Source organism: Pan paniscus, chromosome 6 (genome assembly GCF_029289425.2).
Source record: "Pan paniscus chromosome 6, NHGRI_mPanPan1-v2.0_pri, whole genome shotgun sequence".
NCBI lineage: Eukaryota > Metazoa > Chordata > Mammalia > Primates > Hominidae > Pan > Pan paniscus.
In genome coordinates, this window is record NC_073255.2 from 17,357,003 (window position 1) to 17,417,950 (window position 60,948).

A 60,948-nucleotide genomic window follows, 5' to 3' on the forward strand; every position below is an offset into this window, starting at 1 on the left:
TCATTTTCCCTATCAAATTCGAAAATGTCTTTGAAAGATTACACAAAATGCTGCTAGATGTACAGTAAAACAGAAATGCTCATATTCTGCTGATGGGATATAAACTGTTACAATTTCTCTTGAAACAATGGGGCAGTATATATCCTGAACTTAAAACACAGTTATGTACTCTGATTCACTCCTCCATCCCAGTCTAAGGAGATAATCAGAAATGCAGTCAAACACTTGTGTGCAAAGATATTCTATTTAATATTAAATAATCGAAAATTGGAAACAACTTGAATGTCTAACAAATTTAAAATATTAAACTAATTATTGTATAACTATATTATGAAATTGTACTTACCTATTGGAAATAAGGTTTTGGTAGAATATTTTACACCATGAGAAAGTGCTCACTCTATAATGGAAAGAGAAACAAGTTATGTCAATGAGTCAGTTGTCTATTAATGTACGACATATATACATAGAACCCCTTTTATAGTAAATATGTATAGAATGATTATGACAATTGTTTTCTTTTTCAAAATAAAAACAATGTAAAAGTATAGAAAGTCTATGCAACTGTAATTCTAAACCTAGATTTATTATTAATCTATATTTAATCCAAAAATATTTAGCAATTATAAGGCTTACATTCTTAGAACTATGATTAGCTTTGACTGAAATTTTTAGTTTTTATTTGGAATATTGACAGCTAGGAAAATAAAAAATGTGCTTTTAACCATGCCAAAATACTGAGAAGTTTTATTTATTTGTAATCTGTCAATTCTAGTGACTGGTAAGGAAACAGGAGGGAAAAGGGGAATCTGGTTGCACTCTAGAAAGCACTAAGAGATGCTGGCTCTGAGAGTCACAAAGGAAGTCAGATACAAGGGAGTAACTGTGGGCCAATAATGTCAGACGAGCTGCCAGGCTCTTGAGGGACAGAAGAAAATATTAGCTTGGGATAGGCAAGGCCTAAGCCACTAGTTGTTAGAGGAATATGCTCTAGAAAAGGAGACTTTAGACCAGAATGTTCTACTTGTCTCATATTCTTCATTTCCAACTGCTTCCTCTACCATTTTTTTAAACATAGGCTTAATAAATACAATTTCAATTTGTAAAATTTGTAAAATTTGTATGATTTTCCAAATTCATAAAGACACCACTTTCAGATAAAATGCACAAGGGAAGCAAATATTCCCTCTGCTCTCCCTCCTTTAATTTGATAAAAGCCAAAGTTATAGCCAAGCATCTTATTTATTTCCTCCATTATGATGCAAGTCTTGATTGCCTGCTTACAGTAGAAAGGGTTACATTTTCGAGTAATGCTTTGCCTACTATTCTAGGTTCCTTTAGTCTGAGTTGACATTTAAAGAGAATTCTTTGCATAAGTGAAACTTCACGTACTTAAAAATTTGCCACGAGGGTAGATCTTAAGATTAAGTGCTCTAACCACAAAAAGAAACAAACAAAGGGAATGAGAGGAAATATTAGGAGGTGATGCGTTTAAGTAAGTTTATGGCATTGATAGTGATGATGGTTTTAAGGGTATATAGTTATCTCCAAACACTACAAGTTATATACATTAAATATCTACAACTTCTTGTACGTCAATCATAAAGCAATTTTTTTAAAGCAGTCTTACTCTCAAGAGGTTAACGGTAGAAAAAAATAGCCCTGAATTGTTTTTCTTCCTTTTTAGGGCCAATATAAAACATGTTTTAGCTGTGCTGGCATACATAAAGGATAGAACCAGGTTTAGATGCTTATTTCCCAAGCTAGTGTGGTGCTAACCTTAATCCAAAATATGGTGATTGGTTGCACACTTTTTTAAAGTTATAGTGTGATCACGGGGATGGTATTTAAAATATTGATGACTATATCATTAATAAAAATAAATGAGAAAGAGATACAAGCCATAGACTTTGCTTTCACTTTTGTAGAGGAATCTGTGTAATAGAAACCATTGTTATATTGAACTATCTTTTTAACAAATATTGTTAAACTTTCTAGAAAGAGTCAGGGCACTCATAATTTCAGTGATATTTATTCAACTGATCACAGATAACCAAACAATCATGAATACATTATTATGCAAAGTTTATGGTGAATGGATAGATACTCTTTTTAATTGGAAGAGAGCTGCTATAGCAGAAATACTTCAAGGAAATTCTCAAGATTTTTACTCATTTTCCTCTATCTATTACCAGCAACCATAAAATGTTAGAAAAATCAGAATATACGTGTTTAAAACAAGCAACCTGCATCTAATCCAAATGAAAAAAATATCAGTCCCAGAAAGCTAGTCTTCATGATTGAACGTCAATCAGAGTCTATTTCCTAGAATCTGTCTTGTATCACCAAGGGGCAGAATGGTACCAAGTACACATATTTTGATGCACACCACACTAAAAGGTATTATGCATGTCATCTTGGAAGAAGAAACATTTCTACTCTATTCACTAGTTTTTAGATGTCACAGTCATAAATATATACTAGCTTGAAATTTTCAATTCAGAAGAAATATGTCTCTTAGAAATGCTGGTATTTGTATGTGGATACTTTTTGAGAAAATGATCAATTTATACACAGTACTGTGAACATAACCTGATTAATTTCCCTCTGATTTAACACAGAAGGCCTACTTGACCAAATCTGTATGAAAATCAAGGAAGGGTGGTACCACTTTTTCTCCACTTGTGGATGGACGGATCATCATATGAACTAAAAGTTTCATATATTGCCACTTCTACTCATCAGTTCTGAAATGTCACCAGAGTTGGGTATGGAGCTTTTCATTTTCTACAAAGGTTTTCTCGAGACAGCATCAGTTAGATTTGAGACAAGGAAAAACACACTTTGATTAAGGTTTTGGGATTTCTCAAAGACAAAGAACAGAAGTCGATCTCATATTTTGCACAGTCCAAATTATCATACTAAAGCTAAAGAAGATAAACGGTGTTGATGTTTTAACTCATTGCTGATTGGTTTCTAGCTGCTACAAATCTTTCATTCTGAGAATATCTCAGGCCAGGTGCGGTGGCTCACGCCTGTAATCCCAGCCCTTTGGAAGGCTGAGGCGGGAGGATCATGAGGTCAGCAGTTCGAGACCAGCCTGAACAACATGATGAAACCCCGTCTTTACTAAAAATACAAAAAAAAAAAAAAAAAAAAAAAAAAATTAGCTGGTCGCGGTGGCGGGCGCCTGTAATCCCAGCGACTTGGGAGGCCGAGGCAGGAGAATTGCTTGAAACCAGAAGTCAGAGGTTGCAGTGAGCCAAGATTGTGCCACTGCACTCTAGCCTGGGCAATAAGAGCAAAACTCCATCTCAAAAAAAAAAAAAAAGAAAGAAAGAAATCTCCATGAGAGGACCAGAAATGGCAGCAGACATACATTTCTTCAACAAACTGCTGTATGTTTCTCTTATTATTTTGAGTCTGGAGTGTCTCCTGAAGAAATACAAAGGCAAAGGTCGATCTTATGTTGGAATATGGCCACTTTGTATATGGAATGGATATTGAAAAATAGATATTGAAAATAAGCTCTGAAAAAGGCACGGGTAACTATAAAAATACTTAAACACTATATGTTTATTCAAACTTCTTGAAGCAATTTGTTTTTCAAATTGGGCTAAGTAATAGCAACCCTTCGTGATTTTTAAAATGATTGATTGTTCTTAGGTGTGTTCTGAACCATGATTTGAAGTTGTATTCTTTTTCTATTTCAAAATATGAGATGGCTCAATTATGGAGGAAATGTGACTTAACATATCTAAAAAGTATTCATTTGTGTATATGCAGGTCAAAACATTTCTGCTTCTGTCATGTACTTTCTGATTAAATTTACAAAAGTTACCTAACATCTTGACTAGTTTTCTATCTCTGCAACAGAGATAACTCTTCTTTCTACAAATAACAGAAAATTCAAAGAATTTAAATAAACTCTCTGTAGTCATTATTTTAGTAGAAAATGTATTATTTAATTCTACCCTATTTGGTTATTTTCTTATAATGTCGCAATTTGTATGTATAATGTATAATGTATACATTTATATATTATGCTGTTACCATATATTCTGCTATCAGTCACTTTTTGTGATTACATGCATGCTGTCATGGCATGTCATACATCTGGAGGTGGGCTACAGCCTATTTCAGGTTGGAGGTGTAATAGAATAGAAAGCATGTTGTACTTTTATTAGTACAGCATTCTAAATACTTTTTTCTGATTCTTTGGACTAAAGCTTTCTACTTTTGTCTGCTTCTTTTATGTTACTTGGAATTTACTCAGTTGCAATAATTTTTTTTTAATTTAAATGCTCCTCCCCCAAATTTGCCTCTGTTCTATCATCTTAGGTAAATATCTGTCCTCTTCGATTAGCTCATAGCAACTAATTTATATTTTGCATCTTTGTGTGACTTTCAAAAGTATTGCATTCTTAATTTTTTCTTGGATTAAGCGGTCCAAAGGAATAATAAAGATGAATTTTTGAAACTAAGCTTTTCTCTACACCATCATTCACTAATTGCCTAAAATCCAAATTATAATTTGCACATAATAGGGCCTCTAAAGTTGAATTTCAGTAGACATTATGCTATCAGCTGGGTTGGAAGGAGTTGAGAATGGGGTTGACTCATAAGGAGATAGATCCAATAAATCACTAAATCATGAAATTCTCTTTTTTACCTCTCCTAGATGAGACATAGCTCATGAAAAGGTATCTCCACTGATTCAAGGTTTTAGCAGATGACTCTGAAAATGCTGACAATATCAAAACTAAATTTTCATGTTTTTCTTCTACACATTTGTTTTGCCTAGAAGGAAATGTAACCCCAGAAAATTAAAGTGGCCTATACAAGTTCAGCCACTATTGACTTATATAATCTTGAATAAGTTACTTTACCTTTAAGATTCCAACATAGCTTTCTCTATTAAATAGGAATAGTTATGGTGTAATAGAACTCCATTCCATCTAGCATTAAAATTTGTATGAGTCCTAGAAGTTCTATAGTTCATGTAAAGTTCTATAGTTCATATGAGTCCTGTAAGTTCATATGAATTTTGTTGTATCTCATTTTCCACACACTATTCATTCAACAATATTTATTGAACATCTACTATTAGGTTTTATTTGCTCTTTGGTGCCTTAGTTCCATAGCATCTAGGTGCAGTCTGATATGCTAACAATACAAGGTCAATATTTTATAGTTTCATCAGTTTATGAATAATCTCCTAGACAATGTATTAAATTTATGTTTTTCCTATTTCTGTATATAGGGAAGGAAAAGATTATAGCCATTAAACAGTGATTTTTTTCCATTGATTTTACATTTTTAAAACTATTTTGATGGAGCAAAGTATTTCAATCTAACATACGATAGCATTTTAGTCAACATTGTGGGCTCTGGATAGAGTCACATCACCTGTATTCAAATTTGTATTTGCACTCTCCTTCAGCTTCATTCTGTGTACTTCATTATGTTCTGCATATCAGATAATGTTGTAATTTTGCGGTAAGAATTAAAAGATAGTAGTGTGTAGAATAATTTCTTGAACATTTTAAGAATAAAACTACTCTTTTCTAATATTACAGCAAATAAACTGATAAATTATTGTCAAATCAAAATGTAATTATCAAGTATCCATAATTTTTATAATTTAATTTATACACCTACTTTTTTTTTCAGAGACTAACTTCATGAGTGCAATTTAACATATCTCTAAGAAGTATCCATTTGTGTACATGGAGATCAAAACATTTCTGCTTCTGTCATGTATTTTCTGATTAAATTTAGGTAAGTTACCTAACATCTCAAGACTAGTTTCCTATCTCTGCAACAGAGATAACTCTTTTTTCTACAAGTAACAGAAAATTCAAAAAATTAAGTGAAATAATTTGGGGAATAATTTTGGCAGCTTGGAATATGAGCCTGATGATCACTGTATTTGGATTTTTCATCCACCTGATACTTAATGTTGTTATTCTAGAAACTTGGGAAGAGAAGTCAGGGATTAAGTTTTACAAGTCTGTCTTTGAGATTGAAATCCATAGAGACAACCTATTAGAATATTGAAATAAACTCAAATAAAAGTAAGACTACACTGATCCTTTAGAAAAATGAAGATATGTTCACGGCCTTCAAAATGCAGTTTCTCCAGTGCCTGGCATCTGATCTCAGCAAGGAGAGAGTAAACCAATGTGTGACCAGGGTGTCTTTTTAAACCATATAAACTCCTCCATTTATTTCCTGTGACCACATAATAACAACAAAACAGAATGTAAGTGAAATTTTGGGTTAGTTCTTTACAGAAGGCTAAAAAATATTTTGAGTGTTTTTCAAGGAATTAAACTAATCCAGCAGATTAATTTGGACCAAAAAAGGATTCAGTCTTTAAAGCCAATTCTCTCTGCAAAACTTCAATAGCAAAGCCAGCGTAGCGGAAAAATTGCAAACAAAAATATTTTCAACTGAAAATATGAAAACAGATTCAGTCTCCTTTAAGTGATCTATAAAGTACTTAGCCTCATCACTGGCATGTAGAACAAGTCAATGTACTTGTTTAAAATTTTTAAATACTTGTGCAGTTATAACCAATAAGAACCAAACAAGCAGCTCTCTAGCATGGGAAACACCAGGTCATAATATCAATATTTAAAGTATATTCTAATTTGCCAACTAATTTATGGACATTATCCCATCGTCTTAGAATCAGAAAACTCTGTTACCACATTTTTCAAAGAAAATACAAAAAACTCTCTACTGGAAGTATGCCAATTCTCAAGTATCATGTGAGCATTTAGAAGAATACATATTGATTGGAAGGTGACTAAGCTGAAATTTAGTTTAGTGAATTATAAATATTCAGTGCCCCTGATAGATATTATTTTTCTTTGAAAAGAAATATGTTATTTTCATAAAACTTTCAAACATTGCTTAATTTGAAAACCATCTATCTTCATTTGGCCACTGCCTTTCCCAAATCTCTAACAAGACTATGAATTAGTAACTTCAAGGCAGTATAACTCACCATTAAATTTCCTATATCTGAGAAAGAGCTCTTCATTACAATTCTGCTTCCAAAATGAGATTCAATCATGGCAAATGCAAAACAGTCCACATATGACAGGAAAATCACAAATGCAAATACAAACTAACTAAATTGTAGCTTACTGTCAATTATACTTTTAGAATAGTTATTGGAAAAGTCAAGCTTTTTCTTCAATTAAATGATGTATATAGGGAGGCAAATGAGAGCCTGAATCCAAGATTTCAGAATGAAACAAGTTCTAGATAAATTCAAATCTCATTGCAGAATCATTTAGCCAACAGCCCATATGGCCAGCTGCACCTTTATGAATGTGACAAAGGCAGAGTGGCTTGAAACAGCTCAGCAAAAAAAAAATATAAAGCACTTGGACATTCAATGGGGATAAATTATAGCTTATAAATTATGTATTTATCTAAGAAGTGAAATTCAAAAAGAATTGCTTAAAAGTTATATTCATAGCATATATGCATTCTGAGGTAGCTGTTGTAAGAAAGTGCAATTTTAACAATGAAATGTTTCTTGTAAAGTATTATTTTCAGAGAAATTAATCTTAATTAAATCAATATGTGTGGAGGGGGTTTGGTTGGTTTTTGTTTTTTGTTTTTTGTTTTGGCTAAGAAGAGTTTCCATATATTTGACTACCTTTTATTGCCCTAGTTAGCCCTGGAAATTTGAAAGAAAAGACCATAGAAAAGGAATACCCAAATACTGGTTATTATGGTGAAGATATTTGCAATATAAAAGAATTCTCATTGTTGCACTAGAATAAGAAGTATTGGGGCATATTAAAATATCATTTTCATAGTGGCTTGTAACAGTGTAGACAAAAAGCAAGGGACATCTGTCATGAAAAAGATTACCCCAATAGTCAGTATACATTTCAAGATTTTTAGTCACATTACATCATTATTAATAATTTGGCATGTATATATCATCTGGACGGTTATTTATATGCCATTGTTTCCCCTCATTTGCTCAAGTGTCTTTAACTCCGCAAGTTTATTTAATGAAACACATTCATAATAAAACATTAACGGGAACAGAATTTTTGAAAAACGGAAAACTGAGATTGATTGAACTTTTATTTTAACTAAGAAGCAGAATTCTGTATAGGTCTACAGTATTTTAAAACTCAGTAGATCCTTTTAAATGTAAACACTTAATATATATAACTAATCTCAGAGAGGTAACTTAGGACATTAAGTTATAAACTATGCAGATCGCACTTATTTTTCATTCACCTCATGGTCATGACACTGTTCTAGGGCTTGGATTGGAGCCGAAGTTTCTTCACCTGTATCTAGAAGCGGGAATGCCTTCAGGAGGCTAGAGGGCAAGACAAATACTATTTGCTGGGCAAAGTCAGGGTTTATTAAGAAGAAAAGCCAAGACAAAAAGCCACAGGCAAAATTGCTATGTAGGACATAAAACCAGAATTTTAGAAGAGATATGGATAGGACCAATATTGCTGCATTTTGGACAGCACTGATGTGTAGAAGATGGGTGGGGAAGTAATGAAGCTGGCAGGAGAAAGTGACAGGTGGCATCGACATTTGCTTTCAATAGCTAGTGGATGTACATTTCATGGAAGACCCTGGGGGGTCTCTAAAAGCCATGATTGGTGTAAACAGTGGGTAGTAAGTCCAGTTCTTTCATTTTTGAAATTTTCCATACTATCACAATCTTATATTTAGCCTTTTTTTGAAAATATTTCTATATAGAATGGTTATTTTCTTGCTGTGGTAAGCACAATATGAGGACAGATATTTAATAATATTAATAGCTAACATTTTTTGAGTGGTTAGTATCACCCAACCAGGAACTTAGCACCTTGAACACCATATCTTATTCTACAAAGTAGTGGTCTATTTACATTTTACTTCTGATGTAACTGAAGTTCAGCAAGGTTGTATTACTACCTGCTTGTAATCATAATAGAGGGATGATGCTCACTTTAACATGATAATTATGCCCTCTGCTGGTAGTTAATAGTTTTTACATCATCTACTTTTTGAAATGATGCTTGTAAACAAGAGCCCAGGACGATGTCATCATGTGAATTAATTATGCACTACTTTTATAACTCTAGTTTGCTATTCATAAGGTCAACATTGTATCAAGAAGGCCATGAAAACAGGATATATTTCAGGGGAAGGAAGATTTTTATTAAAAAGTTATATTCCAGGAACTGATTTTCAAGTCTGGAAAGGAAATTGCCTTTAGTAGGGGTAGGATATGGGGAGGGGAAATTTTATTAAAGTGTCTTGAAATTATTATAAGTCAAAAAGTGTGCCGGGGAAAGAGCTATCTTTGAGACTGGATATTTGTGGCAGTAATAGGAAATAAGTATCTGTCTTCAGGATGCAGCATTTAGCATAAGGAAAAAATAAAAGACAAAAACAAAACATCAATAACCAAAGCAAAACATACTTGCAATCAGATTTTTGTTTTTCAAAATTGAGCAAGAATGAGAATGGAATGGTGCCAAGGGAGCAATTTTTCTCAGGATGTAATTGGAAGACCTAGCCATCATTCAAATCTTCAGATTTGCATTGCTCCAGTTTCATCTGAAGAGCATCAGATTCAAAAAGTAGTCTCTGATTTTATTCCTTAGAGGAAAAGCTAGTGTAAGGCTCTACCCATGATACAGAAGCTGGCAGAAGTTGAGATTTCTCGGTGCTGTATGTTCCCATTTGCAAGATCATCTGGAGGAAGTATACAGGACCATCTACAAGGAAAAGCTAAGACTTGTCTTACTTAGAAAACATGGCCTTGTCTTTTTCAGCTGTTCTTCATATTATCATCATGTCAGCAGAATTCTTCACAGGGATCACAGTAAATGGATTTCTTATCATTGTTAACTGTAATGAATTGATCAAACATAGAAAGCTAATGCCAGTTCAAATCCTCTTAATGTGCATAGGGATGTCTAGATTTGGTCTGCAGATGGTGTTAATGGTACAAACTTTTTTCTCTGTGTTCTTTCCACTCCTTTACGTCAAAATAATTTATGGTGCAGCAATGATGTTCCTTTGGATGTTTTTTAGCTCTATCAGCCTATGGTTTGCCACTTGCCTTTCTGTATTTTACTGCCTCAAGATTTCAGCCTTCACTCAGTCCTGTTTTCTTTGGTTGAAATTCAGGATCCCAAAGTTAATACCTTGGCTGCTTCTGGGAAGCGTTCTGGCCTCTGTGAGCATTGCATCTGTGTGTATCGAGGTAGATTTCGCTAAAAATGTGGAAGAGGATGCCCTCAGAAACACCACACTAAAAAAGAGGAAAACAAAGATAAAGAAAATTAGTGAAGTGCTTCTTGTCAACTTGGCATTAATATTTCCTCTAGCCATATTTGTGATGTGCACTTCTATGTTACTCATCTCTCTTTACAAGCACACTCATCGGATGCAACATGGATCTCATGGCTTTAGAAATGCCAACACAGAAGCCCATATAAATGCATTAAAAACAGTGATAACATTCTTTTGCTTCTTTATTTCTTATTTTGCTGCCTTCATGACAAATATGACATTTAGTTTACCTTACAGAAGTCACCAGTTCTTTATGCTGAAGGACATAATGGCAGCATATCCCTCTGGCCACTCGGTTATAATAATCTTGAGTAATTCTAAGTTCCAACAATCATTTAGAAGAATTCTCTGCCTCAAAAAGAAACTATGAAGAAGAAGAACAATGTGAACTATTTCTTTCCTTGATTTAGATTCAATGGACTTAGTTGGGTTTTGTATGCTGACTCTCCCTCTCTCTGGTAATTTTCTGCCAGTGTCTGACCCCCAGGACAAGTGAGGCACTAATTTTGATGTTGGATGGGTGGGATACGTCTTTTTTTCATGACTTATATGCTTAAAACTACTGTGATGGTAATACATTTAAGTAACAATACTTGCACTGGAGTATAGTTACATTTTAGAAATAAAAAAAATACTAAGACTTCATTTGGCTGACCAAGGTAGTTCTTTTAATCTCTCTACCCAAGTCATTGGGAAGCACCAGCTTTAAACAAGAAAAAGTATCTTGATTTAGTTCAAGAATTGAAACAATAAAATAATTTGGTTTTAAGGACATTTAAGTATTTTTCAAAGAGATTCAAATTTTATGTTGAAACTGTCTGTCATAGCAATGTCCCCAGCAATACTGGTTATGGTCTTATATTGCTTTTGATTTCAGATTGGTAGATCATAAGATGCAAATTGAGTTGGCATGCATATGCATACATAAACACAATCCAAAGTCTCAATTTTTTTACAAAACATATATTTTTCAACTCTCAGGAGTACTAAACTCACTCCCAGAGAGAATGTTGAGGAGGTTGCTGACAGCCAAATCCCAGTGAACAAATGTTCAACAACAGGTATCTTAACTTCTTTCCAACTAAGAATTTTGTCTGGAGTATGACAGCATCAAATGCCTTGAAGGTCAAAAGTAAAACAGGTCTCTGTTTACTCTTGAAAGCTCTTACTAGATTTGAATTGATTCTGCTCTTTAAGGATCTTGAATAGTCTTACTTTAGGAAAGAAAAATATGTTTTGCAGTATCTGACATCACTTAGGATATCTGTTTAAATCTACAAAATCCACGCTGGTGCGGTGGCTCATGCCTATAATCCCAGCACTTTGGGAGGCCAAGGTGGGTGGATAACTTGAGCCCAGGAGTTTGAAACCAGCCTGGGCCACATGGCAAAAAACCATCTCTACAAAAAATACAAAAACTAGCCAGACATGGTGGCACATGCCTGTAATCCCAGCTACTTGGGGACTGAGGTGAGAGAATTGCTTGATCCCAGGAGGTTGGAGTGAGCTGAGATTGTGCTATTGCACTCTAGCCTGGGCGGCAGAGCAAGACCCTGTCAAATAAGTAACTAAATAAATCTATAAAATCCTTACTGGCTTTTGAAGATAAAAGATATGTAGTATTTTAATTGTAAATAAATTGCTATTAAAGTAGATTAAAAGTTGCTGGGATGAGGAAAAAAACTAAATATGTGTAGGAATGTGTGCAATGATTTGCTAACAGATAAAATAAAATTTAGAATCTGTATTAGCAATTCCCTGACTATACTCTGAGGGAGAGGTTCTCAAAGTTGACCAGACATCGGAATCCCCTGGAAGGCTTGTGAAAACACTGATTGCTGGGCCCTACCTCCAAAATTTCTGACTCAGCAGGTTTGAGATAGGGCATTTCTTATGAGTTTCCAATGATACTCATGCTCTTGGTCTGGGGCCACACTTTGAGAACCGATTTAGTCACTGTACCACAGAGATTAAGAACCTGCCCTCAGGCCAAACTGGATGGGTTTGCCTCTTGACCCAGCTACTTATTAGATGTATAATCTTGGGCAAGCTGTTAGACTATCTTTCTCCATTTCTTCATCTGTAAAATGAGATAATAAAAGTAACTACTCCCAAAGATTGCTGTGAGATTTTGCTGGCAAGTATAAAATACCTAGAACAGTGCCTGGTCCACAGCAAAGTTCAGTTAAGACCAAATATTGTTTTATGTCAAGAAAAATGTTCAATTGCCACTATCAGGAAGGCACGAAGATTATTTCTTAAACTTTTCTAGTGTTTGAAATTGGACAAATAAAACTGAAATTCTACATTAGTACTTGAGAAAAAGACGTGAAGTCTACTTCAGTTTAGAATGGCAAATAGGGTTAGTATTGGATGAGTCATAAAAGAGAATAAATGAGCATTTTGGAATGCTGTAAAAGGCAACAGGCTAAATAAGGTAGTGAAACAGGAATTATAAACCACTGGAGGATGACAAATAGACTATAAGCATCTTAGGGTGGGAGTGGAGGAAGGGACCAAGAGGCTGAAAGGTGAGGTAAAAGTGAGGAGAGAAGGCAATATTGACCATTTTGCCTGGGTCCTTTGGAAAAGCTGCTGATGGTGGGATCCACGCTGGTCTCAGCTGTGGTGCACTGTGGTGTACACGGTGCATGATGGATGCTTGACCTGGTAAGTAAATATGGAACAAGATAATTCCTCCTCTGAAGTATCACTCCCACTTAGTCAACGGAGCATATTTTAATCTCTGTGACTTGAACATAGATAATTGAAGAAGGAGGTGTCTAACCATAATAAATTTAAGAGGCTCCTTAGAAAAAAGGGAGAGAGAAAACACAAATTAACAAGCAAGCTCTGAACATCAGAAGTGCTGACACAGACAACCTCAGACTTGACAAGCAGCCAAATTTATTATAGGCACAATATGATAGCATCGTACATTATTAGGTGTATTTTACTCATGCATAGCCCTACTTTGTAAACAAATCTCCTGTGAATTGACCTCTATTTCCCTACAGCAATACCTGATCATCTGTTTAGAAATACATATTCTAGAATTTATTGAGGTTCTGTGGTGCAATAAGCATGACTGTCCTAAAATGACATTGAGAGCTCACCTTTGGCTGCCTCAACACTGAGAAAATTAGAATTTGGGGCTGCTACCTCCTCCTAGTGGTAAGGCTGCTTTCAAACTCAACCTACCACTGAACTGTTAGCCCTTTCCCTTGAAAAAGAGGAATGCAACTTCACACAGGTCCCCAAAGTCACCAGGTACCGATAGACAACTTTCCCAAACAACACCTCCACGCACAGTTGATATCCAAACTCAGTAAAGATGGTGCCCAGATAACCTGTTAGTCTGTTCTGCCCGTCTTCTCCCATTGATAAAATTGCTCTCAGGCTTGCTCTGTGGTAAAGCAGAATGTCAAGAGGAGGAATTCTTACCACCCAAAATGTTCACTCACCATGTGTCCAACAGAGTGTCCTGGGCCTGGTCATTCATCCGGGGGATATTAAAAGGATTAGACCATACAAACACACTCATTTTTTTTCCTCATCTTACACTGTAAATTTGTTACTCATGAAAGTCTATTCCCTATCCCATACTGTGTGACATGTCAGATGGTGGCCACAAAGTGGCTGTTTTGCACAGCTCTTTCAAGGATTAAATTCAGGCATGTCTAATCTCCAATGTCCAGTCTTAAAGCACCTCACCTTCCCAATAGGTTTCCAAAGGGTGCCAGCTCATTTCCCACTGCCAGTCGTCTTATTGTGCTGATATGTAATTAAAATGGCTTTATGAACCTGAATTTATGTAAATATATTATTTTATTATCCTCTCACCTTTCTTAAGCTTCAATTCTTACCTAGTTGTGTTGGTTATTTCCAGTTTGGAAATCCCCTTTGAAAGAGAAAGAGACAAAATAGGAGTTAGACTGTTTAGCTACATTATAGCATTAGTTGATATTATTTATTCTTTCCAAGTAAAGAAAGTCTCTTGTTTTTATTTTCTTTTTCGGAACACTATTTAAAGCCTATTTTACTTCTTTTTTAACTTATAGAATATTTCAAGTTGCAATTATCTGTTATATGAAAAAATTATTACCACAGTAAATTTTAAGTTATTCCATTTATACAAACATATGTAATTTAAATAACTTACTTAAAAGCGTTCATGTTCCTTAATGCCTAGAAATACAGAAATCTGAGTGTTGAGGTTTTCATTTGCCACAACTTGTTGCGTTCCCAAATTTGTGGAGCTGAGAAACTCAAAAAAAAAATTTTTTTTTTTTTGAGACAGAGTCTCGCTCTTTCGCCCAAGCCAGACTGCAGTGGCGTGATCTCGGCTCACTGCAAGCTCCGCCTCCCGGGTTCACGCCATTCTCTTGCCTCAGCCTCCAGAGTAAGTGCAACTACAGGTGCCCACCACCACACCTAGCTAATTTTTTGTATTTTTAGTAGAGACGAGGTTTCACCGTGTTAGCCAGGATGGTCTCGATCTCCTGACCTCGTGATCCGCCGCCCTCGGCCTCCCAAAGTGCTGGGAATACAGGGTGAGCCACCATGCCTGGCTGAGAAACTCAAAATTTCTAACTCTAAATTTCTAATTTGGAAATTCAGAAATATACATTCAGAATTACCTACCTGAAAGGAGACTTTTGGATGGTTCTACATATAATTGAAGTCAGTTGGCTACAAAATAATGTTTACATATTAGAAAATTCCAAGAATGCATTCATGAGAGCATTAAAGAAAATTCCAGAATGTTGCTTATGCTGTTCATCCATCCAAACTCCTTTCCCTTCTTCTCCCCTTTTATTAAGTACTCTACTGTCATCAAGGGTTAGTAATGATCTCAGATGCTCTAAGAAATCTTTGGAGACATTCTCAAGCTTCAGAGACCTTCCTCTCACTAATTTCTCATGAGAGTAACCGTCAGGACAAATCACTTGGCATTTAGCACCTTATCTCGTGATGTATTCTTATAGGTTTGTATCTTTTCTAGCCAATTACTTATAATTTACTTGAAATCTGGAGTCATAATCTATTTTTGTACCCCAAACAACTAATAACAGTGAACTAAACATAAGTAGGTATTTGTATATATGCTTTTGATAAAGAACCATATGTATCTCTATGCAAAAAACAATGAGGCATAAATCAGATAGCATAAAGATAGGTTAATTCTATTTCCAAAACTATAAGAGATTTAATCAATTCAACTTTACTGCCGTTTTCATTAGAAATAAAAACACCTTAAAATTGAACATCAGGGAAAATAATACAGAAAAAATTTTGGCTTCTTAGTTTATAAACTAAGACAAAATTATAAGTAATTTACTGCCACCTGGTGGCAAACTTTCACTTTAAATAAAATGAACAGTTAAAAGAAAGACTCCAGCCATTATGGATCTTTGTCTAGGAAATTTTATATTCCGTTAGAAAAATATTAGAAGAGAAGTTAATACCCAAGTCGTAGGAGATTTTGGACCAAAGAAGAGTAAATAACTAGCCCAAATCAAATAAACTGTAAAGAAAAAAATCAAAATTTTTTATGGGGGTGGGGGAGGAGCCAAGATGGCTGAATAGGAACAGCTCTGGTCTACAGCTCCCAGCGTGAGCGACGCAGAAGACGGGTGATTTCTGCATTTCCATCTGAGGTACCGGATTCATCTCACTAGGGAGTGCCAGACAGTGGGCGCAGGCCAGTGGGTGCGCGCACCGTGCGCGAGCCGAAGCAGGGCGAGGCATTGCCTCACTTGGGAAGCGCAAGGGGTCAGGGAGTTCCCTTTCCCAGTCAAAGAAAGGGGTGTCGGATGCACCTGGAAAATCGGGTCACTCCCACGCGAATACTGCGCTTTTCTGACGGGCTTAAAAAACGGCGCACCACGAGATTATATCCCGCACCTGGCTCGGAGGGTCCTACCCCACCGAGTCTCGCTGGTTGCTAGCACAGCAGTCTGAGATCAAACTGCAAGGCGGCAGCGAGGCTGGGGGAGGGGCGCCCGCCATTGCCCAGGCTTGCTTAGGTAAACAAAGCAGCCTGGAAGCTCGAACTGGGTGGAGCCCACCACAGCTCAAGGATGCCTGCCTGCCTGTGTAGGCTCCACCTCTGGGGGCAGGGCACAGACAAACAAAAAGACAGCAGTAACCTCTGCAGACTTAAATGTCCCTGTCTGACAGCTTTGAAGAGAGCAGTGGTTCTCCCAGCACGCAGCTAGAGATCTGAGAACGGGCAGACTGCCTCCTCAAGTGGGTCCCTGACCCCTGACCGCCGAGCAGCCTAACTGGGAGGCACCCCCCAGCAGGGGCACACTGACACCTCACACTGCAGGGTACTCCAACAGACCTGCAGCTGAGGGTCCTCTCTGTTAGAAGGAAAACTAACAAACAGAAAGGACATCCACACCAAAAACCCATCTGTACATCACCATCATCAAAGACCAAAAGCAGATAAAACAACAAAGATGGGGAAAAAACAGAACAGAAAAACTGGAAACTCTAAAAATCAGAGCGCCTCTCCTCCTCCAAAGGAACGCAGCTCCTCACCAGCAACGGAACAAAGCTGGATGGAGAATGACTTTGACGAGCTGAGAGAAGAAGGCTTCAGACGATCAAATTACTCTGAGCTACAGGTGGACATTCAAACCAAAGGCAAAGAAGTTGAAAACTTTGAAAAAAATTTAGAAGAATGTATAACTAGAATAACCAATACAGAGAAGTGCTTAAAGGAGCTGATGGAGCTGAAAACCAAGGCTCAAGAACTACGTGAAGAATGCAGAAGCCTCAGGAGCTCATGCGATCAACTGGAAGAAAGCGTATCAGCAATGGAAGATGAAATGAATGAAATGAAGGGAGAAGGAAAGTTTAGAGAAAAAAGAATAAAAAGAAACGAGCAAAACCTCCAAGAAATACGGGACTATGTGAAAAGACCAAATCTACGTCTGATTGGTGTACCTGAAAGTGATGGGGAGAATGGAACCAAGTTGGAAACACTCTGCAGGATATTATCCAGGAGAATTTCCCCAATCTAGCAAGGCAGGCCAACGTTCAGATTCAGGAAATACAGAGAACGCCACAAAGATACTCCTCGAGAAGAGCAACTCCAAGACACATAATTGTCAGATTCACCAAAGTTGAAATGAAGGAAAAAATGTTAAGGGCAGCCAGAGAGAAAGGTTGGGTTACCCTCAAAGGGAAGCCCATCAGACTTACAGCGGATCTCTCGGCAGAAACCCTACAAGCCAGAAGAGAGTGGGGGCCAATATTCAACATTCTTAAAGAAAAGAATTTTCAACCCAGAATTTCATATCCAGCCAAACTAAGCTTCATAAGTGAAGGAGAAATAAAATACTTTACAGACAAGCAAATGCTGAGAGATTTTGTCACCACCAGGCCTGCCCTAAAAGAGCTCCTGAAGGAAGCGCTAAACATGGAAAGGAACAACCGGTACCAGCCACTGCAAAATCATGCCAAAATGTAACGACCATCAAGACTAGGAAGAAACTGCATCAACTAACGAGCAAAATCACCAGCTAACATCATAATGACAGGATCGAATTCACACATAACGCTATTAACTTTAAATGTAAATGGACTAAATGCTCCAATTAAAAGACACAGACTGGCAAATTGGATAAAGAGTCAAGACCCATCAGTGTGCTGTATTCAGCACACTCACGTGCAGAGACACACATAGGCTCAAAATAAAAGGATGGAGGAAGATCTACCAAGCAAATGGAAAACAAAAGAAGGCAGGGTTGCAATCCTAGTCTCTGATAAAACAGACTTTAAACCAACAAAGATCAAAAGAGACAAAGAAGGCCATTACATAATGGTAAAGGGATCAATTCAACAAGAAGAGCTAACTATCCTAAATATATATGCACCCAATACAGGAGCACCCAGATTCATAAAGCAAGTCCTGAGTGACCTACAAAGAGACTTAGACTCCCACACATTAATAATGGGAGACTTTAACACCCCACTGTCAATATTAGACAGATCAATGAGACAGAAAGTCAACAAGGATACCCAGGAATTGAACTCAGCTCTGCACCAAGCGGACCTAATAGACATCTACAGAACTCTCCACCCCAAATCAACAGAATATACATTTTTTTCAGCACCACACCACACCTATTCCAAAATTGACCACATAGTTGGAAGTAAAGCTCTCCTCAGCAAATGTAAAAGAACAGAAATTATAACAAACTGTCTCTCAGACCACAGTGCAATCAAACTAGAACTCAGGATTAAGAATCTCACTCAAAACCGCTCAACTACATGGAAACTGAACCACCTGCTCCTGAATGACTACTGGGTACATAACGAAATGAAGGCAGAAATAAAGATGTTCTTTGAAACCAACGAGAACAAAGACACAACATACCAGAATCTCTGGGACGCATTCAAAGCACTGTGTAGAGGGAGATTTATAGCACTAAATGCCCACAAGAGAAAGCAGGAAAGATCCAAAATTGACACCCTAACATCACAATTAAAAGAAATAGAAAAGCAAGAGCAAACAAATTCAAAAGCTAGCAGAAGGCAAGAAATAACTAAAATCAGAGCAGAACTGAAGGAAATAGAGACACAAAAAACCCTTCAAAAAATTAATGAATCCAGGAGCTTGTTTTTTGAAAGGATCAACAAAATTGATAGACCGCTAGCAAGACTAATAAAGAAAAAAAGAGAGAATAATCAAATAGATGCAATAAAAAATGATAAAGGGGATATCACCACTGATCCCACAGAAATACCAACTACCATCAGAGAATACTACAAACACCTCTACGCAAATAAACTAGAAAATCTAGAAGAAATGGATAAATTCCTTGACACATACACTCTCCCAAGACTAAACCAGGAAGAAGTTGAATCTCTGAATAGACCAATAACAGGATCTGAAATTGTGGCAATAATCAATAGCTTACCAACCAAAAACAGTCCAGGACCAGATGGATTCACAGCCGAATTCTACCAGAGTTACAAGGAGGAATTGGTACAATTCCTTCTGAAACTATTCCAATCAATAGAAAAAGAGGGAATCCTCCCTAACTCATTTTATGAGGCCAGCATCATTCTGATACCAAAGCCTGGCAGAGACACAACCAAAAAAGAGAATTTTAGACCAATATCCTTGATGAACATTGATGCAAAAATCCTCAATAAAATACTGGCAAACCGAATCCAGCAGCACATCAAAAAGCTTATCCACCATGATCAAGTGGGCTTCATCCCTGGGATGCAAGGCTGGTTCAATATATGCAAATCAATAAATGTAATCCAGCATATAAACAGAGCCAAAGACAAGAACCACATGATTATCTCAATAGATGCAGAAAAGGCCTCTGACAAAATTCAACAACCCTTCATGCTAAAAACTCTCAATAAATTAGGTATTGATGGGACATATTTCAAAATAATAAGAGCTATCTATGACAAACCCACAGTCAATATCATACTGAATGGGCAAAAACTGGAAGCATTCCCTTTGAAAACTGGCACAAGACAGGGATGCCCTCTCTCACCACTCCTATTCAACATAGTGTTGGAAGTTCTGGCCAGGGCAATTAGGCAGGAGAAGGAAATAAAGAGTATTCAATTAGGAAAAGAGGAAGTCAAATTGTCCCTGTTTGCAGATGACATGATTGTATATCTAGAAAACCCCATTGTCTCAGCCCAAAATCTCCTTAAGCTGATAAGCAACTTCAGCAAAGTCTCAGGATACAAAATCAATATGCAAAAATCACAAGCATTCCTGTACACCAACAACAGACAAACAGAGAGCTAAATCATGAGTGAACTCCCATTCACAATTGCTTCAAAGAGAATAAAATACCTAGGAATCCAACTTACAAGGGATGTGAAGGACCTCTTCAAGGAGAACTACAAACCGCTGCTCAAGGAAATAAAAGAGGATACAAACAAATGGAAGAACATTTCATGCTCATGGGTAGGAAGAATCAATATCATGAAAATGGCCATACTGCCCAAGGTAATTTACAGATTCAATGCCATCCCCATCAAGCTACCAATGCCTTTCTTCACAGAATTGGAAAAAACTACTTTAAAGTTCATATGGAACCAAAAAAGAGCCCGCATCGCCAAGTCAATCCTAAGCCAAAAGAACAAAGCTGGAGGCATCACACTACCTGACTTCAAACTATACTACAAGGCTACAGTAACCAAAACAGCATGGTACTGGTACCAAAACAGAGATATAGATCAATGGAACAGAACAGAGCCCTCAGAAATAATGCCACATATCTACAACTATCTGATCTTTGACAAACCTGAGAAAAACAAGCAATGGCAAAAGGATTCCCTATTTAATAAATGGTGCTGGGAAAACTGGCTAGCCATATGTAGAAAGCTGAAACTGGATCCCTTCCTTACACCTTATACGAAAATCAATTCAAGATGGATTAAAGACTTAAACATTAGACCTAAAACCATAAAAACCCTAGAATAAAACCTAGGCATCACCATTCAGGACATAGGCATGGGCAAGGACTTCATGTCTAAAACACCAAAAGCAATGGCAACAAAAGCCAAAATTGACAAATGGGATCTAATTAAACTGAAGAGCTTCTGCACAGCAAAAGAAACTACCATCAGAGTGAACAGGCAACCTACAAAATGGGAGAAAATTTTCACAACCTACTCATCTGACAAAGGGCTAATATCCAGAATCTACAATGAACTCAAACAAATTTACAAGAAAAAAAAAAACAACCGCATCAAAAAGTGGGTGAAGGACAGGAACAGACACTTCTCAAAAGAAGACATTTATGCAGCCAAAAAACACATGAAAAAATGCTCACCATCACTGGCCATCAGAGAAATGCAAATCAAAACCACAATGAGATACCATCTCACACCAGTTAGAATGGCAATCATTAAAAAGTCAGGAAACAACAGGTGCTGGAGAGGATGTGGAGAAATAGGAACACTTTTACATTGTTGGTGGGACTGTAAACTAGTTCAACCCTTGTGGGAGTCAGTGTGGCGATTCCTCAGGGATCTAGAACTGGAAATACCATTTGACCCAGCCATCCCATTACTGGGTATATACCCAAAGGACTATAAATCATGCTGCTATAAAGACACATGCACATGTATGTTTATTGCGGCATTATTCACAATAGCAAAGACTTGGAACCAACCCAAATGTCCAACAATGATAGACTGGATTAAGAAAATGTGGCACATATACACCATGGAATACTATGCAGCCATAAAAAATGATGAGTTCATGTCCTTTGTAGGGACATGGATGAAACTGGAAATCATCATTCTCAGTAAACTATCGAAAGAACAAAAAACCAAACACCACATATTCTCACTCATAGGTGGGAATTGAACAATGAGATGACATGGACACAGGAAGGGTAACATCACACTCTGGGGACTGTTGTGGGGTGGGGGGAGGGGGGAGGGATAGCATTGGGAGATATACCTAATGCTAGATGACGAGTTAGTGGGTGCAGCACACCAGCATGGCACATGTATACGTATGTAACTAACCTGCACAATGTGCACATGTACCCTAAAACTTAAAGTATAATAATAAAAATTAATTAATTAATTAATTAATTAAAAAAGAAGGAAACACAAAAGAAAAAAATTATTTATGGGATTTATGAGGTAATTGGAAAGTTGAATTGTGGATATTCAATTACCAGTGAATTGATGTTCATTTTTTAGATGTCATAATGGTGCTTATGTTTTAAAAATAAAAATGTTCTTATCTTTTGGGGGTAACATTCTGATATAATTACTGATAAAATATCATGATGCTTCAAAACAATATGGGAAGGGGAAAAAGTTGGAGATATATTTGAGGCAAGTGTGTGAAATAAGATTAGCCATAAAAGGTAATTTTTTAAACTGGATGATGGTTACATGGGGGATTCATTACACAATGTCTACTTTTGTATATATTTAAAGTTTTCTTTCTTTTTTTTTTAATTATACGTTAAGTTTTAGGGTACATGTGCACAGTGTGCAGGTTTGTTACACATCTATACATGTGCCATGTTGGTGTGCTGCACCCATTATATTTGAAGTTTTCTATTTTAAAAAGTTTTTTTAACTTACCAAGAAATATGTATCTATTGAGTGTAGGGTTTCATTAATAAAAAGGAGGAATACACCTGTAATCCCATCAATTTGGGAGGCTGAGGTGGGAGGATTGCTTGAAGCTAGGTGTTTGAGACCAGCCTAGGCGACAGAGCATGACTGTGTTTCTGAAAAAAAGAAAAAGGAAACAAAAAGAAAATTAAAATCTGTAGGTTGAGCCATAGATTAGAAAGAACTTGTAATCTTTATTTGTTTTAAAAAATGTCCTTTGAAGAAATTAAGTCAACCTTCTTAAGCCCAACGTGAAAACTGCCTCTCAGAATCATATCATATATCACATGTCAAACTCATATCACTTTATAAAGCAGATTACTAAACAATTACAAAAGGTGAGTTCTCAAGACTTAGTAAAACTGAATTGGAGTTCAATTATTCATATGCTCTCTTTCTGTGTATTTACTGAGTATTGAGCTTGTTGTGCTGATTTTCAGCCTTTGGAAATAAAAGCATGAGAGTTATTGCTTTGTTGCTAGGTTTTAGGCAACAACCAGAGGCCCTAGTTTTACTTTTCTTTTTCTACTCTGACTTGAATCTGGTAGAAAATTAATTCGGTTTCTTAGCAACCCAGATGAGCAAAACTTAAATATACTTTGGCTTCTTTTCTAAAGCAAAGGATAATGTTAAACTGTCAGTCTCTCTTGGCTTTACAGAAAAGATTTGCTGAGATACATTACTCCAAAACTTTTATGAAAAGCTATCTTTCAAATGGTAAGTGAAGTCACTGGTTTTCTAATGAATGCTCCCGCCTTTTGTTTTTATTTTGAATTCTTCTTGTTTGTCAAACTGACTAGCTCTTTGGAGCCTATATGTTTTATATGTTAAGGTATATAAGATGAATTCACTTATGAGAAAAGCAATTCATTTATCCATGATATAATAAATAAATAAGAAATTATGAAAAGTATATTAAGAAAGAGAAAGCCCTGCTAAAAGACAGTGTTGAATTTCCCTTTATACAAGTTTACAAATGTGCATGAATATGTGGTCTAAAAAGTTTACTGTGATCACGATAGCAGATTATACTACTTTTTTTATACTGACAACTTATTAAGGTATCAAGTGTATCTGTATCTATTTTTTTACCTATCTACCTCCCAAATTTAATGTTATAAAATCCAACTCATATATCTAAGCAAAGGAACTTTAAATTTGCATATATTTACTAACTAAAGAAATGTATTCCTTTTTTTATTAGCAAATTTAAAAGCAGATAACAAAAATATTTAGTGACTTTCCTGGAGAAAATATTTGAGGAAGAAATTCAAAAGAATGTTTTTTGTATTGTCACTATTATGGTGAAGTTTTTCTTTATTTAGAAAAAATATGATTAGATGTTTGGGTTTTACATACAGTTTTCAAAAGGTGAATATAATTTTCACAATTTGGCAAACTTAGTTATTATGATTGAAATATATAAAATTTGCATTTTTGTAAGGTTGAAAATGGTTGAATAACAATTTCACACAGCTCAATCTAAAACGTGAAGAACTATGCATAGAGTTTGTAGAGATAGAAATCCTCGTCTTAATTATTTTATAATCTAATTAGGAGTTGACATAAATAAATTATCCAGGTACAAGTTAAAATGAAGATTTGAACTCCATTGTTGTATTCAGAAAAAGAAAACATAAATCCTGATACAGAGATTTGAAAATGCTTTAATTGGAGGCAGCATTTAAACTGATCCTTGAGGTATAAATATATTATCTTAGGTGGAGAATAACTCTGCTTATTGAATGCAGATAAAGCCATTCTTTTATTTTCAGTGCAACATCTTGGACAACCTATAGCTTTTATAAAAGCAACATTTACTATTAAATCTTTAAATGAGAATATTACTAATTTATTTTTTCCTTAATTTCTCAGTCATATATTTCATAGCTTTGTATTTCTCTAATCTTTATTTTTTTCCATGTAAAAGGAAAACTATGGTGCACTATTCCATTATTGTCTTCAATTATTCAACTATTCCTCCAGTTGATTATTTCTGCCTGGGAACTACAAAGATATACGTGATTCTGTGATTTATATACAATAGAAGCTTAATTTTACATACATATTATTCAAAAGGATAATATGTAATAATAAATTCATAATATAAGGACAAAATAAGGTATCATAGAGAAGTGAAACAAATTTATTCTCTTTTAAAATGTGGCATAGTACATTGAGGCCTTGAATGTATTTGCTTCACTTCAGAATACAATGCAACAAGCTCAGAAACAGAGATGACTATCAAAACCACAATGAGATACCATCTCACACCAGTTAGAATGGCGATCATTAAAAAGTCAGGAAACAACAGATGCTGGAGAGGTTGTGGAAAAATAGGAACGCTTTTACACTGTTGGTGGGAATGTAAATTAGTTCAACCATTGTGGAAGACAGCATGGCGATTCCTCAAGGATCTAGAACTAGAAATACCATTTGACCCAGTGATCCCATTACTGGGTATATACCCAAAGGGTTGTAAATCATGCTACTATAAAGACACATGCACACATACGTTTATTACGGCACTATTCACAATAGCAAAGACTTGGAACCAATCCAAATGTCCATCAGTGATAGACTGGATTAAGAAAATGTGGCACATATACACCATGAAATACTATGCAGCCATAAAAAATGATGAGTTCATGTCCTTTGCAGGGACATGGATGAAGCTGTAAACCATCATTCTCAGCAAACTATCACAAGGACAGAAAACCAATCACTGCAAGTTCTCACTCATACGTGGGAGTTCAACAATGAGAACACATGGACACAGGGTGGGGAACATCACACACTGGGGCCTGTCATGGGGTGGGAGGCTGGGAGAGGGATAGCATTAGGAGAAATACCTAATGTAAATGTCGAGTTGATAGGTACAGCAAACCAACATGGCACATGTATACATATGTAACAAACCTGCACATTGTGCGCATGTACCCTAGAACTTAAAGTATAAAATAAAAAGGGACGGAGATGACTACTGCACTGAAAAAACACTGAAAAAAGTTTGTCAGGTTATCGTAGAAAAGTCTTCAGTGTTGTATAACAAGTTTAAGAACATGTTTTTGGTTGGTGAAGGAGATTCCACAGTCACATAAAGTGCTGAATAAATCTCTTGCTGAACAAAGACAACATGAGGAAGCAAATAAAACCAAAGATTAAGGGCCAAACAAAAAGCTAGAAAAGGGCCGGGGGCGGTGTCACCCTGTAATCCCAGCACTTTGGGAGGCCAAGACGGGCGGATCAGGAGGTCAAGAGATCGAGATCATCCTGGCCAACATGGTGAAACCCTGTCTCTACTAAAAATACAAAAAAAAAAAAAATAGCTGGGCATGGTGGCAGACACCTGTAGTCCCAGCTACTTGGGAGTCTGAGGCAGGAGAAATCACTTGAACCCAGGAGGCGGAGGTTGCAGTGAGCCAAGATCGCGCCACTGCACTCCAGCCTGGTGACAGAATGAGACTCCACCAAAGAAAAAAAAAAAAAAAAGGCTAGAAAAGGAATGGATACAAGGCAGTAATTAACCACAACACAATGGAGAGAGCAATGAAGAAAGCAGACAGCCATGAGGCCAGCACTAAGAAAAAGCCATCCAGTGATGAGAGAGAGAGACGGAAATATCTCTGATGGATTCTACATTAGATAGCAAGGTTGACATACCTGGAATGTAGAGAGCACTTGAGAAGTTTGTAAAGTTTTCATTTGACATATTTAGACTGCTGAAAGTTTTAAAATTTTTATAAGCATAAGTTTTGATGTTGAAAACTTGTTTTTAGGGAGAAAATCCCTATATCTTTGTTTAAAGGTAATTAGACAGTATCACTAACTGTCCCTGTGCAGTAATAACAGCCACATTATATAGTAAATGTGGGGCAAAATCCATTTGGAAAATGTTAAGCTGCATTTCCAGACAGGGTTGTAGTGTATTTTTAATTAGTGCATGTATGTTTTGTGTAATTGCTAGTAGAACAAAGTTATATTTTTAAAACTGTTACTTGTAGAAACCTTTCCAGTTTTCCCAAATACCATGGGTTTTGTGCATAGTTTATACAAATCTTTAATTTACCAGACTGTCTTTTCAGTTTGTGGGTTTTGTGGAAGTTATGCATTTTTATGTTAGACAAAATGTTACAAAAAGTACTCACTCTCTTGTTTTACCAAAAGTTAATTTTAATCTCAGTCTACATCGTGCTACGTTCTCCGGCTTCTTTGAAATAATGTGTGGTCTGTAAGCCTTTTTGTATGACAACTATTAAAAGATAACCAACTGACATGAACTGACTGAGAATTCTAAGTATAAAACTCTTGTTAATTTTTGAGGGTCATTTAGTTTTGTGACAGGGCATTCAGTAAAGTCTTGTGACTTCCCTGCAGACAACAGGCTGAGTATATATAGGAATGAATCTGGCTTTAGGGCTCAGTCATTTGAGATCTTTTATAGGCAGCCACAAGTAACTAAAACTGAAAACTAAATATGCTTATTTTTGAGAAATGGCTCAAGTTTCTAAGTTTTTTTTTTTAAGTTGTACTCATTAAGGAAGTCACTAGATAGCATTTCATTGGAAAAAAAAATCAGTCCATGATGCTTGTGTGGTAAATATGAGAAAATGCTATGTAAGGAAACTAACCTATTTGAAAACATGGTTATATTAGAAGAAAAATTTTATTTTCATTTCTATATCATACACATGGAAGAATTGCAAAAATACAAACATGAGTTGCTCCAATGTACTTTGATAGTTTGTATATTGGCATGTATGGACTAAATCAGGGTGAAACCAATGTTAACACAAAATTTAAGGGTATGTTAACTAAAGCAGGGGCCTCCAACCCAAACCAGGCCACACAACAGGAGGTGAACAGAGGGCCAGAGAGCAAAGCTTCATCTGTATTTACAGCCACTCCCCATTGTTTACATTACCATCTGAGCTCTGCCTCCTGTCAGATCAGTGGTGGCATTAGAGTCTTATAGGAGCGTGAACCCTATTGTGAACTACACATGTGCTCCTTATGAGAATCAAATGCCTGATGATCTGTCACTGTCTCCCATCACCCCCAGATGGGACAGTCTGGTTGAAGGAAAACAAGCTCAAGGCTCCCACCAATTCTACATTATGGTGACTTGTATAATTATTTCATTATACATTGCAATGTAATAATAATAGAAATAAAGTGCACAGTAAGTGTAATGCATTTGAATCATTCTGAAACCATCTCCCCATCCTTCCTCAGTCTGTGGAAAAGTTGTCTCCCACGAGATCACTCACTGGTGCCAAAAAGATTGGGGACTGCTGAACTAAAGGATGGTATTTCTAAGATATTTTGAATATTAGGTCATTTAATACTTTTCAATATGTAGGATATTTACCATGTTTTGAAACTATATGAATGTGGGAAAATGACTTAAGACTAATGTTTAGGTGTGACATTGTATGGCTTGACCCTCTAGGATAATTGCTTTTCTCTACAGATTAGAATTTTTGAATTATTTCAGTAATTAGGTTTTTGCTTTGGAAAGATCTTACGATAGAACTAGGAATTACTGCTTTGAGAGAACCTGTGTATGTACTGGTCATTATCCATTTGGTCCTTAATACAATTTTAACTTGTACAGATTTATTCTAATTAACCCATAAGGGTCAACGTGTAAACTTGTTTTAATTAAATATACTAAATATTGTTACTAAGTATAGTCAACCTAATCTGCTATGAAACATTAGAATTTCTTCCATCCTACTGTATGTTTTTACCCATTAACCAATTTATTCTCATAACCCCCTCTCACCCACCCACTCTTCCCAGTCTCTCATATTCATCATTCTATTCTCTATGTCCATGTGATCAAGTTTTTTAACTCCCACATATGAGTGAGAACATGCAGTGTTTGCCTTTCTGTGGCCGGCTTATTTTGCTTAACATAATGACTTCTATCTCCATCCATGTTACTGCAAAAGATCAGGATTTCAGCCAGGTGCAGTGGCTCATGCCTGTAATCCCAGTACTTTGGGAGGCCAAGGCAGGTGGATCACGTGAGATCAGGACAAAAATTAGCCGGGCGTGGTGGCGGGTGCCTGTAATCCCAGCTACTTTGGAGGCTGAGGCATGAGAATCACTTGAACCCGGGAGGCAGAGGTTGCAGTGAGCTGAGACCATGCCATTGCACTCCAGCCTGGGCAACAAGGCCAAAACTCCATCTCAAGAAAAAAAAAAAAAAAAGACAGGATTTCATTCTTTATTTTATGGTTGACTGGTATTCTATTATGTATATATATACTTTTTTTTAATCCAGTGTTCAATTGGTGGATACAGCTTGATTTTTTATCTTTGCTAATTTGGCGGGGGCGGGGGGGTTTCTTGAGACAGGATCCTACTCTGTCACCCAGGCTGGATCACGATCCAGCAGTGGCAGAATCATGGCTCACTGCAGCCCCAAACTCCCCAGACTCAGGAGATCTTCCTACCTCAGCCTCCCAAGTAGCTGGGGTGACAGGCACATGCCACCATGCCTGGCTAATTTCTGTACTTTTTGAAGAGACAGGGTCTCACCATGTTGCCCAGGATTGTCTCAAACTTCTTTTCCTTTGGAAAAATATTCCACAGTGGGATTTCTGGATATTATGGTAGTTCTGTTTTTACTTTTTTGAGAAATCTCCATACTGTAGTGAGAATGTACTAATTTACATTCTCACCAACAGTGTATACATAGTTTCCTTTTTTCTGTACTCTTGCCAGCATATGTTATTTTTTCTCCTAGATAATAGCCATTCTAACTGTGGTGGTTTTGATTTGCATTTCTATGTGATTAGTGATTTAGAGCAATTTTTCATATATCTGTTGGTCTTTTGTATGCCTTCTTTTGAGAACTGTTTATTCTTGTGCTTTGTCCACTTTTTAATAGGATTGTTTGGGGTTTTTGCTGTTGAGTTGTTTAAGTTCCTTGTATATATTGGATATTAGCTTTCTGTTGGATGATTAGTTTGCACATATTCTCTTCTATTCTGTAGATTATCCCATCACTCTTGTTTATTTTGCTGTGCAGAGCCTTTTAGTTGAACATAGTCCCATTTGTCTATTTTTGTTTTTGTTAGTTATGCTTTTGGGGTTTTAGCCATAAAATCTTTGCCTAAACCAATGTCCTGAGGAGCTTTCCCTGTGTTTTTTGCAGTAGTTTTATAATTTCAGGTTTTATGTTAAAGTCTTTAATCCATCTGGAGTTGATTTTTGCATATGGTGAGAAATAGGGTTCCAGTTTCATTCTCCTGCCTGTGGTTATCCAGTTTTCCAACTATGTATTGAAGAGGGTTTTTGTTCCCCAATGTAGGTTCTTGGTGGCTTTGAGGAAGATAAGTTAGCTGTAAATATGTGGATTTATTTCTGGATTCTCTATTCTGTACCTGTGGTATACGCATCAATTCTTATACCAATACCATGCTGTTTTGATTACTCTAGATTTGTAATATGTTTTGAAGATAGGTAGTGTGATGTTTACAACTTTGCCCTTTTTGCTCAGTATTACTTTGGCAATTTGGGATCTTTTATGGTTATAAAAGATTGTTTTTCTATTTCTCTGAAAAATGTCATTGGTATTATGATAGGGATTCCATTGACTTTGTAGATTGCTTTGGCTAGTGTGGTCATTTTAATGATATTGATTCTTCTAATCCATAAGCATGGGATGTTTTTCCATTTGTGTCATCTACAATTTCTTTCATCAGTGTTTTGTAGCTTTCCTTATAGAGATCTTTCACCTCCTTAGCTCAATTTATTCTTAGGTATTTCTTTGTAGCTATAGAAAATAAAACTGCCTTCTTGATTGCTTTTTTGGCTATTTCATTATTGGTGTATAGAAACACTACTAATTTTGTATGTTTATTTTGTATCTTGCAACTGAATTTGTTTTTTTTGGGGTTTTTGTTTTTTGTTTTTTGTTTTTGAGACGGAGTCTTGCTCTGTCGCCCAGGCTGGAGTGCAGTGGCACGATCTCAGCTCACTGCAAGCTCCACTTCCTGGGTTCACACCATTCTCCTGCCTCAGCCTCCCAAGTAGCTGGGACTACAGGCATTGTCTACCACACCTAGCTAATTTTTTTTTTTTTTTTTTTTTTTTTTTTGTATTTTTAGTAGAGACAGGATTTCACCATGTTAGCCAGGATGGTCTCCATCTCCTGACTTCATGATCTGCCCTCCTTGGACTCCCAAAGTGCTGGGATTACAGGCATGAGCCACCGCGCCTGGCCCGAATTTGTTTATTAGTTCTAAGAGTTTTTTTAGTGGAACCTTTTGGTTTTTCTAAATGTAAATATAAAATAGAATTTGACTTTCACTTTTCCAACTTAGATGTGCTTTATTTCTTTGTGATTTCTCTGGCTAAGACTTCCAGTATTTAGTTGAATCATAGTGGTGAAAGTGGGTATTTTTGCCTTGTTACACTTCTTAGAGAAAAGACTTTCAACTTTTCCCCATTTAGTATCATGTTAGCTGTGGGTTTGTCATTACGGCTTTTATTATATTGAGGTATGTTCCTTCAATGGTTAGCTTATTGAGAGTTTTTATCATAAAGTGGTGTTGAATTTTATCAAATTCTTTTTCTGCATCTGTTGAGATGATCAAATCAATTTTGTCCTTCATTCTGTTGATGTGATATGTTTATTGACTTCCACATGTTGAACCATCTTTTCAGCCCTGGTATAAATCACACCTTATCATGGTGTATATCTTTTTGATGTGCAGTTGGATTTGGTTTGCTAGCATTTTGTTGCAGATTTTTGCACCTCTGTTCATCAGGAATATTGGACTACTGTAGTTTTCTTATTTTCTTGTATCCTTTCCTGGCTTTTGTATCAGAGTAATGCTGATCTTGTAGAATGAGTTAGTTTTCTTCAATTTTTTGGAATAGTTTGAGGATGATTAGTATTAGTTCTTTATATATTTAGTAGAGTTTAGCAGTGAATCCATCAGTCTTTGTATTTTCTTTGCTGAGAGCCTTCTTATTACGGATTCCATATTACTACTTATTAGTCTGTTCAGGTTTTCTATTCTTCCTGATTTAATTTTAGTAGGTTGTATGCCTCCAGGAATTTTTCCATTTCCTCTTGGTTTTTCACTTTATATGCATATAGTTGTTAATAATAGTCTCTGATGATCGTTTATATTTCTCTGGCATCAGTTGTAAGTCTCCTTTTTAATTTCTGATTTTGTTTCTTAGAGTCTTTTCTCTTTTTTTCTTGGTTATTCTATCTAGTGGTTCATCAATTTTATCTATCTTTTCAAAAACTCAGCCTTGTATTTCATTGATTCTCTGTATTTCTTTTAGTTTTTATTCCATTTAGTTCTGCTCTTACCTTTTTTCTTTCTTTCTTTCTTTTTCTTTCTTTCTTCTGTCTTTCTCTCTCTCTGTCTTTCTCTCTTTCCTTCTTTCTTTTTTTGTTGCTATTTTTGGGTTTGGTTTCTTGTTGCTTTTCTAGTTCTTCCAGGTACAGCCTTAAGTTGTTTATCTAAAATCTTTGTTTTTTTGGTTGTTGTTGCTGCTGTTGTTGCTCTTGTTTTTATGTAGCTGTTTGTGCTACAAAGTTCCAGCCAAGTACTTCTTTTGCTGTATCCCACAGCTTTTGGTATGTTGTATTTTCATTTTCATTTGTATCAAGAAATTTTTAAATTAAAAAAATTTTCTTCTTTGACTCATTTGTTGTTCAGTAGAATTTTGTTTAGTTTCCATGTATTTGTATGGTTTTCAGAGTTCCCCTGGTATTTATTTCTAGTTTTATTCCATAGTGGTTGAGAAAATACTTAATATAACTTCAGTTTTAAAATTTGTTATGACATCTTTTGTGGTTTAACATGTGGCCCATTTTGAAGACTGTTCCAAGTGCTGATAAGAAGAATGCCTATTCTGGGCTGGGCGTGGTGGCTCATGCCTGTAATCCCAGCACTTTGGGAGGCCGAGGCGGGTGGATCACGAGGTCAGGAGATTGACACCATCCTGGCTAACATGGTGAAACCCCGTCTCTACTAAAAATACAAAAAATTAGCTGGGCGTGGTGATGGGTGCCTGTAGTCCCAGCTACTCGAGAGGCTGAGGCAGGAGAATGGTGTAAACCCAGGAGGCGGAGCTTGCAGTGAGCTGAGATCACGCCACTGCACTCCAGCCTGGGCAACAGAGCGAGACTCCGTCTCAAAATAAAAAAGGAAAAAAAAGTAAAATGCCTATTCTGTAGTTGTTGGAGAAAATGTTCTGTAAATGCCTGTTAGGTTCATTTAAATTCAATGTTTCTTTACTGATTTTCTGTCCACATGATCTGTCTAATGCTCCGAGTGGAGTGTTCAAGTATCCCACTATTATTATATTGGAATCTATGTCTCTCTTTAGATTTAGTAAAATTTGCTTTATAGATCTGGGTGCTCCAGTGTTGGGTGCATATATACCTAGAATTGTTATGTTCTCTTGCTGAACTGATTCCCCTTTACCATTATATAACAATATTCTTTATCTTTTATTTTTACTGTTTTTAACTTAGTCTGTTTTATCTGATATAAGTACAGCTACTCTTCTTTGCTTTTTTTTTCATAGAATATCTTTTCCCATACCTGTATTTTCCATGTATCTCTTTACAGATAAGTTGAGTTTCTTGTAAGCAGAATATAGTTGAATCATGTTTTTGTGTCTATTCAGCCAGTGTAAATCTTTTAAGTGGAGATTTTAATTCATTTACTTTCAAGGTTATTATTGATTTTTGAAGTTTTCTTTCTGTCATATTGTTCATTGTTTTCTGGCTGTTTTATATATTCTTTACTTGTTCTTTTTTCTTTTATTATTTGCCCATAGGGTCTTGTAGTTTTCTGTTGTGGTACTATTTGACTCCTTTCTCTTCCTCGTCTGTGTGTTTGCTTTACCAGTGATTTTACACTTACTTATGTTTTCATGATGATGACTGATCCTTTCCCTTTCAAGTTTAGGACTCCCTTGAGCATTTTTTGTAGAAACAGTCTAGTGATGATGAATTCCCTCAGAATTTGCTTCTCTGGGAACGACTTTATTTATCCTGTATGAAGGATAATTTTCTTAGATATAGTATCCATAGGTGATAGGATTTTTTCTTTTAGCACTCTGAACACATCATCCCATTCCTTCCTTTCCTGTAAGGTTTCTGATGAGAAATCTGCTCTTAGTCTGATGGAGGTAACTTTATAGGTAACTAGAAGCTTTTCTCTTGTTGTTTTTATAAACTTGTCTTTAGACAGTTTAACTACAATGTGCTGTCTCCATTTGGAGATCACTGTGCCTTCGCTAACACTATGTCTTCATGTCAATATGGTTTGGCTGTGTCCTCACCCAAATCTCATCTTGAATTGTACTCCCAAAATTCCCATGTGTTGTGTGAGGGACCCAGTGGGAGATAATTTGAATCACAGAGGCAGTTTCCCCCATACTATTCTCATGATAGTGAATAAGTCTCACGAGATATGATGGTTTTATCAGGAGTTTCTGCTTTTGCATCTTCCTCATTTTCTCTTGCCATTGCCATGTAAAAAGTGCCTTTCACCTCCCGCCATAATTCTGAGGCCTCCTCAGCCATGTGGAACTGTAAGTCCAATTAAACCTCATTTTCTTCCCAGTCTCAGATATGTCTTTATCAGCAGTGTGAAAATGGACTAATACACTAAATTGGTATCAGAAGAGTGGGGTGTTGCTGAAAAGATACCTGAAAATGTGGAAACAATTTTGGAATTGGGTAACAGGCAGAGGCTGGAACAGTTTGGAGGGCTTTGAAGAAGGCAGGAAAATGTGTGAAAGTTTGGAAATTCCTAGAGACTTGTTGAATGGCTTTGATCAAAAGCCTGATAGTGATATGGACAATAAGGTCCAGACTGAGGTGGTCTCAGATGGAGATGAGGAACTTGTTGGGAACTGGAGCAAAGGTGACTCTTGTTTTGTTTTAGCAAAGAGACTGGTGGCATTTTGCTCCTGCCCTAGAGATTTGTGGAATTTTGAACTTTAGAGAGAAGATTTAGGGTATCTGGCAGAAGAAATTTCTAAGCAGCCAAGCATTTAAGATGTGACTTGGATGCTGTTAAAGGCATTCAGTTTTATAAGGGAAGCAGAGCATAAAAGTTCAGAAAATTTGCAGCCTGACAATGTGATAGAGAAGAAAAACCCATTTTCTGAGGAGAAATTCAACCTGGCTGCAGAAATTTACATAAGTAACAAGGAGCCAAATGTTAATTCCCAAGAGAATGGGGAAAATGTCTCTAGGGCATGTCAGATGTCTTCACAGCAGACCCTCCCATCACAGGCCCAGAGACCTAAGAGAAAATGGTTTTGTGGGCCAGGCCCAGGGTCTCTGTACTACGTGCAGCCTAGGGACTTGGTGCCCTGTGTCCCAGCTGCTCCAGCCCTGGCTGTAAGGGGCCAATGTAGAGCTTGGGCAATGGCTTCAGAGGGTGCAAGCCCCAAGCCTTGGCAGCTTTCATATGGTGTTGAACCTGCGAGTGCACAGAAGTCAAGAACTGGGGTTTGGGAACCTCCGCCTAGATTTCAGAAGATGTGTGAAAATGCATGAATGCCCAAGCAGAAGTTTGCTGCAGGAGCGGGGCACTCATGGAGAGTCTCTGCTAGGACAGTGCAGAAGGGTAATGTGCTGTGGGAGCCCCCACACAGAGTCCCCACTGGGGCATGGCCTACTAGAGCTATGAGAAGAGTGATACCATCCTCCAGACCCCAGAATGGTAGATCCACTGACAGCTTGCACCATGTGCCTGGAAAAGCCACAGACACTCAATGCCAGCCCGTGAAAGCAGCTGGGAGGAAGGCTGTACCCTGCAAAGCCACAGGGGAGGAGCTGCCTAAGACCATGGGAACCCACCTCTTGCATCAGCATGACCTGGATGTGATTCCTAGAGTCAAAGGAGATCATTTTGGAGCTTTAAAATTTGACTGCCCAGATGGATTTCAGACTTGCATGGGCCCTGTAACCCCTTTGTTTTGGCCAATTTCTCCCATTTGGAACTGCTGTATTTACCAAATACCTGTACCCCCATTGTATCAAGGAAGTAACTAGCTTGCTTTTGATTTTACAGGCTCATAGGTGGAAGGGAGTTGCCTTGTCTCAGATGAGACTTTGGATTGTGGACTTTTGGGTTTAATGCTGAAATGAGTTAAGACTTTGGGAGATTGTTGGGAAGGCATGATTGGTTTTGAAATGTGAGGACATGAGATTTGGAGGGGCCAGGGGTGGAATGACATAGTTTAACTGTGTCCCCACCCAAATCTCATCTTGAATTGTACTCCCATAATTCCCATGTGTTATGGGAGGGACCCGGTGGAAGATAATTTGAATCATGGGTGCAGTTTCCCCGATACTGTTTTTGTGGTAGTGAATAAGTCTCACAAGATCTGGTGGTTTTATCAGGGGTGTCCGCTTTTGCATCTTTCTCATTTTCTCTTGCCACCGCCATGTAAGAAGTGCCTTTCACCTCCCACCATGATTCTGAGGCCTCCCCAGCCATGAGGAACTGTAAGTCCAATTAAACGTCTTTTTCTTCTCAGTCTCAAGTATGTTTTTATCAGCAGCATGAAAACAGATTAATATGATGTCTAAATCTCTTGCTAGACTTTGGAACTTTTCAGCTATTATTTTGCTAAACAGGTTTTTGAACACTTTTGTCCTCTCCTCACCTTCTGAGATACCAAAAATTCATATATCATTTGCTTTATAGTGTCCCATATGTTATGAAGGCTTCATTCATTCTTTTTTATTCTTTGTTTTTTCATTTTTGTCTGACTGGGTTATTTCAAAAGACCTGTCTTCAAGTTCTGAGATTCTTTCTTCTGCTTAATCTATTGTTGGAGCTTTCAAATATATTTTGTAGTTCATTAAATGAACTCTTCAGTTCTAGAATTTCCATTTGGTCTTTTTTATAATATTTGTCTCTTTGGTAAATTTCTCATTCATATCCTGAATTATTTTTTCTGATTTCTTTGTATTGTTTTTCAGCATTCTCCCGTATGTTGCTGAGCTCCTTTAAAATCAGTATTTTGAATTCTTTTTCTGGGATTTTGTGAAATTTTTTTGATTGGGATCTGTTGCTGGAGAATTATTTTATTCCTTTGGAGGCGTCATATTTCTTGCTCTTTCATGTTTTCTGTGTCCCTACATATCTATGCATCTATGTCTTCTTTGAATTTTTTGAATTTTCTTTTGAGTTTAGGGCTTTTTCCTAAAAATTTATCTATGATGTTTGTTGGGGCCATTTGGCTTTGATTCTGAATGTGTGCAGTAGTGTAGTCTCTATATGATTTCTTTGCCTACAAACAATGTTAGTGGTATCTGTGATTTCCTCAGTGGCTTAGGGTCATTAGTGGAGGCTATGGTGGAGATTTTCTGGGAAAAGGGATTGCAGGTAGGTCAGTCTTCAGGCCCAAGTGGTTGCAGCAGTAGGCTGAGTATACCTGTCCTTTAGCCCCCTGGGTGGTGTATGCTGGCACCAGTGTTAGTTGTCCAGTTGGGCCAATTATCAGGCCTCCACGTGTCTTGCCCAGATGCTGGTAATGGCAGTGGTGAGCCAGGTGGGTGTACTGGTTTTCAGCCTCATGTGCAGACAGCATGGTGTGGGCCATGGCAGTAGCAGTGGTAAAATGACTGTCTTATTCCTGAGCAGTGCTCACTGGTGTTGGCAGTGGCTGTGATTGGCTGGGCAGACCCCTCCCGAAGCTCCTAGATGGCACATGTGAGTGTGTGTTTGTGCTGTTGGTAGCAAGGTGAGTGGGCCCATCTTCAGGTTCCTAGGGGGATAAAATAGATGGTATAGGTGGTGGAATAGACAGAATAATCACCAAGTCCTTGGGTGGTGTGCTCAGGCTTGGAGATGTGGTGCCAATTTGGGAGTGTCTGTCCTCAGGCCCCTGATGGTGTGCAGGGGGATAGGCTGTAGTAGGCAGGTTGAGACAGTCTGTGATGGTTGGTGTGGATACCTGACCTTAGGGCTTGTACTAGAAAGCATAGTGGCCCTGCTGTTTGCATGGGTAGGTTGCTATCAGCAGTCTCCTACAAGCAGCTCTCAGGCTTTGGGAAGTGAACATTTAATCTCTGGCAGCAGCAGTGACTGCAGTGGTGAGTGTGAGGAGCCTGATTTGAGGATGTGCACTAGAGTACAGAACCCGTGCTGCTGGCATGGGCAGGATTGGCACAGGGAGTCTCCAGTTCTAGGTTGCACTTGTTTCAGCTCCCTGCTGCAGTAGTGGCTTCAGCACTGTGCAGAGGATGGAGATGAGGATCCCACCCTCTACTGGTAGCCAGAGCACATGACCATACTGCAGGGGGGCAGGGTCACCACCCACAACCCAAACATGCAGCTCTCAGACTTATTTGCTCTTGGAGGCAGCAGCTGCAACAGCACCATGCAGAAGTGAGAAAGAACCCCACCCTCTGTGAGTGAGCTTTAACACAGGCCACACTGCTAATGGGGACATGGTTGCAACTCACAGCCCCAGACAAGCAGCCCTCTCTTGCCCATCCAGCCCCTAGTGGCAGCAAGAGCAGCTGCAGCTGCAGTGAAATGCAGAGAAGGAAAGAGATCCCATTCTCTATACATAAATCCTAGCACAGAGGCCACTCTGCCAGCAGGGTTGTGGTCACTCCTTCCAGCTCCAGTCAGACAGCTCTCAGGCCCGCTTGCCTTGGCTCCCAGTGGCAACAACTGCTATGGCACTGTGCACATGTAGAGGGAAAGATCCCACTCTCTCACTGTGAACCCAAGTACAATATGTGACACAGTTAGAGGTGGAGTCACTTATCAAAGCCCCAGATAGAAAGCTCATCAGCTCTGGAAAGCATGTAATTTGGCTTCTTTGTGCCCAGTGGCCACCTCCTTGGTGTGCTGCACCATTTTTTTTCCCCAGGCAATAGTACTCTGTTGGACTAAAGTACAGGGGACCCCAAGCATCTTTGGGCTCAGCCAATGCTGTGCCTCTGTAGCCCTCTGGGTGGACACCAGGGGATATAAACAGAGGTTCCCAGGATGTGGAGATGGGACAGCTGTTGTTCCCAGAGCAGGATGCAGAATGGTGATGGCTAGGCTCTCACAATGGTGCCATGCTGTAGCCACTTAGATCTCAGGAGTGTGTGTGACCCAGTGCATTTTCTATCTGGTACAATGCCCTCATTGGGTCTCCAGATGAACACCCACACTAGTCTTAGGGTTAATGTGGGTACAGGAGCTCTCCAATGGTTGGGATTGCAGCAGTCCACAGTGAGGATGTAAGCCAATGAGGGTATCCCACTTACCCTTTCTCTGCAAAAAGGAGCCCCTATGGGCTCCCAGCCAATCTTGGCCAAGCTAACCCCTTGCTTTCTTCCCCTTCTGTGTCTCAGATATTTCTCTGTTGAACTCCGGTGTTCTCTACTAGATGTTTTATCTGAAATGTGATTATCTATTTGGTTAAGTTTTGTTTCTTCTGTCTGGAGAAGGCAAGTGCCCGATGCCTCTAGTCAGCATCTTGAAGCTGTCTCTACATTCAAGATATTTCTAATTTATTGATGCGGATATTTATTGCTGTAAACTTCCTTCTTAGAACTGCTTTTGCTGTATCCCATAGGTTTTGGTGTGTTGTATTTCCATTTTCATTTGTTTCAATAAATTTTTAAATTTTTTCTTTGCCTCATTTGTTATTCAAGAGCGTGTTGCTTAATTTCCATGTATTTGTATAGTTTCCAAAGTTCTTTCTGTTATTGATTTCTAGTTTTATTCCACTGTAGTCAGAAAAGATACTTTCTATGTTTTTAATCCTTTTTAATTTGTTTAGACTTGCTTTGTGGCCTAACTTATGATCTATCCTGGAGACGGTTACATTTGCGAATGAGAAGAACATACATTGTTAGTTACTGGGTGGAATGTTCTGTAAACGTCTGTTAGGTTTATTTGCTCTAGAATGCAGTTTAACTTTGATACTTCTTCATTGATTTTGTCTAGAAGTTCTGTTTATTTCTAAAAGTGGAGTTTTGAGGTCCCTTACTATTATTATATTGCTGTCTATCTCTCCCTTTAGATCAAATAATATTTGTTTTATATATTTGGGTGCTGGATGCACATACATTTGCTATTGTTATATCTTCTTCCTTAATATACTTCTTAATCATTATGTAATGGCCTTCTTTGTCTCTTTTTACATTTTTTTATTTGAAGTCTGTTTTATCTGAAATAAGTATAGTTACTTCTGTTTAGTTTTGGTTTCCATTTGTATGGAACATCATTTTCTATCCCTTCATTTTCAGTCTATGTGTGTCTTTACAGGTGAAGTGAGGTTCTTGTAGGTAGCAAATAATTGAGTCCTTTTTTAATCCATTCAGTCAGTCTACGTTTTTTAATTGGGGAAATTAACTTGTTTACCCTGAAAGTTATTGTTAACACTTGAAGACATACTCTCTGATTTCGTTAATTGTTTTCTGGTTGTTTTGTATATATTATTTTTTCTTTCTTCCCTTCTCATTGTTTATCTTTGTGGCTTGGTTGTTTTCTGTAGTGATGAACTTTGATTCCTTTCTCTTTTTCATTTGCGTATCTACTGTCATTTTTTTCTTTCTGATTAGTATGGGGCTTACATTTTATTGAAATCTACCCATTATATGACCTTCTTTCATAAACTGTTTCTTCTCCTTTATTCCTTATTTTGGTTAATAAACTGCAATATATTTGAAACAAAGCTCAAGATATTAGATTTGCTAAGTAGCTCATAAGAACAACCTCCCTTTCTCATCTTCATGCTACATCTTTGTTTAGGTTTTTTATCATGTCACCTAAATCGTTGCTATGTTGGGTTTGGGCTTTTTTTTTTTTTTTTTTTTTGGCTTAGCTTTCATTTTTTATTTTGAGGCCACCCTCCATACTGCTACCACACTGATCTTTCTGAAATACAAATAACTTGCTAACCATTTTCCTGTTTAAAATATTTTATTTGTTCCCTTTTCCCTCTTGGATGAATTTAAAACTTCTTAGTGTGGCATAAAAGACTTTTAATACTATAACTCCAATTTTTCTAGTTTTTCCTATCATATCATTTTTCACTGTCTCCTCACAGAGAAGCTATGCTCCTTTTACATGCTTCTTGTTTTTCTCTCAATATGGCATAGCCCGTTATAAAATAAAAATATTTATAAGAGTATTTGGAAAACAATCCATCACTGCAAAATATTACAAATTTTTGAAAATGGACATTTTCAACATATATGAAGAGTAGTTTCCTTTCATTTATAGTAGTTTCCCTTCACTTGCAACTTTAGCATATTGAAAATTAACATTTAGAATTTTGATGATCCTCTATTTTGATGTTATTATGAAACAACACAAAATTCTAGCACAAGACAAGGAAATTCATCCTCACCTTAGGTCCTTATTTCCCAGGAACCAGCATTGTTGTACTATTTCTACTTCACCAAATATATTCTGATTGGTAATTAGCCTTTCCAAGGAGATTCTGAATTCATTGAATCATCCAGTAACATATTGATAATGTCATTAAATCTGAGAAGTGTAATAATGATTTCCACGTCACTGCTTAGCTGGTCAGCAAAAAAGCAAATGCATGATTCTCATCTATAAGTTTCAATAGCAGTAATTACAATGTACTCATGATGGTTTAGGCAGCCATAGATATCCTAGAAATAGGTAATGACAAATTTCACATACTTTCTATTTCTAGGTCAAATGTTATTGCCTTCCTTTACCACCTGGAATGTTTCTACTTACCTCTCAAGATCGATCCAAATAACAGCTTTTGACATCATGTCTATTTTCTTGATAAAGCTAGCTGACCAATCTCCTTGCTTCTCATAATACTTGCAATATCTATCCTATTACACAGGTTTTATTTTTGGCTTTTATGTTTGTCTTTTAAGTAGGTTACTTAAGGACATGGATTTTACATCAATCATTTAAAAAATTACCAGCCCTTAGTGCACTGACTGCTGTGACAAAGGTGCTGAATAAATATTTGCAGCAATGATATTTTTTTCCTTCTCCTCCATACATATTCCCTGTCATTTCTGAGCTTTTTCCTGCTTCATAAATTTTTCAAAGATTAACTTGTCCTGGAGAGAAAATGTTGAGTACACCATTGCTATAGTGACAAGCTTCACCTATTTCCATGTGTGTTGCAGATTCCTCCATGTGAAAATGCCCTCCACATAATATACCATGAGTCTCAGAGAGGCACAAGAGATAGGGATATTGCAAAGAGGCTGCAATATCCTTCACGACAGGATCTCAACTCCAAATGGAAAAAGAGTGTTCTGCAACCTCCACAATGTAAAATGAAAGTTAATGTATGGGAAATAAAGCCTCCTGATTTTAGCTACAAACTGTATACTTCTTTGAGAATTCCAGAAAGACCATCAAAACCAATTAAGGAAGAAAAAAGGAGGAAAAAAATCAGTTTTCCAGAAACAATGCTTCACTTGCCCAGCATAAGGAATCATCCTAAGGAGGTCACAGCTCCTAAATTTATAACTACATTTCCACGTCTGGATTTACAAAAAGCAAAGTTAATGTTTGTGAAGAGTGGACAATATCCAAGGGGTGTATATGTCAATCCCAAACCACATGACTTTCGACAGGTACAAAAGAGCATTTGAATAAAAACAATTTAAGATAGATAAGGGGAACTATATATTATTTTTTATTCATTTCTTAATGAGAAAAACTATTACATATAGGAAAATGGTATGTGTATATAATGTGTATAATGCTGTCCTTTTTTCTCATGGTACAATACAATTCACATTTAGCAATAAATGATAGAACAGAGAGGTAAGAACCTGATTGATTCTGATGAGGTTTTATCTGCCAGGTCAAGTGGCCAACTCTGAGATAGGCTTTCTTAGGTTTCAAGAGAACAGGTTGGGTTTAGATATGATTGGAGAACAGACATCAGTTGCCAGGAGTTTATAACCTACTACTAATAAAATAAATTTGTGGAATAAATTGGTGAATGAATGAAAATAGTTAAAAAGGGATATTCTATTACTTTAATGAATCTTTTGGATGATTAATAATTTAAATAATATATGGGCAATAATTAGATTTATAATTTAAAAGGGTGATGAAGTATATGGAGATGCAAATAAGGTCAAATATTTATGCAAAATATAATTCCACTAAAATGTGAATATATTCTGTTCTTAGATCTATAATTTAGCACATAAATGTGACTTGCTAGGCAAAGAGTTAAACAGTAGAACTGACAGAACAGGATCTAGAAATAGTGAGATAAAAGAATAAGTGTATTCCAGTGGGAAAATGTAGAATAGTAGTTAAGAGCATGGCTTCTAAGATCAGAGTATCCCTGTTCTTTTATTTTCTAATAACTTTAGACAAGATACTAAGCCTTTTTGATTCTTTATACTGTGGGTTAATAATGCTACATACTTTTTATGGTTATTTTAAGTAATGAATGAAACAATATATGCAAAGCACAACAGAATCTGAAATGTTGAGGTATTCGATGAATGTTAACTCTATGAGCTATTAGGATAAAATTTGGAAAATACAGGGAGCTATAGTCAATAACTCTCTTTACTTATTCAGGGCATCTAAATATTTTTGTTCATAGTAAATAATATATGTTACCTTTTAGAGATGAGGGAGGTCATGTAAATATTTCCATTCATAGTAAATAACATATGTTACCTTTTAGAGATGAGGGAGGTCATTTAAATATTAAATGTTACTGGTTTATTTAAATACCTTATTAGGCCAGGAGCAGTGGCTCATACCTGTAATCCTAGCACTTTGGGAGGCCACAGTGGGAGGATCATGAGGTCAGGAGTTCGAGACCAGCCTAACCAACATGGTGAAATCCCGTCTTTACTAAAAATACAAAAATTAGCCAGATGTGGTAACACGTGCCTGTAATTCCAGCTACTTGGGAGGCTGAGGCAAGAGAATCGCTTGAACTTGGGAGGTGAAAGTTGCAGTGAGCCGAGATCTCACCACTGCACTCCAGCCTGGGCGACACAGCGAGACTCCATCTCAAAAAATAATAATAAATATATAAATAAATAAATAAATAAATATTTTACTAATGACAGACTTAAAAACTTGAGTAAATAAAATTCACGGAATAAGGAATATTTTTATTTTAGCTGAATTAACTTGCTTCTATAAATGACTGAATTGGAGGCAGAGTGTTATAAATTGTGTAACCACCAGATGTCAGTATTGTTACAAATTAAAGCTCAGTGAAGGCTTTTTGAAACGAACTTGGTCTCATGTTGTATTCAATTAAAGAGAGAAAAATCTTGTATTAGAGAATCTCCTTCTTTGGAACTTTTAATATTGTTCTATATGCTTGTGGCAGGTCACTCATTAAGAATATAACCCTGTTTAATTTCTGCTTGGTACCCTCACTGTTTTGTGCCACATTTACTTAGCTTTTGAGTAGAGACTTTGTGATGTTTTATTTGATCAGTTCTTGGAGCGTACAAATTCTATTTCAGTTCAAATTGGTTCACTTAAATCACTAAAAAATCTACTTTGGTAGTAGCTTATAAAAAAATAGTAACTCTATTCCAGGCTTGATAAATTATTTAGCTTTGTTGAATGTTTTTGCTATGTGTCTGAAAGAAGTTCAGCTCCAGAAAAATAATATGTAATTCTATGTGTCATAAATTACGATCAAGTTTAAGATTAGGTTGCTAAGTTTAAGATTGCAAGTTTAAGATTAGGTTAACTAATCTAAATTTTGAATAGACTCCCTTAATTCCACACTGTTTAAGATACTAATTCTGATCACTTCACAAAAGGGTAATTGAAGTACTCCTCTCCACCACAAAAATGAATTGTTTATACACTATTTAAATCTTAGATCATTTTTTCAAATTTTCATAAACAAGTTTTAAATGCTACATTTGAATGCCACAACAAAATCATCAAAATTACATTTTACCAAGGAAATATTTAATATTAGGAAAAATCAAACTCCAACTATAATAAGAAACAATATGTATTAATAATATTGCAATCTTTCCTTTACATGTCTAGTACCAACCTGGTTTACCAAACTTTGAGACAACTTATGAAAAGGACCCCTTTGGATTAAAATTTAAATCACAACACTTAAGTACAGGTAAGCTGTTAAGATGTTATGAATATTGGAAAAAAAAACTCTGCATTATATATTAGTAGTAGTAAATTCATAGGCTTAAAACTAAATAGGTGGATTTTATTATCACCTTTAATAATATGGTAAATTTTTTAATGTCCTTTTAATTATTTGCAACAATACGTTTACTTTTCTACCACAACTGTTACTATATTATTAAAGATATTATTTGTAAATCAATGTGTCATGTATAGAGAATAAATAGAGTGTAATGCTTAAGGGAATAAACTCTGGAGCCCAGCTGTGCAACTTTGAATCTTGGCTTCACTGCCCCAAATCACCTAAACTGTCTATCTATTGGTTTCCTCATCTGGAAATGCAGATGATAACAACTGAATCTACATCATAGAATTACTGTGAGCATTAAATCTGCTAAAAGCACTTAATAATGTATTAAAAAACACATGGAAATAACATACACACATGCATGCTATAATTACTGTTATGGTGCCATTTGTTAAGTGTTAAATCAGAGTTAATTTGTATTATTTAGCATTTCTTATTTGGATTAGGATGGACAATATCTGAATGCTATATTTACATATTATAATTATATATAAATTAAACAATAAGATGTTAACAGTGTTTGTCTCTGGATAGTGAGATCACAGTTACATTTTATTTCCTCTTTTTCAAAATAAGGAGCAAATAATTTTATACCTGTAAAACTAAGATAATTTATTTACAAATATTGTACACATTTTAGCATGTGTTATACTTATAAAAGTGTCCTCTAGCTGTGTAATTGAAATGGAACATGTCAACTCTCCTAGTATATGCTGTGTGTAACTCACTTTGGTAGAAAATGCCAAAGATTCTTTATAAGACCCAGCCCTTGACCTCAAAAATATTTTAAGTAAAATGTAAGGTAGAGTGCAAAATATACCGTCCAATAGGAGACACTTTAGAAAGATGGGTCCAGAGAAATAAAAGGTGGGATTGGAATTGGAGTTTGAAGAAAGACAAAATTAACTCCAGCAGGACTGGCAGAAAGAATAAGAAAAGTTTTGTTTAGATTTACATCTATAAATTATCCAGCGACTTACCACTCCTGGGTCCTGATCTCCAAAAATGATACATCTGAGAGACATCATGAACAAAGACACGTGCCATTGCTAAGCCTCTCACTTGTCTTCATATCTCTAGTACATGGGTACCAGTTACCGAAAGATAATAAACAGAAGAATACTACAGAAAGATTTATCACCCACAAGCATCGTGAGTGCACCTGGGATTCAAAACTAATTTTGACTAAAGCCCCATGGCCTGTTAGATCTGCTTCATATACAGTGAGTTTGACTTTCTCTATAGCTGTTGGAAAATGTCTCCAGCACTGTTGTCGACAATTGCTTTAGTGCAGGAGTTTTTTATTTGTTGTGGTGTAAAATATATTTCTGTCTTTAAAAATAAAGCACATAGCCGCTGCTTTTTTTTTGAAATACAAATAGTGGATTATCTAGAACTTTGGATTTTCTTTTCTTTTATTTCTAGATCTTGATAAAAGAATAAGTGTATTCCAGTGGGAAAATATAGAATAGTAGTTAAGAGCATGGCTTCTGAGATCACAGTATCCCTGTTCTTTTACTTTCTAATAACTTTAGACAAGATACTAAGCCTTTTTCATTATTTATAATGTGGGTTAATAATGCTACATACTTTTTATGGTTATTTTAAGTAATAGCTATAGTGGAATACGGTGTTGATGAAAGAAGCCAAACTCTGTAAAATATTTGAAGAGGTTTATTCTGAGCCAAATTGGTGACCATGACCTGTAACACAGTCTCAGGAGGTTCTGAGAACATGTGGCCCAAGGTGGTTAGTTTACAGCTTGGTTTTATACATTTTAGGGAGATAGAAGTTACAGGCAAAGACATAAATCAATACATGTAAGGTATACATTGGTTTCGCCTGGAAATGCAGGACATCTCGAAGTTTGGAGGCTTCCAGGTCATAAGTAGATTTGACGCATGGCGGGCAAGCCCCAAAACTGGGGCATAGCCGGGAACGTTCTTGGCTTCACCCAAGAAAGAATTCAAAGGCGGGCCTGTGGTGTTAGACGGCATCTTTTATTGAGTACAGCAGCAGAGGTACTGCTCCTCGCGAAGCAGGACTACCCATAGGCAGTGTGCTCCGCGTACAGCTCAGGGGCAGTTTTGCAGTCATATTTACACCCACTTTTAACTACATGCAAATTAACGGGTGGGTTATCCAGAAATTCCTAGAAAAGAAGTGGTACCTTCCGGATGTTGCCACAGCAATGGTATACTGTCATGACACTGGTGGGGCTGTCTCGTGGAGAGATGCTTTCAATACCTCTTCCCTATTTCAACCAGTCTTCCATCTGGTCTGGAGTTGAGTCCCGCCTCCTACCTCAGATTCAAAGATTCCCCAGTTGGCAACTGGTTGAGAGTTAAGCTTTGTCTGTGAAGTCAGCTTGAGTTAAGGTAAAGAGTGGGGGTTGTGGAATCCAGGGTTCTTGTCATGTAGTCGAAGACTCCAGGTAGCAGGCTTCAGAGACAATAGATGTGGAGGTCCCTTCTCAGACCTTAAAAGATATGAGACTGTCTGCAAAAGAGAGACAGCTTTGCAGGGCCATTTTGAAAGATGCCAAAAAAGTATATTTGGGGGTAAAATACTTTTATTTCCTCCAGGGCCTGCTATCTGTCATGTGATGCGACACTAGAGTCAGGTTGAAATTGGTATTTTATTGCTGCAAAGAGCTGTTTGTTTTGTCAGTCTTAAGATCTCTGTTTTAATATTAATGCTGGTGAGTTGCACCTGAATTCCAAAGGGAGGAGGGTATAATGAGCCATGTCCCACCTTCTCACCTTCTCTTCCCATCAGGGCCTGAACTTTTTTTTCAGGTTTCTTTGTGTCCCCTCACTCATGAAGGGGGTCCATTCATCTGATTGGGGGCCTTAGAATTTTATTTTTGTTTTACAAAGGCTTAAATATTGTAAGAAATTTTTCCCAAATTTCCTCTTATCTCATTGGAAATCACGAGAAGTTTAGTGAATGACACTCAAGTGAGAAGGCCTGAAAAGACTCTTGTAGAAAAAAATGTTGAGAGCACATACTTTTACCCTGGCTGAAATTCTGCCCTAGTCACATAAGGATGCTTCATAAGCCCTTTATGTCTAAGCAGAACAAGATGTGAATCTGGAATACAGATACACTTTTAAAGCAAAGATTATTAAACAGCAAATTTTAACAAGTAAACAATTAAAGTTAATACATGTCTGCTTTTACTAACTTCCTTTGTACCATCTTCCTTCAGAGACATAGAAGGCAGCGTGATGCATACAGTGCATTTATGGATCGTGTGGAAGAAAAGTTTACAAAGATATGCAAGAGCAGGTGGGTAAAAAAATTAGGATTTGTTGTTAGATACTTATATTAACTCTTTAACATTACTACTCAATTTCTGTTTTAAATAAAACATATTTTATCATATAAGTGCTCTACTGTCATAGGAACTATAAGTGAAACAGTTGCATGGTGCTTAACTGTTTTAAGTGGAGCCTGAAAGAATCCAATCCCATTATCAAATAATTATTATTTGAGAATTTCATTGCAACCTGTTTCCTAGGTGCATAATCACCTCTCACAGCTCTCTTTATTCACATGTCAGTGTCATCTCTGAGAAGCGGGGAGGAGGGCAGATTAATGTAGTAGAGTTTGGGCTTTGAGTTTGGTGAAATGAATTCAAATTAAGAGTAATCCACCTATAATTTGTGATCTTGGATGATTTGCTTAAATTTTCTGATCCTATTTTCTCAGGTTTTTGGAGAATTAAATAAGATGATATATACAAACTGCTGGCACAGTCCCTCATATCTTCTTGATTCAATTATTACTATTATTGTTAATGATAATATAGATATGGCCTTGCATGACCATGGAAAAGTAACATTACCTGTGGCTTAGTTTTCTCATCTGTAGAATGTCAGTAATAATAGTACCAACTTTGCAGAGTTACCATTGAAATGGCTGCATTGTCTGGGGAATTAACCATGGTTCGTTGTCTTGTGTTGAGAAAGAATTCAGGACACAGACACATGTGGGTGGGTTAAGGAGCAGAAAGTTTAATAGAAGAAAGGAGAAAGGAGAGCAGCTCCTTTCCAGAGAGAGAGAAACATCGGAAAAAGGGGAAAGTAGGCCTACTGCAGCAGATTTTATAGGCAGGGTGGAGGAGGCGGTGTCTGATTTACATACAGCCGACAGATTGATTCGATTAGATATGACATTTACATAGCCTAGGCTGGCCACCCCACCCTAATCTTATTATGCAAATGGACTCTCCACTGACCAGTGCCATCTTGTCTGCTCCTTACTGTACATGTGGCTGGCAAAGGGAAGGGAAGATGGAGCCGCCATTTTGAACATGCCTGGTCCCAGGTAGTTATTTTCTACAGGCCGGCATTCACCCGTGGAAGCTTCTAGCTTGCTTGTCTGTGTCTGCAGCTCAATTTTACAGGCTGCTCTTTTTTAGGAAATGATTTGGGGCTGCTTTTCATTAAAAAGAAAAACCTGGCCAGGCATGGTGGCTCACGCCTGTAATCCCAACACTTTGGGAGGCCGAGGTGGGTGAATCACGAGGTCTGGAGTTCGAGACCAGCCTGACCAACATGGTGAAACCCTGTCTCCACTGAAAATACAAAAAATTAGCTGGGTGTAATGGTGGGCGCCTGTAATCCCAGCTCCTTAGGTGGCTGAGGCAGGAGAATCACTTGAACCTGGGAGGCAGAGGTTGCAGTGAGCCAACATTGTGCCACTGCACTCCAGCCCGGGTGACAGAGTGAGACTCTGTTTCAAAAAAAAAAAAAAGAAAAGAAAAACCTTACTGAAGCCTCCCATACCCTATCTGCCTGATTAATTTTTTCTTAACTCCTGTATCACTATGAATAGTCAAAGTTTGTATTTGTGAAACACTTGGAACATAGCACATGACACTTAGTACTTGCTATCTAAGTATTTTATGAATAATAATTCAAAACTATGCTTTTTTTGCATACAATATAAAATATATATAATGTCTAGAGCTTTCTGAAAGATGAGAGAGGCTACTCAGTAAGATTAATCTTTGGATTTCTATGAGGGAGTACACAGAGTGAACAGTCAGCAGACAGCTATATTTAGGAGGACCACAGGACAGGTGAATATAAAAAGAGTAGATATGTGACCAGAAAGCTGTCTCCAGATGGGCAAGAATTTGTTTTAAGTGGTGGATATAGAGTCATCCTACTAATGATTTAGGATGTAGACTTATCCTTACCAAGTTTACAAAATGGTCATCTTAAATTGCAAATATCCCGCTGTACATATATAAAATTCTTGATTCCTGTAGCATAGTGGGAGCTTCTCCTCTATAACTGGTGTGCTTGAGCTTGGTAATTGGTGGCTCAACATAAAAGAAAATGGCATGGTAGTCCATCACCAAAAGTTTCTTTTTTTGTTGTTGTTGTTTTGTTTGTTTGTTTTTGAGATGCAGACTCGCTCTGTCACCCAGGCTGGAGTGCAGTGGTGTGATCTCGGCTCACAGCAACTTCCACCTCCCAGGTTCAAATGATTCTCCTGCCTCAGCCTCCTGAGTAGCTGGGATTACAGGTTCCCATCACCACACCCGCCTAATTTTTGTATTTTTAGTAGAGACATGGGTTTGCCATGTTGGCCAGGCTGGTCTCAAACTCCTGACCTCAGGTGATCAACCTGCCTCAGTCTTCAAAAGTGCTGGGATTACAGGTGTGAGCCACAGCGCCCAACCACCACCAAAGGTTTCTTTTTTTTTTTTTTTTTTTCTTTGAGATGGAGTCTCGCTCTGTTGCTCAGGCTGCAGTGCAGTGGTACGATCTCAGTTCACTGCAAGCTCCACCTCCCGAGTTCACACCATTCTCCTGCCTCAGCCTCCAGAGTAGCTGGGACTACAGGTGCCCGCCACCACGCCCAGCTAATTTTTTGTGTTTTTAGTAGAGACAAGGTTTCACCATGTTAGCCAGGATGGTCTCGATCTCCTGACCTCGTGATCCACCTGTCTCGGCCTCCCGAAGTGCTGGGATTACAGGCGTGAGCCACCGTACCTAGCCCCCAGCCACCAAAAGTTTCTTATAGTGGTTACAGAAAATCATAGATCATTACTGCTGCCTGTAACGCTATGAATTCTCAGTCAGAACTTCAACTTTCATAGGTGTCACTGGGAAGCATACTTCAAAAACAAATCTACCTCAGTATTTCACAGGCTTCTCAAAATAGAAATGTTTTCATCTGAAGTTGTAGTTCCTCTTATTTTTTCATTTTTTACAAATATTTGATATATTTAGCACACAGATCCCTATGAAGGTTCAAATAAAATGGCTTTATTTTTCTCAAATCATGAATTTTAAATATGCTGTGTTGGATCTCCCTCCCCTTAGCTTGAGAACAACTTTGGCAGAGCCTATAGATTTTCAACATTTCATTTGTACTAGCCCTGTCATTTCTATAATTTAAACTCACATTCAGCCATGAAAAAGCTATGTAAGTAAATTTAAAAATTTTCTGTAATTTAAGATTATGTTCAGCCATGAAAAATTCAGGATAAGAAATATATATGACTTCTATTTCACATCGTGCATAAAGAAGTAAATTCATGAGGATTACAGACCTAAATGTGAAAAGAAAACAATAACGTTTCTGCAATACATTTGGAGAATTATATGATATCTTTAAAAGAACCACAAAAGCACTATCTATAAAGAAAAAATCATTGAATGTTCTACTTGAAACATTAAAACTACAAACTTCTGTTAAAATACATCATTAGGAGAGTGAAAAGGCAGACAGAGAGCTTAGAGAAAATATTTACTACTCATATAAGCAAGAAAATGGTTTATATTAATAATAGATAAAGAACTCATGCAAATAAATAAGAAATAGGCATGTAATCCAATGGAAAATAACAGGAGGCTGGGCATAGTGGTTCATTCCTATAATTCCAACACTGGTAGGCCAAAGTGGGAGGAACTCTTGAGCCCAGGAGGCTGAGACCAGCATGGACAACATTAGGAAATCCTGTCTCTACAAAACATTTAAAAAATTAGCCAGATATGGTGGTACACACCTGTGGTCTCAGCTACACTAGAGGCTGAGGCAGGAGATTTACTTGAGCCCAGAAGGTTGAGTCTGCAGTGTTCTCTCCACTGCATTCCAGCCTGGGGGACAGAGCAAGACCCTGTCTCAAAGAAAGGGAGGGAGGGAGGAAGGAAGGAAGGAAGGAAGGAAGGAAGGAAGGAAGGAAGGAAGGAAACAGATTTCATACAAGAAGATCTCTAAATGACAAAACATGAAAATGTGTTCATCTTCACAAGTAATCAGGGAAATATGCAGTAAGATGCACAATGGGCTACTATTGCACACCCACCAAAATAGCCAAAATAAGAAGATAAACAACAGGAAGCATAGGTTTATTCATCCATTTTCATGCTGCTGATTAAGACATACCCAAACTGGGCAATTTACAAAAGAAAGAGGTTTATTGGACTTACAGTTCCACATGGTTGGGGAGACCTCACAATCATGGTGGAAGGCAAAGAGGAGCAAGTCACATCCTATGTGGACGGCAGCAGGCAAAAAGAGAGCTTGTGCAGGGAAACTCTTGTTTTTAAAAACCATCAGATCTCATGAGACCCATTCACTATCACAAGAACAGCATGGGAAAGAACTGTCCCCATGATTCAATTAGCTCCCACCGGGTCCTTCCCAGAACACATGGGAATTCAGGATGAGATTTGGGTGGGGACATAGCCAAACCATATCATTCCACCTCTGGCCCCTCCCAAATCTCATGTCCTCACATTTCAAAACCAATCATGCCTTCCCAACAGTCACCCTAAGTTTTAACTCATTTCAGAATTAACTCAAAAGTCCACGGTCCAACATCTCTTCTGAAACAAAGCAAGTCCCTTCTGCCTATAAGGCTATAAAATCAAAAGCAAGTTAGTTACTTCCTAGATACAATGGCGGTACAGGCATTGGGTAGATACAGCAATTCCAAATGGGAGAAATTGGTCAAAACAAAGGGGCTACAGACACCATGGAAGTCTGAAATGCAGCACAGCAGTCAAACCTTAAAGCTTCAAAATGATCTCCTTTGACTCCATGTCTCACATCCAGGTCATGCTGACACAAGAGGTGAGTTCCCATGGACTTGGGCAGCTCCACTCCTGTGGCTTTGCAGGATACAGCCTCCCACCCAGCTGCCTTCATGGGCTGGTGTTAAGTGTCTATGGCTTTTCCAGGCACACAGTACAAGCTGTCAGTGGATCTACCATTCTGGGGTCTGTAGGACAGTAGCCCTCTTTTCACAGCTCCAGTAGTTGGTACCCCAGTAAGGACTCTGTGTGGGGGCTCCTACAGCACATTACCTGTCTGTACTGCCCTAGCAGAGGTTCTCCATGAGGACCCCATCCCTACAGCAAACTTCTGCTTGGGCATCCAGATGTTTCCCTACATTTTCTGAAATCTAGTCGGAGGTTCCCAAACCTCAATTCTTGACTTCTGTGCACTCACAGGCTCAACACCATGTGGAAGTTGCCAAGGCTTGAGACTTGCGCCCTCTGAAGCCATGGCCTGAGCTCTATGTTGGCCCCTTCCAGCCATGGCTGGAGCAGCTGGCACATAAGGCACCAAGTCCCTAGGCTACACACAGCACGGGGACCCTGGTCCTGGCCCATGAAACCATTTTTTCTTCCTAGGCCTCTGGGCCTGTGATGGGAGGGACTGCCACAAAGTTCTCAGACATGCCCTGGAGACATTTCCCCCATTGTCTTAGGGTTTAACATTCAGCTTATCATTACTTATGCAAATTTCTGCAGCCAGGTTGAATTTCTCCTCAGAAAACGCTTTTTTTCTTTTCTATCACATTGTCAGGCTGCAAATTTTCTGAACTTTTATGCTCTGCTTCCCTTATAAAACTGAATGCCCTTAACAGCACCCAAGTCACGTCTTAAATGCTTGGCTGCTTAGAAATTTCTTCTGCCAGATACCCTAAATTATCTCTCTCAAGTTCAAAGTTCCACAAGTCTCTAGGCCGGGGGCAAAATGCTGCCAGTCTCTTGGCTAAAACATGACAAGAGTCACCTTTACTCCAGTTTTCAACAAGTTCCTCATCTCCTTCTGAGACGACCTCAGCCTGGACTTTATTGTTCATATCACTATCAGCATTTTGGTCAAAGCCATTCAACAAGTCTCCAAGAATTTCCAAACTTTTGCACATTTTCCTGTCTTCTTCTGAGCCCTCCAAACTGTTCCAACCCCTGTCTGTTACCCAGTTCCAAAGTCGCTTTCACATTTTCGGGTATCTGTTCAGCAGCATCCCAGTACTCCAGTACCAGTTTACTGTATTAGTTCATTTTCACACTGCTGATAAAGACATACCCAAGACTGAGCAATTTACAAAAGAAACAGGTTTATTGGACTTACAGTTCCACACGGCTGGAGAGGCATCACAGTCATGGCGGAAGGTGAAAGGCACATCTCACATGGCAGCAGACAAGAGAAGAGAGCTTGTGCAGGGAAACTCCCGTTTTTAAAGCCATCAGATCTCATGAGACTCATTCACTATAACAAGAACAGCGCAGGAAAAACCTGCCCCCATAATTCAATCACCTCCCACTGGGATTCTCCCATGGCACATGGGAATTGTGGGAGTTACAATTCAAGATGAGATTTGGGTGGGGATACAGCCAAACCATATCAATAGGCAAGGGTATAGAGCAATTAGAACTCCTATACACTGCTTGAGGGGGGAGAATTGGGACAAGTACTTTGGAAAAATATTTTGCAATATATTCTAAAGTAGAATGTATACATACATATAACCTATGACACAAAATTCCATTCTAAATGCTGTATAATTAGCTGATATATAAGATATATTTGTATGCACTAAAAGATATATATAGGAATGCTTATAGCAGAATTGCTTGTGATAACCTTTACATTAGAGACAAGCCCAATGCCAATAAATAATAGAATGTATACATAAAAGTATCCATTTATGGTATATTTACACAATAGATTATACAGCAAAGAAAATGAACAAAATGTTGCTATATGCAAGCAATAGGGATGAGTCTCACAAACATACCTAGGAGTTTTTTAAAAGCCAGATGCTCTATATATGTACAATGTATATATATACACATATCTGTATATACTGCATTATTATTCCATTTATATAAAGGAAAACTCTTGTCCACATGTAAGAAATCAGGAAGTTGGCTTCCTTTGGTTTGAAGGAAAGGAGTACAATAACCTTCTGGGTCCCGGAAATGTAGTATTTTCTGACCTTGATGTTGGTTACATAGATGCATTCACTTTGTGATACTCCATAGAAATATTTATTTAATATCTATGCACTATTATATGTACATGTAAAACTTTAATAATTTTTTTAATTGGGAGATTCTTTGTAATTGTTTTAAATTTCAAAAAGAAAGAAAGAAAGCCTCATTCATTCTAAATTAACATTCTAATCTCACATCCAATTCAAAATTTGTTTGCTGTTTTCAACAAAATCCTGCCCTGTAGCTCCAGGATCTGGGGAAGAGAACGTTCTCTTGTTTCTCTCTTTCTGCACCTGTCTCAATCACACTCCATTGCTTCTTGGTCTGCCTTTTATCTCCAAGGTGTTGGTGTCCAGAGGAGAAATGGAAGAAACAGGGGCAAAAAGCTCAGGTAACAGAGACTACTGTAATCAGCCATGACATCCTCTGTGTGGCTGATGTTCAAATAGTGACTGCTTATGGAGGACATTTTTGCACATTATTCTCTGTCCTAGACAGAGGCCTCATTTGGCACAGTCCTCTGAGAACCAACGTCCAGCAACTTGCCCTAAGTCCCTGCCTCAGCCCACTACCTCTTACAGGTCTGATAAGAGGAATCTTATCATTGGTGGGATTACTCACAAGATGGCTGGAGCTCATCAATTTCATTAACTCACTGTGTTTACAGAACCCTCCATACAGCTCACCAAATGGTATGAGTACAGAAGACCCCCGTTTTCCTTTCCCCTTTCCCTCACGTTGTGAGCCACCCATTTTTACATTTCTAGATAACAAGTAGGCAGGATGCTCTATGATCAAATGCACATCCTTAAAACCTCTTGGGGACATATATGAAACCACTCTTCTACCAGGAGCTCCCCAAACACCTTGTACTAAAGGGCTCCACAGGTGGCCCCTGCAGTTCTGTAGCTCAGCAAGCATTCATCCAGAGCAAGCCTGCTAGCTTCCTTCACCCATATGCACCCTTAATCTTTATAAATGATAATCCTGAGCATTCATGAATTGGCTTTGCAGGGATTACCTTATTTTTTCCTTTCTCACAGAAATCAGAAATGGGTATTCCTCAGGGCTTTCCCCCAAGGGTAATGATGCCTCCTTTAAAAGACCAAAGCCTTTAGGGCTGAGCGCAGTGGCTCACACCTGTAATCCCATCACTTTGGGAGGCCAAGGCGGGCAGATCGTGAGGTCAGGAGGTCAAGACCATCCTGGCTAACACAGTGAAACCCCATCTCTACTAAAAATACAAAAAATTAGCCGGGCGTGGTGGCGCGCACCTGTAGTCCCAGCTACTTGGGAGGCTGAGGCAGGAGAATGGCGTGAACCTGGGAGGCGGAGCTTGCAGTGAACCGAGATCCCACCACTGCACTCCAGCCTGGGTGACAGAGTGAGACTCTGTCTCAAAAAAAAAGAAAAAAAAAAAAACAAAGCCTTCAGATGTTTGATTTATTCCTTAATTCCTTAATTTGGACAGAAGAGAGGGTGAGAGTAGGTGGTCTGGCCTATTTACCTTTTAAAAAGCCCCATAGGGAGAGAACTTCTAGCAGTTTCTTGATGGTGTTACCAAAACACCAGGGGTTTAGTCTAGGTCCTGCTGCTCACCACACAGAAAGCCAATCACTGAGACAATGAGTATTGCCAAGGAAGAAGTCTTTAATCAGGTGCTGCAGTAAAGGAGATGAGAACTCAGGCTCAAATCCATCTCTCTAACTGACTAAACCTATGGGTTTATACAACATTCTTCTGTAGAAAGAAATGTAACAATGTGTAAGAAACAGGAACTAGGGAGGGGCAAGGATGCAATCATGATGAATGAGGGTTCCAGGCTTCTCATTGTTAGGATGTCATGATCTGGTGAGTTTCAATTCTTGGATACCTTTTTAAGAGGCCTGAAGGTGCTTTCCTGAGGAAGGAACTCAGATAAAACAAATGTAAGCTTCAAGCTTTAAGACCAGAAAGGTCAATTTCTATGTGTATCAAAAAGAACAGTCTATGGGATTATTGGGTTGGTTTCAATGGAACATAGGAGTTTATATAAAGGAAAACTCTTGTCCATGTGTAAGAAATCAGGAAGTTGGCTTCCTTTGGTTTGAAGGAACCAACCTGTCTCCTAGTTTTAGCTTTGAGGCTTTTCCTCCATTTCAAGGCAACAGGAAACTCATCCCATTTCCACATCCTTTAAAAACTTATAGTCCTTCTCTAAAGGAGCTCCTGTCTCCCCTCACCTAAGTGGGAAGCCTCATTTTAACACTTCCCTGCACTATTCTACCCTACTGGTGCTAATACAGAAGGAAAAGTTGAATTGTGTAAGACAGGATGTATTTAGAAGTCCTTAATTTTTGCAGCTTTTAATTGGCATTTATACATCAAACTCAGTAATGTGCAATCATTTTCATAGGCATAACCTCACTCAATTGTCTTCAGACTATGCAGTGTTTAGTCAGGTATTATAATTATTATTATTGTTGTTATAATTTTATAAGCTGGGAAACTAAAGTCTTCACTGGGAATTTAATGTTAACATCACTTATTCAAGATGGCACTCCAAAACACCTTGTACTGTTGCCATCAGTTGCATGTGCATGCTTTCTGGTAAGTACGAAAAATAAATTTGACCGTTTGGCCAACAGAGTATAGTTCTACTTCCACATCATAGTTGTAGTCATGTTCAACCATTCTTTTTTGTTATCATGCCTTTATAAGCTTGGTTTTAGTTATTTCTGTAGTGAATAAGAGGATTAAGCAAATGACATCTAGCATTTGCAGCCAAGTTTCTGGTCCCAGGAGTGACCTTTCAGGTAAGTCTCACCCTTTATAGAAACTGATTCAGTGAATTCTGCTCACACATTTCTCTTTTGTTCATTTAGATAGCTGATGGACCAAAACAGCATAGGGCTTCCTGAACTCTGGCCTGAATGTTCATCTCCCGTGCATTTCCCAGTGAGAACATTGATGAATTCTGGCACCTTCCTGGATTCTACAGAAATCTGCACTCTCCCAGAGACATGAGAAAGTGCTAAAACAACAAATGAAAGTTGCATAATTTGAAATTCCCTTGTTACCACATGGATCAGAATCCAATCATCAGGCTTTTGATTTAGTTTGTGAAAGTTAGATCTTGCAACTATGAGTGGAAATGCTGATAATGTGCTTTCTGTTAATGTCCAAAGTTAAAGAGATGCTCTAGTCTCAGGTAAAGCTAATGTGAGACAAACAACAATAATGCTTACTAATTTTGACCACCATGTTTCTCTAAGGCCAAAGATTGCAAATTTTATCTGTTTGCATCCTTCATAGAAATAAGAATTCTCTGGATATAGCATATATTCTACTAAAGGATGACTGTTATGCTGTGTGGGAAAGTAATAGTTAAAAATCAAATATTTTTACTTTAAAAAATAGAGAACAAGGTAGCAACCAGAATTGAAGTCATTCAAATATAAATGGGGCACTTTCCCAGAAGATGTCATCCAAAGACAAAAAAATAGGAAAGTTTAATTCATGACACAGTGAAGTTCTTCTACGGTTTAAATTGTTCCTGGAAATAGATTTTATTTTCAGGAATCATAGGATGCCAGGTGGTTAGTGATAGTGTTTATTTCTGAAAAAAAAAAGAAAAAGAGTATATGTATGAGCTTTGTGTTCACATATACAAGGTGGCATAGGTTGAAATAATCAACATTTATTTAGTATGTTTATGGCATATTGAAATCAATATTTGAATCTTCATTTTTCAGTTTTTTCTAATACACTTTAAGAAGCTTCTCTGAGACACTCAAGTATATCAAAAGAGAGAAGATCTCCAAGTAACAGAAATACTAAATGTCCTTCTTAAAGAACACCAGGCTTGGAGAATTTGTAGTTCCAACTAGAAGGAAAGGTCTGTCTTTTAACATGTTAAAATAATTTTCTAAATTTTTGTTTAAATATTTTGAGGGAAAGAAAACAAATGACTTGAAACTTCTTTGTTTCTGATCAAGATTTGATGATTATAATTGAAAATTAATAAAAGGGGAGGGTAGGATTTAATGCTATTGCCAGTTTTATTGAATGGATTATCCTATCACCTTTCCAATTTCACTATGAAAACTACTGAAATAAAGGCAAGTACGTATTTAATAGCTCTGTTGACATAAGCAACATTAAGTGGAAAGATGAGGCAATGAAATTAAATCATTTCCCAAAGGATATTTTGCATAATTTAAGTTCCCTGGAATTTTAATGTGTAATTCTTGAAAAGAAATGTGCTCTTTAGAAAAAGAAATGCAGCAAATACTGGATTAAATAAATCAGATACCTGAATTTACTCAGGTTACGCGAGTAGAAAGGCTGAAATGCCCCAGGACTTAGTCCTAGGCCTGATCTCTTTCTTATCTATATACACTCTCTCGGTAATCTCATCCTTTCTTCTTTTTTTTTTTTCTTTTAGAGACAGAGTCTCTCTTTCTTGCCCAGGCTGGAGTGCAGTGACACAGTTATGGCCCACTGTAAACTCCTGCAGTGACACAGTCATGGCCCACTGTAAACTCCTGGCTTTGATTCTCCCACCTCAGCCTCCTAATGTCATTCATTCTTATTGGTTTAAATGTCACCAATAAGATGTTCACACCCAAGACTTCCTAATATATATACCCAGCACTGAAATGTCTTCTGAACTCCAGACTCTTAGATGGTCACCTAGGACAACTTACTTGACATCTCCCCGTGATCTCTTTTTAGACATTCTCTCAAACTCACCAGATCCAAAATTTAACCCTGATATTATTTGCCAATTCCTGCACAGTCTTGTTTATCTCAGTTAATAGCAATTCCATTCTTATACTTGCTAAGGCAAAAAATAAAAATAAAATGGAGACACCCTTTTTTTCATTTTTTATCTTACAGCCTATAAGCTGTTATATCATGAGCCCAACAAGTTTCTGCTGCCTCCAGTAAATACATCGGTCCAAACCCTATCATCTCTTGCTTTAATTATTACAATAGTCTCCGATCTACATGTCCACTGGAGGTAACACCCACCTCAGTCTGTCCTCAACACAACAGCAGACTTGTCTGTCTGACTTTTTTTAATGCAATTTTTATCATATTACTCTTCTGCTTAGAACCCTCCAATGTCTTTACATCTTAAGCCAAAGTTCTTCTAATGCCCTTCATTATGTAGTCCTGGTTATTTCTCTGTGTTCATCTCCAACCACCCTTTTCCAATTACTGGGCCTCTCCAAATAATAGAGAAACCTCATGAAGGAAGGGATTTTGTCATGTGTTTGCTGTTGTGTCCCAGTGCCAAGGAGAGTAGCTGATGTACAGTAGATGCTTATAAATAGTTTTCAATGAATGACTTCACTCAAATAGTCTGAGAGCTGTATAAAATATAGATAACTTAGTTATTGATTCCTACTCTGGGGAGCCCACAAAAATCAAAGTCATCCACTAGCAGTTGAAGAGAACCAAGTTTGATTTCTAGGTAAGCACTAACTTTTATTTATAAATTAACACCTCTGTGGAGTCATATGCACTTCCACTGTTTTGCATCTGTCAGGAATGTTAAAATTTTAAGATTCTTGTTCATTGAACTTAAAGTAGAAATACCACAACATGAGGTAAAAAATGAAACTTTTAAGGAAATGCTTGTGCTTAAATTATTGGTAAGTCTATGTCTTTTCATCAGAGCCAGACAAATACCGGCTTAACTTTAAGGCTTGCTGAGAACATTAATGATTAGCTGCTCAAAGCAGCATGAAATAAATAGCCTACATTAACATAAAACTATGATATCTATGCTCACATCCTTGCAAATAACAGATAACAGCAATCTATAAACTTCCGGTTATATTTATCTTTGTGTAGTTTGTGAATTCTGGATTACAAAGTGACTTTCAGAACAATACTAGATTATGTCATAGCTGGATTTAAGGAAAATTATCATGCTGTTAGTTAACAGAAGAAGGGCAGTAAAAGCCAAGCTAATTTAACATTATTATATATTTGTAATATA

General features: G+C 37.4%; 1 protein-coding gene across 2 annotated transcripts; it reads left to right on the plus strand.

Annotated features, from left to right (window-relative positions):
• The first annotated feature begins 15,168 nt into the window (after positions 1 to 15,168).
• C6H7orf78 (chromosome 6 C7orf78 homolog) lies at positions 15,169 to 60,522 on the plus strand. Of its 2 annotated transcripts, XM_055115716.1 has the most exons (7): positions 15,169 to 15,332; positions 23,142 to 23,199; positions 41,633 to 42,088; positions 44,514 to 44,598; positions 45,781 to 45,923; positions 47,912 to 47,991; positions 57,821 to 60,522. In XM_055115716.1, the coding sequence occupies exons 2-7, from the start codon at positions 23,197 to 23,199 to the stop codon at positions 57,822 to 57,824; spliced, it is 771 nt and encodes a 256-aa protein (XP_054971691.1). In that variant the 5' UTR covers positions 15,169 to 15,332; positions 23,142 to 23,196; the 3' UTR covers positions 57,825 to 60,522. The 2 variants fall into 2 exon arrangements, with proteins under 2 accessions (XP_054971691.1, XP_034819615.1); XM_034963724.2 differs by lacking the exon at positions 15,169 to 15,332 and having other exon boundaries at positions 23,067 to 23,199.
• Positions 60,523 to 60,948: the final 426 nt, after the last annotated feature.

Excerpts from the sequence above, each read along its gene's own strand:
- C6H7orf78 (XM_055115716.1), top strand. Across the intron at positions 42,089-44,513 it reads AACCACATGACTTTCGACAG|TACCAACCTGGTTTACCAAA; the intron begins GTACAAAAGAGC and ends TTACATGTCTAG. Across the intron at positions 44,599-45,780 it reads ATCACAACACTTAAGTACAG|TACATGGGTACCAGTTACCG; the intron begins GTAAGCTGTTAA and ends TCATATCTCTAG.